The following is a 72,089-nucleotide window of genomic DNA, read 5'->3' as shown; positions in this document are numbered from 1 at the left end:
GTTCACACTGTATCGATGATGTTCAGGTGGTATTTGCGCTGTTCAGACTGTATCGATGACGTTCAGGTGGTATTTGTGCTGTTCACTCTGTATCGATGACGTTCAGGTCGTATTTGTGCTGTTCACACTGTATCGATGACGTTCAGGTCGTATTTGTGCTGTTCAGACTGTATCGATGACGTTCAGGTCATATTTGCGCTGTTCCCACTGTATCAATGACGTTCAGGTCGTATTTGCGCTGTTCCCACTGTATCGATGACGTTCAGGTCGTATTTGTGCTGTTCACACTGTATCGATGACGTTCAGGTCGTATTTGTGCTGTTCACACTGTATCAATGACGTTCAGGTCGTATTTGCGCTGTTCCCACTGTATCGATGACGTTCAGGTTGTATTTGTGCTGTTCACACTGTATCAATGACGTTCAGGTCGTATTTGCGCTGTTCCCACTGTATCAATGACGTTCAGGTCGTATTTGTGCTGTTCACACTGTATCAATGACGTTCAGGTCGTATTTGCGCTGTTCCCACTGTATCAATGACGTTCAGGTTGTATTTGTGCTGTTCACTCTGTATCGATGACGTTCAGGTCGTATTTACGCTGTTCAGACTGTATCGATGACGTTCAGGTGGTATTTGTGCTGTTCACTCTGTATCGATGACGTTCTGGTCGTTTTTGCGCTGTTCAGACTATCGATGACGTTCAGGTTGTATTTACGCTGTTCAGACTGTATCGATGACGTTCAGGTGGTATTTGTGCTGTTCACACTGTATCGATGACGTTCAGGTCGTATTTGCGCTGTTCACACTGTATAGATGACGTTCAGGTTGTATTTGCGCTGTTCCAACTGTATCAATGACGTTCAGGTGGTATTTGCGCTGTTCACACTGTATCGATGACGTTCAGTTCGTATTTGCGCTGTTCACACTTTATCGATGATGTTCAGGTTGTATTTGCGCTGCTCAGACTGTATCGATGATGTTCAGTTCGTATTTGCGCTGTTCACACTTTATCGATGATGTTCAGTTCGTATTTGCGCTGTTCACACTGTATCGATGACATTCAGGTCGTATTTGCGCTGTTCAGACTGTATCGATGACGTTCAGGTGGTATTTGTGCTGTTCACTCTGTATCGATGACGTTCAGGTCGTTTTTGCGCTGTTCAGACTATCGATGACGTTCAGGTTGTATTTACGCTGTTCAGACTGTATCGATGACGTTCAGGTCGTATTTGTGCTGTTCACACTGTATCGATGACGTTCAGGTCGTATTTGTGCTGTTCACACTGTATCGATGACGTTCAGGTCATATTTGCGCTGTTCCCACTGTATCAATGACGTTCAGGTCGTATTTGTGCTGTTCACACTGTATCGATGACGTTCAGGTCATATTTGCGCTGTTCCCACTGTATCATTGACGTTCAGGTTGTATTTGTGCTGTTCACTCTGTATCGATGACGTTCAGGTCGTATTTACGCTGTTCAGACTGTATCGATGACGTTCAGGTGGTATTTGTGCTGTTCACTCTGTATCGATGACGTTCAGGTCGTTTTTGCGCTGTTCAGACTATCGATGACGTTCAGGTTGTATTTACGCTGTTCAGACTGTATCGATGACGTTCAGGTGGTATTTGTGCTGTTCACACTGTATCGATGACGTTCAGGTCGTATTTGCGCTGTTCACACTGTATCGATGACGTTCAGGTTGTATTTGCGCTGTTCCAACTGTATCAATGACGTTCAGGTGGTATTTGCGCTGTTCACACTGTATCGATGACGTTCAGTTCGTATTTGCGCTGTTCACACTTTATCGATGATGTTCAGGTTGTATTTGCGCTGCTCAGACTGTATCGATGATGTTCAGTTCGTATTTGCGCTGTTCACACTGTATCGATGACATTCAGGTCGTATTTGCGCTGTTCAGACTGTATCGATGACGTTCAGGTGGTATTTGTGCTGTTCAGACTGTATCGATGACGTTCAGGTCGTATTTGCGCTGTTCAGACTGTATCAATGACGTTCAGGTCGTATTTGTGCTGTTCACACTGTATCAATGATGTTCAGGTTGTATTTGCGCTGCTCAGACTGTATCGATGATGTTCAGTTCGTATTTGCGCTGTTCAGACTATTGATGACGTTCAGGTCGTATTTACGCTGTTCAGACTGTATCGATGACGTTCAGGTTGTATTTGTGCTGTTCACACTGTATTGATGACGTTCAGGTCGTATTTACGCTGTTCACACTGTATCGATGACGTTCAGGTGGTATTTGTGCTGTTCACTCTGTATCGATGACGTTCAGGTCGTATTTGTGCTGTTCACACTGTATCGATGACGTTCAGGTCGTATTTGTGCTGTTCACACTGTATCGATGACGTTCAGGTCATATTTGCGCTGTTCCCACTGTATCAATGACGTTCAGGTCGTATTTGCGCTGTTCCCACTGTATCGATGACGTTCAGGTCGTATTTGTGCTGTTCACACTGTATCGATGACGTTCAGGTCGTATTTGTGCTGTTCACACTGTATCAATGACGTTCAGGTCGTATTTGCGCTGTTCCCACTGTATCGATGACGTTCAGGTTGTATTTGTGCTGTTCACACTGTATCAATGACGTTCAGGTCGTATTTGCGCTGTTCCCACTGTATCAATGACGTTCAGGTCGTATTTGTGCTGTTCACACTGTATCAATGACGTTCAGGTCGTATTTGCGCTGTTCCCACTGTATCAATGACGTTCAGGTTGTATTTGTGCTGTTCACTCTGTATCGATGACGTTCAGGTCGTATTTACGCTGTTCAGACTGTATCGATGACGTTCAGGTGGTATTTGTTTTGTTCACTCTGTATCGATGACGTTCTGGTCGTTTTTGCGCTGTTCAGACTATCGATGACGTTCAGGTTGTATTTACGCTGTTCAGACTGTATCGATGACGTTCAGGTGGTATTTGTGCTGTTCACACTGTATCGATGACGTTCAGGTCGTATTTGCGCTGTTCACACTGTATAGATGACGTTCAGGTTGTATTTGCGCTGTTCCAACTGTATCAATGACGTTCAGGTGGTATTTGCGCTGTTCACACTGTATCGATGACGTTCAGTTCGTATTTGCGCTGTTCACACTTTATCGATGATGTTCAGGTTGTATTTGCGCTGCTCAGACTGTATCGATGATGTTCAGTTCGTATTTGCGCTGTTCACACTTTATCGATGATGTTCAGTTCGTATTTGCGCTGTTCACACTGTATCGATGACATTCAAGTCGTACTTGCGCTGTTCAGACTGTATCGATGACGTTCAGGTGGTATTTGTGCTGTTCAGACTGTATCGATGACGTTCAGGTCGTATTTGCGCTGTTCAGACTGTATCGATGACGTTCAGGTCGTATTTGTGCTGTTCACACTGTATCAATGACGTTCAGGTGGTATTTGCGCTCTTCACACTGTATCGATGACGTTCAGTTCGTATTTGCGCTGTTCACACTGTATCAATGATGTTCAGGTTGTATTTGCGCTGCTCTGACTGTATCGATGATGTTCAGTTCGTATTTGCACTGTTCAGACTGTATCGATGACGTTCAGGTCGTTTTTGCGCTGTTCAGACTATCGATGACATTCAGGTTGTATTTACGCTGTTCAGACTGTATCGATGATGTTCAGGTGGTATTTGTGCTGTTCCCACTGTATCGATGACGTTCAGGTTGTATTTGTGCTGTTCACACTGTATCGATGACGTTCAGGTCGTATTTACGCTGTTCACACTGTATCGATGACAGTCAGGTGGTATTTGTGCTGTTCAGACTGTATCGATGACGTTCAGTTCGTATTTGCGCTGTTCCCACTGTATCAATGACGTTCAGGTCGTATTTGTGCTGTTCACACTGTATCAATGACGTTCAGGTCGTATTTGCGCTGTTCCCACTGTATCAATGACGTTCAGGTTGTATTTGTGCTGTTCACTCTGTATCGATGACGTTCAGGTCGTATTTACGCTGTTCAGACTGTATCGATGACGTTCAGGTGGTATTTGTGCTGTTCACTCTGTAACGATGACGTTCAGGTCGTTTTTGCGCTGTTCAGACTATCGATGACGTTCAGGTTGTATTTACGCTGTTCAGACTGTATCGATGACGTTCAGGTGGTATTTGTGCTGTTCACACTGTATCGATGACGTTCAGGTCGTATTTGCGCTGTTCACACTGTATCGATGACGTTCAGGTTGTATTTGCGCTGTTCCAACTGTATCAATGACGTTCAGGTGGTATTTGCGCTGTTCACACTGTATCGATGACGTTCAGTTCGTATTTGCGCTGTTCACACTTTATCGATGATGTTCAGGTTGTATTTGCGCTGTTCACACTTTATCGATGATGTTCAGTTCGTATTTGCGCTGTTCACACTGTATCGATGACATTCAGGTCGTATTTGCGCTGTTCAGACTGTATCGATGACGTTCAGGTGGTATTTGTGCTGTTCAGACTGTATCGATGACGTTCAGGTCGTATTTGCGCTGTTCAGACTGTATCGATGACGTTCAGGTCGTATTTGTGCTGTTCACACTGTATCAATGACGTTCAGGTGGTATTTGCGCTCTTCACACTGTATCGATGACGTTCAGTTCGTATTTGCGCTGTTCACACTGTATCAATGATGTTCAGGTTGTATTTGCGCTGCTCTGACTGTATCGATGATGTTCAGTTCGTATTTGCACTGTTCAGACTGTATCGATGACGTTCAGGTCGTTTTTGCGCTGTTCAGACTATCGATGACGTTCAGGTTGTATTTACGCTGTTCAGACTGTATCGATGATGTTCAGGTGGTATTTGTGCTGTTCCCACTGTATCGATGACGTTCAGGTTGTATTTGTGCTGTTCACACTGTATCGATGACGTTCAGGTCGTATTTACGCTGTTCACACTGTATCGATGACAGTCAGGTGGTATTTGTGCTGTTCAGACTGTATCGATGACGTTCAGTTCGTATTTGTGCTGTTCACTCTGTATCGATGATGTTCAGGTGGTATTTGCGCTGTTCAGACTGTATCGATGACGTTCAGGTGGTATTTGTGCTGTCCACTCTGTATCAATGACGTTCAGGTCGTTTTTGCGCTGTTCAGACTATCGATGACGTTCAGGTCGTATTTACGCTGTTCAGACTGTATCGATGACGTTCAGGTGGTATTTGTGCTGTTCAAACTGTATCGATGACGTTCAGGTCATATTTGCGCTGTTCCCACTGTATCGATGACGTTCAGATCATATTTGCGCTGTTCAGACTGTATCGATGACGTTCAGGTGGTATTTGTGCTGTTCAGACTGTATCGATGACGTTCAGGTCGTATTTGCGCTGTTCAGACTGTATCAATGACATTCAGGTCGTATTTGTGCTGTTCACACTGTATCAATGATGTTCAGGTTGTATTTGCGCTGCTCAGACTGTATCGATGATGTTCAGTTCGTATTTGCGCTGTTCAGACTATTGATGACGTTCAGGTCGTATTTACGCTGTTCAGACTGTATCGATGACGTTCAGGTTGTATTTGTGCTGTTCACACTGTATTGATGACGTTCAGGTCGTATTTACGCTGTTCACACTGTATCGATGACGTTCAGGTGGTATTTGTGCTGTTCACTCTGTATCGATGACGTTCAGGTCGTATTTGTGCTGTTCACACTGTATCGATGACGTTCAGGTCGTATTTGTGCTGTTCACACTGTATCGATGACGTTCAGGTCATATTTGCGCTGTTCCCACTGTATCAATGACGTTCAGGTCGTATTTGCGCTGTTCCCACTGTATCGATGACGTTCAGGTCGTATTTGTGCTGTTCACACTGTATCGATGACGTTCAGGTCGTATTTGTGCTGTTCACACTGTATCAATGACGTTCAGGTCGTATTTGCGCTGTTCCCACTGTATCGATGACGTTCAGGTTGTATTTGTGCTGTTCACACTGTATCAATGACGTTCAGGTCGTATTTGCGCTGTTCCCACTGTATCAATGACGTTCAGGTCGTATTTGTGCTGTTCACACTGTATCAATGACGTTCAGGTCGTATTTGCGCTGTTCCCACTGTATCAATGACGTTCAGGTTGTATTTGTGCTGTTCACTCTGTATCGATGACGTTCAGGTCGTATTTACGCTGTTCAGACTGTATCGATGACGTTCAGGTGGTATTTGTTTTGTTCACTCTGTATCGATGACGTTCTGGTCGTTTTTGCGCTGTTCAGACTATCGATGACGTTCAGGTTGTATTTACGCTGTTCAGACTGTATCGATGACGTTCAGGTGGTATTTGTGCTGTTCACACTGTATCGATGACGTTCAGGTCGTATTTGCGCTGTTCACACTGTATAGATGACGTTCAGGTTGTATTTGCGCTGTTCCAACTGTATCAATGACGTTCAGGTGGTATTTGCGCTGTTCACACTGTATCGATGACGTTCAGTTCGTATTTGCGCTGTTCACACTTTATCGATGATGTTCAGGTTGTATTTGCGCTGCTCAGACTGTATCGATGATGTTCAGTTCGTATTTGCGCTGTTCACACTTTATCGATGATGTTCAGTTCGTATTTGCGCTGTTCACACTGTATCGATGACATTCAGGTCGTACTTGCGCTGTTCAGACTGTATCGATGACGTTCAGGTGGTATTTGTGCTGTTCAGACTGTATCGATGACGTTCAGGTCGTATTTGCGCTGTTCAGACTGTATCGATGACGTTCAGGTCGTATTTGTGCTGTTCACACTGTATCAATGACGTTCAGGTGGTATTTGCGCTCTTCACACTGTATCGATGACGTTCAGTTCGTATTTGCGCTGTTCACACTGTATCAATGATGTTCAGGTTGTATTTGCGCTGCTCTGACTGTATCGATGATGTTCAGTTCGTATTTGCACTGTTCAGACTGTATCGATGACGTTCAGGTCGTTTTTGCGCTGTTCAGACTATCGATGACATTCAGGTTGTATTTACGCTGTTCAGACTGTATCGATGATGTTCAGGTGGTATTTGTGCTGTTCCCACTGTATCGATGACGTTCAGGTTGTATTTGTGCTGTTCACACTGTATCGATGACGTTCAGGTCGTATTTACGCTGTTCACACTGTATCGATGACAGTCAGGTGGTATTTGTGCTGTTCAGACTGTATCGATGACGTTCAGTTCGTATTTGCGCTGTTCCCACTGTATCAATGACGTTCAGGTCGTATTTGTGCTGTTCACACTGTATCAATGACGTTCAGGTCGTATTTGCGCTGTTCCCACTGTATCAATGACGTTCAGGTTGTATTTGTGCTGTTCACTCTGTATCGATGACGTTCAGGTCGTATTTACGCTGTTCAGACTGTATCGATGACGTTCAGGTGGTATTTGTGCTGTTCACTCTGTATCGATGACGTTCAGGTCGTTTTTGCGCTGTTCAGACTATCGATGACGTTCAGGTTGTATTTACGCTGTTCAGACTGTATCGATGACGTTCAGGTGGTATTTGTGCTGTTCACACTGTATCGATGACGTTCAGGTCGTATTTGCGCTGTTCACACTGTATCGATGACGTTCAGGTTGTATTTGCGCTGTTCCAACTGTATCAATGACGTTCAGGTGGTATTTGCGCTGTTCACACTGTATCGATGACGTTCAGTTCGTATTTGCGCTGTTCACACTTTATCGATGATGTTCAGGTTGTATTTGCGCTGCTCAGACTGTATCGATGATGTTCAGTTCGTATTTGCGCTGTTCACACTTTATCGATGATGTTCAGTTCGTATTTGCGCTGTTCACACTGTATCGATGACATTCAGGTCGTATTTGCGCTGTTCAGACTGTATCGATGACGTTCAGGTGGTATTTGTGCTGTTCAGACTGTATCGATGACGTTCAGGTCGTATTTGCGCTGTTCAGACTGTATCGATGACGTTCAGGTCGTATTTGTGCTGTTCACACTGTATCAATGACGTTCAGGTGGTATTTGCGCTCTTCACACTGTATCGATGACGTTCAGTTCGTATTTGCGCTGTTCACACTGTATCAATGATGTTCAGGTTGTATTTGCGCTGCTCTGACTGTATCGATGATGTTCAGTTCGTATTTGCACTGTTCAGACTGTATCGATGACGTTCAGGTCGTTTTTGCGCTGTTCAGACTATCGATGACGTTCAGGTTGTATTTACGCTGTTCAGACTGTATCGATGATGTTCAGGTGGTATTTGTGCTGTTCACACTGTATCAATGACGTTCAGGTCGTATTTGCGCTGTTCCCACTGTATCAATGACGTTCAGGTGGTATTTGTGCTGTTCCCACTGTATCGATGACGTTCAGGTCGTTTTTGCGCTGTTCAGACTATCGATGACGTTCAGGTCGTATTTACGCTGTTCAGACTGTATCGATGACGTTCAGGTGGTATTTTTGCTGTTCACACTGTATCGATGACGTTCAGGTCGTATTTACGCTGTTCAGACTGTATCGATGACGTTCAGGTGGTATTTGTGCTGTTCACACTGTATTGATGACGTTCAGGTCATATTTGCGCTGTTCCCACTGTATCGATGACGTTCAGATCATATTTGCGCTGTTCAGACTGTATCGATGATGTTCAGTTCGTATTTGCGCTGTTCACACTGTATCGATGACTTCAGGTCGTATTTGCGCTGCTCAGACTGTATCGATGATGTTCAGTTCGTATTTGCGCTGTTCAGACTGTATCGACGACGTTCAGGTGGTATTTGTGCTGTTCACTCTGTATCGATTACATTCAGGTGGTATTTGCGCTGTTCACACTATTGATGACGTTCAGGTGGTATTTGTGCTGTTCACTCTGTATCGATGACGTTCAGGTGGTATTTGTGCTGTTCACATTGGATCGATGACGTTCAGTTCGTATTTGTGCTGTTCACTCTGTATCGATGACGTTCAGGTGGTATTTGTGCTGTTCAGAATGTATCGATAACGTCCAGGTCGTATTTGCGCTGTTCAGACTGTATCGATGACGTTCAGGTCGTATTTGCGCTGTTCACACTGTATCGATGACGTTCAGGTCGTATTTGCGCTTTTCACACTATATCGATGACGTTCAGGTCGTATTTGCGCTGTTCACACTGTATCGATGACGTTCAGGTTGTATTTGCGCTGTTCCAACTGTATCAATGACGTTCAGGTGGTATTTGCGCTGTTCACACTGTATCGATGACGTTCAGTTCGTATTTGCGCTGTTCACACTTTATCGATGATGTTCAGGTTGTATTTGCGCTGCTCAGACTGTATCGATGATGTTCAGTTCGTATTTGCGCTGTTCACACTTTATCGATGATGTTCAGTTCGTATTTGCGCTGTTCACACTGTATCGATGACATTCAGGTCGTATTTGCGCTGTTCAGACTGTATCGATGACGTTCAGGTGGTATTTGTGCTGTTCAGACTGTATCGATGACGTTCAGGTCGTATTTGCGCTGTTCAGACTGTATCGATGACGTTCAGGTCGTATTTGTGCTGTTCACACTGTATCAATGACGTTCAGGTGGTATTTGCGCTCTTCACACTGTATCGATGACGTTCAGTTCGTATTTGCGCTGTTCACACTGTATCAATGATGTTCAGGTTGTATTTGCGCTGCTCTGACTGTATCGATGATGTTCAGTTCGTATTTGCACTGTTCAGACTGTATCGATGACGTTCAGGTCGTTTTTGCGCTGTTCAGACTATCGATGACGTTCAGGTTGTATTTACGCTGTTCAGACTGTATCGATGATGTTCAGGTGGTATTTGTGCTGTTCCCACTGTATCGATGACGTTCAGGTTGTATTTGTGCTGTTCACACTGTATCGATGACGTTCAGGTCGTATTTACGCTGTTCACACTGTATCGATGACAGTCAGGTGGTATTTGTGCTGTTCAGACTGTATCGATGACGTTCAGTTCGTATTTGTGCTGTTCACTCTGTATCGATGATGTTCAGGTGGTATTTGCGCTGTTCAGACTGTATCGATGACGTTCAGGTGGTATTTGTGCTGTCCACTCTGTATCCATGACGTTCAGGTCGTTTTTGCGCTGTTCAGACTATCGATGACGTTCAGGTCGTATTTACGCTGTTCAGACTGTATCGATGACGTTCAGGTGGTATTTGTGCTGTTCAAACTGTATCGATGACGTTCAGGTCATATTTGCGCTGTTCCCACTGTATCGATGACGTTCAGATCATATTTGCGCTGTTCAGACTGTATCGATGACGTTCAGGTCGTATTTGCGCTGTTCACACTGTATCGATGACGTTCAGGTTGTATTTGTGCTGTTCACACTGTATCGATGACGTTCAGTTCGTATTTGTGCTGTTCACTCTGTATCGATGATGTTCAGGTGGTATTTGCGCTGTTCAGACTGTATCGATGACGTTCAGTTCGTATTTGCGCTGTTCCCACTGTATCAATGACGTTCAGGTCGTATTTGTGCTGTTCACACTGTATCAATGACGTTCAGGTCGTATTTGCGCTGTTCCCACTGTATCAATGACGTTCAGGTTGTATTTGTGCTGTTCACTCTGTATCGATGACGTTCAGGTCGTATTTACGCTGTTCAGACTGTATTGATGACGTTCAGGTGGTATTTGTGCTGTTCACTCTGTATCGATGACGTTCAGGTCGTTTTTGCGCTGTTCAGACTATCGATGACGTTCAGGTTGTATTTACGCTGTTCAGACTGTATCGATGACGTTCAGGTGGTATTTGTGCTGTTCACACTGTATCGATGACGTTCAGGTCGTATTTGCGCTGTTCACACTGTATCGATGACGTTCAGGTTGTATTTGCGCTGTTCCAACTGTATCAATGACGTTCAGGTGGTATTTGCGCTGTTCACACTGTATCGATGACGTTCAGTTCGTATTTGCGCTGTTCACACTTTATCGATGATGTTCAGGTTGTATTTGCGCTGCTCAGACTGTATCGATGATGTTCAGTTCGTATTTGCGCTGTTCACACTTTATCGATGATGTTCAGTTCGTATTTGCGCTGTTCACACTGTATCGATGACATTCAGGTCGTATTTGCGCTGTTCAGACTGTATCGATGACGTTCAGGTGGTATTTGTGCTGTTCAGACTGTATCGATGACGTTCAGGTCGTATTTGCGCTGTTCAGACTGTATCGATGACGTTCAGGTCGTATTTGTGCTGTTCACACTGTATCAATGACGTTCAGGTGGTATTTGCGCTCTTCACACTGTATCGATGACGTTCAGTTCGTATTTGCGCTGTTCACACTGTATCAATGATGTTCAGGTTGTATTTGCGCTGCTCTGACTGTATCGATGATGTTCAGTTCGTATTTGCACTGTTCAGACTGTATCGATGACGTTCAGGTCGTTTTTGCGCTGTTCAGACTATCGATGACGTTCAGGTTGTATTTACGCTGTTCAGACTGTATCGATGATGTTCAGGTGGTATTTGTGCTGTTCACACTGTATCAATGACGTTCAGGTCGTATTTGCGCTGTTCCCACTGTATCAATGACGTTCAGGTGGTATTTGTGCTGTTCCCACTGTATCGATGACGTTCAGGTCGTTTTTGCGCTGTTCAGACTATCGATGACGTTCAGGTCGTATTTACGCTGTTCAGACTGTATCGATGACGTTCAGGTGGTATTTTTGCTGTTCACACTGTATCGATGACGTTCAGGTCGTATTTACGCTGTTCAGACTGTATCGATGACGTTCAGGTGGTATTTGTGCTGTTCACACTGTATTGATGACGTTCAGGTCATATTTGCGCTGTTCCCACTGTATCGATGACGTTCAGATCATATTTGCGCTGTTCAGACTGTATCGATGATGTTCAGTTCGTATTTGCGCTGTTCACACTGTATCGATGACTTCAGGTCGTATTTGCGCTGCTCAGACTGTATCGATGATGTTCAGTTCGTATTTGCGCTGTTCAGACTGTATCGACGACGTTCAGGTGGTATTTGTGCTGTTCACTCTGTATCGATTACATTCAGGTGGTATTTGCGCTGTTCACACTATTGATGACGTTCAGGTGGTATTTGTGCTGTTCACTCTGTATCGATGACGTTCAGGTGGTATTTGTGCTGTTCACATTGGATCGATGACGTTCAGTTCGTATTTGTGCTGTTCACTCTGTATCGATGACGTTCAGGTGGTATTTGTGCTGTTCAGAATGTATCGATAACGTCCAGGTCGTATTTGCGCTGTTCAGACTGTATCGATGACGTTCAGGTCGTATTTGCGCTGTTCACACTGTATCGATGACGTTCAGGTCGTATTTGCGCTTTTCACACTATATCGATGACGTTCAGATCATATTTGCGCTGTTCCCACTGTATCGACGACGTTCAGATCATATTTGCGCTGTTCAGACTGTATCGATGACGTTCAGGTCGTATTTGCGCTGTTCACACTGTATCGATGACGTTCAGGTTGTATTTGTGCTGTTCACACTGTATCGATGACGTTCAGTTCGTATTTGCGCTGTTCAGACTGTATCGATGACGTTCAGGTGGTATTTGTGCTGTTCACTCTGTATCGATGACGTTCAGATCATATTTGCGCTGTTCCCACTGTATCGATGACGTTCAGGTCGTATTTGCGCTGTTCACACTGTATCGATGACGTACAGGTTGTATTTGTGCTGTTCACACTGTATCGATGACGTTCAGTTCGTATTTGTGCTGTTCACTCTGTATTGATGATGTTCAGGTGGTATTTGCGCTGTTCAGACTGTATCGATGACGTTCAGGTGGTATTTGTGCTGTTCACTCTGTATCGATGACGTTCAGGTCGTTTTTGCGCTGTTCAGACTATCGATGACGTTCAGGTCGTATTTACGCTGTTCAGACTGTATCGATGACGTTCAGGTGGTATTTTTGCTGTTCACACTGTATCGATGACGTTCAGGTCGTATTTACGCTGTTAAGACTGTATCGATGACGTTCAGGTGGTATTTGTGCTGTTCACACTGTATTGATGACGTTCAGGTCATATTTGCGCTGTTCCCACTGTATCGATGACGTTCAGATCATATTTGCGCTGTTCAGACTGTATCGATGATGTTCAGTTCGTATTTGCGCTGTTCACACTGTATCGATGACTTCAGGTCGTATTTGCGCTGCTCAGACTGTATCGATGATGTTCAGTTCGTATTTGCGCTGTTCAGACTGTATCGACGACGTTCAGGTGGTATTTGTGCTGTTCACTCTGTATCGATTACATTCAGGTGGTATTTGCGCTGTTCACACCATTGATGACGTTCAGGTCGTATTTGCGCTGTTCAGACTGTATCAATGACGTTCAGGTCGTATTTGTGCTGTTCACACTGTATCAATGATGTTCAGGTTGTATTTGCGCTGCTCTGACTGTATCGATGATGTTCAGTTCGTATTTGCACTGTTCAGACTGTATCGATGACGTTCAGGTCGTTTTTGCGCTGTTCAGACTATCGATGACGTTCAGGTTGTATTTACGCTGTTCAGACTGTATCGATGATGTTCAGGTGGTATTTGTGCTGTTCCCACTGTATCGATGACGTTCAGGTTGTATTTGTGCTGTTCACACTGTATCGATGACGTTCAGGTCGTATTTACGCTGTTCACACTGTATCGATGACAGTCAGGTGGTATTTGTGCTGTTCAGACTGTATCGATGACGTTCAGTTCGTATTTGTGCTGTTCACTCTGTATCGATGATGTTCAGGTGGTATTTGCGCTGTTCAGACTGTATCGATGACGTTCAGGTGGTATTTGTGCTGTCCACTCTGTATCGATGACGTTCAGGTCGTTTTTGCGCTGTTCAGACTATCGATGACGTTCAGGTCGTATTTACGCTGTTCAGACTGTATCGATGACGTTCAGGTGGTATTTGTGCTGTTCAAACTGTATCGATGACGTTCAGGTCATATTTGCGCTGTTCCCACTGTATCGATGACGTTCAGATCATATTTGCGCTGTTCAGACTGTATCGATGACGTTCAGGTCGTATTTGCGCTGTTCACACTGTATCGATGACGTTCAGGTTGTATTTGTGCTGTTCACACTGTATCGATGACGTTCAGTTCGTATTTGTGCTGTTCACTCTGTATCGATGATGTTCAGGTGGTATTTGCGCTGTTCAGACTGTATCGATGACGTTCAGTTCGTATTTGCGCTGTTCCCACTGTATCAATGACGTTCAGGTCGTATTTGTGCTGTTCACACTGTATCAATGACGTTCAGGTCGTATTTGCGCTGTTCCCACTGTATCAATGACGTTCAGGTTGTATTTGTGCTGTTCACTCTGTATCGATGACGTTCAGGTCGTATTTACGCTGTTCAGACTGTATTGATGACGTTCAGGTGGTATTTGTGCTGTTCACTCTGTATCGATGACGTTCAGGTCGTTTTTGCGCTGTTCAGACTATCGATGACGTTCAGGTTGTATTTACGCTGTTCAGATTGTATCGATGACGTTCAGGTGGTATTTGTGCTGTTCACACTGTATCGATGACGTTCAGGTCGTATTTGCGCTGTTCACACTGTATCGATGACGTTCAGGTTGTATTTGCGCTGTTCCAACTGTATCAATGACGTTCAGGTGGTATTTGCGCTGTTCACACTGTATCGATGACGTTCAGTTCGTATTTGCGCTGTTCACACTTTATCGATGATGTTCAGGTTGTATTTGCGCTGCTCAGACTGTATCGATGATGTTCAGTTCGTATTTGCGCTGTTCACACTTTATCGATGATGTTCAGTTCGTATTTGCGCTGTTCACACTGTATCGATGACATTCAGGTCGTATTTGCGCTGTTCAGACTGTATCGATGACGTTCAGGTGGTATTTGTGCTGTTCAGACTGTATCGATGACGTTCAGGTCGTATTTGCGCTGTTCAGACTGTATCGATGACGTTCAGGTCGTATTTGTGCTGTTCACACTGTATCAATGACGTTCAGGTGGTATTTGCGCTCTTCACACTGTATCGATGACGTTCAGTTCGTATTTGCGCTGTTCACACTGTATCAATGATGTTCAGGTTGTATTTGCGCTGCTCTGACTGTATCGATGATGTTCAGTTCGTATTTGCACTGTTCAGACTGTATCGATGACGTTCAGGTCGTTTTTGCGCTGTTCAGACTATCGATGACGTTCAGGTTGTATTTACGCTGTTCAGACTGTATCGATGATGTTCAGGTGGTATTTGTGCTGTTCCCACTGTATCAATGACGTTCAGGTGGTATTTGTGCTGTTCCCACTGTATCGATGACGTTCAGGTCGTTTTTGCGCTGTTCAGACTATCGATGACGTTCAGGTCGTATTTACGCTGTTCAGACTGTATCGATGACGTTCAGGTGGTATTTTTGCTGTTCACACTGTATCGATGACGTTCAGGTCGTATTTACGCTGTTCAGACTGTATCGATGACGTTCAGGTGGTATTTGTGCTGTTCACACTGTATTGATGACGTTCAGGTCATATTTGCGCTGTTCCCACTGTATCGATGACGTTCAGATCATATTTGCGCTGTTCACACTGTATCGATGACTTCAGGTCGTATTTGCGCTGCTCAGACTGTATCGATGATGTTCAGTTCGTATTTGCGCTGTTCAGACTGTATCGACGACGTTCAGGTGGTATTTGTGCTGTTCACTCTGTATCGATTACATTCAGGTGGTATTTGCGCTGTTCACACTATTGATGACGTTCAGGTGGTATTTGTGCTGTTCACTCTGTATCGATGACGTTCAGGTGGTATTTGTGCTGTTCACATTGGATCGATGACGTTCAGTTCGTATTTGTGCTGTTCACTCTGTATCGATGACGTTCAGGTGGTATTTGTGCTGTTCAGAATGTATCGATAACGTCCAGGTCGTATTTGCGCTGTTCAGACTGTATCGATGACGTTCAGGTCGTATTTGCGCTGTTCACACTGTATCGATGACGTTCAGGTCGTATTTGCGCTTTTCACACTATATCGATGACGTTCAGATCATATTTGCGCTGTTCCCACTGTATCGACGACGTTCAGATCATATTTGCGCTGTTCAGACTGTATCGATGATGTTCAGGTCGTATTTGCGCTGTTCACACTGTATCGATGACGTTCAGGTTGTATTTGTGCTGTTCACACTGTATCGATGACGTTCAGTTCGTATTTGCGCTGTTCAGACTGTATCGATGACGTTCAGGTGGTATTTGTGCTGTTCACTCTGTATCGATGACGTTCAGATCATATTTGCGCTGTTCCCACTGTATCGATGACGTTCAGGTCGTATTTGCGCTGTTCACACTGTATCGATGACGTACAGGTTGTATTTGTGCTGTTCACACTGTATCGATGACGTTCAGTTCGTATTTGTGCTGTTCACTCTGTATTGATGATGTTCAGGTGGTATTTGCGCTGTTCAGACTGTATCGATGACGTTCAGGTGGTATTTGTGCTGTTCACTCTGTATCGATGACGTTCAGGTCGTTTTTGCGCTGTTCAGACTATCGATGACGTTCAGGTCGTATTTACGCTGTTCAGACTGTATCGATGACGTTCAGGTGGTATTTTTGCTGTTCACACTGTATCGATGACGTTCAGGTCGTATTTACGCTGTTAAGACTGTATCGATGACGTTCAGGTGGTATTTGTGCTGTTCACACTGTATTGATGACGTTCAGGTCATATTTGCGCTGTTCCCACTGTATCGATGACGTTCAGATCATATTTGCGCTGTTCAGACTGTATCGATGATGTTCAGTTCGTATTTGCGCTGTTCACACTGTATCGATGACTTCAGGTCGTATTTGCGCTGCTCAGACTGTATCGATGATGTTCAGTTCGTATTTGCGCTGTTCAGACTGTATCGACGACGTTCAGGTGGTATTTGTGCTGTTCACTCTGTATCGATTACATTCAGGTGGTATTTGCGCTGTTCACACTATTGATGACGTTCAGGTCGTATTTGCGCTGTTCAGACTGTATCAATGACGTTCAGGTCGTATTTGTGCTGTTCACACTGTATCAATGATGTTCAGGTTGTATTTGCGCTGCTCAGACTGTATCGATGATGTTCAGTTCGTATTTGCGCTGTTCAGACTATCGATGACGTTCAGGTCGTATTTACGCTGTTCAGACTGTATCGATGACGTTCAGGTTGTATTTGTGCTGTTCACACTGTATTGATGACGTTCAGGTCGTATTTACGCTGTTCACACTGTATCGATGATGTTCAGGTGGTATTTGCGCTGTTCAGACTGTATCGATGACGTTCAGGTGGTATTTGTGCTGTTCACTCTGTATCGATGACGTTCAGGTCGTATTTGTGCTGTTCACACTGTATCGATGACGTTCAGGTCGTATTTGTGCTGTTCAATCTGTATCGATGACGTTCAGGTCATATTTGCGCTGTTCCCACTGTATCAATGACGTTCAGGTCGTATTTGCGCTGTTCCCACTGTATCGATGACGTTCAGGTCGTATTTGTGCTGTTCACACTGTATCGATGACGTTCAGGTCGTATTTGCGCTGTTCACACTGTATCAATGACGTTCAGGTCGTATTTGCGCTGTTCCCACTGTATCGATGACGTTCAGGTTGTATTTGTGCTGTTCACACTGTATCAATGACGTTCAGGTCGTATTTGCGCTGTTCCCACTGTATCAATGACGTTCAGGTCGTATTTGTGCTGTTCACACTGTATCAATGACGTTCAGGTCGTATTTGCGCTGTTCCCACTGTATCAATGACGTTCAGGTTGTATTTGTGCTGTTCACTCTGTATCGATGACGTTCAGGTCGTATTTATGCTGTTCAGACTGTATCGATGACGTTCAGGTGGTATTTGTGCTGTTCACTCTGTATCGATGACGTTCAGGTCGTTTTTGCGCTGTTCAGACTATCGATGACGTTCAGGTTGTATTTACGCTGTTCAGACTGTATCGATGACGTTCAGGTGGTATTTGTGCTGTTCACACTGTATCGATGACGTTCAGGTCGTATTTGCGCTGTTCACACTGTATAGATGACGTTCAGGTTGTATTTGCGCTGTTCCAACTGTATCAATGACGTTCAGGTGGTATTTGCGCTGTTCACACTGTATCGATGACGTTCAGTTCGTATTTGCGCTGTTCACACTTTATCGATGATGTTCAGGTTGTATTTGCGCTGCTCAGACTGTATCGATGATGTTCAGTTCGTATTTGCGCTGTTCACACTTTATCGATGATGTTCAGTTCGTATTTGCGCTGTTCACACTGTATCGATGACATTCAGGTCGTATTTGCGCTGTTCAGACTGTATCGATGACGTTCAGGTGGTATTTGTGCTGTTCAGACTGTATCGATGACGTTCAGGTCGTATTTGCGCTGTTCAGACTGTATCGATGACGTTCAGGTCGTATTTGTGCTGTTCACACTGTATCAATGACGTTCAGGTGGTATTTGCGCTCTTCACACTGTATCGATGACGTTCAGTTCGTATTTGCGCTGTTCACACTGTATCAATGATGTTCAGGTTGTATTTGCGCTGCTCTGACTGTATCGATGATGTTCAGTTCGTATTTGCACTGTTCAGACTGTATCGATGACGTTCAGGTCGTTTTTGCGCTGTTCAGACTATCGATGACATTCAGGTTGTATTTACGCTGTTCAGACTGTATCGATGATGTTCAGGTGGTATTTGTGCTGTTCCCACTGTATCGATGACGTTCAGGTTGTATTTGTGCTGTTCACACTGTATCGATGACGTTCAGGTCGTATTTACGCTGTTCACACTGTATCGATGACAGTCAGGTGGTATTTGTGCTGTTCAGACTGTATCGATGACGTTCAGTTCGTATTTGCGCTGTTCCCACTGTATCAATGACGTTCAGGTCGTATTTGTGCTGTTCACACTGTATCAATGACGTTCAGGTCGTATTTGCGCTGTTCCCACTGTATCAATGACGTTCAGGTTGTATTTGTGCTGTTCACTCTGTATCGATGACGTTCAGGTCGTATTTACGCTGTTCAGACTGTATCGATGACGTTCAGGTGGTATTTGTGCTGTTCACTCTGTATCGATGACGTTCAGGTCGTTTTTGCGCTGTTCAGACTATCGATGACGTTCAGGTTGTATTTACGCTGTTCAGACTGTATCGATGACGTTCAGGTGGTATTTGTGCTGTTCACACTGTATCGATGACGTTCAGGTCGTATTTGCGCTGTTCACACTGTATCGATGACGTTCAGGTTGTATTTGCGCTGTTCCAACTGTATCAATGACGTTCAGGTGGTATTTGCGCTGTTCACACTGTATCGATGACGTTCAGTTCGTATTTGCGCTGTTCACACTTTATCGATGATGTTCAGGTTGTATTTGCGCTGCTCAGACTGTATCGATGATGTTCAGTTCGTATTTGCGCTGTTCACACTTTATCGATGATGTTCAGTTCGTATTTGCGCTGTTCACACTGTATCGATGACATTCAGGTCGTATTTGCGCTGTTCAGACTGTATCGATGACGTTCAGGTGGTATTTGTGCTGTTCAGACTGTATCGATGACGTTCAGGTCGTATTTGCGCTGTTCAGACTGTATCGATGACGTTCAGGTCGTATTTGTGCTGTTCACACTGTCTCAATGACGTTCAGGTGGTATTTGCGCTCTTCACACTGTATCGATGACGTTCAGTTCGTATTTGCGCTGTTCACACTGTATCAATGATGTTCAGGTTGTATTTGCGCTGCTCTGACTGTATCGATGATGTTCAGTTCGTATTTGCACTGTTCAGACTGTATCGATGACGTTCAGGTCGTTTTTGCGCTGTTCAGACTATCGATGACGTTCAGGTTGTTTTTACGCTGTTCAGACTGTATCGATGATGTTCAGGTGGTATTTGTGCTGTTCCCACTGTATCGATGACGTTCAGGTTGTATTTGTGCTGTTCACACTGTATCGATGACGTTCAGGTCGTATTTACGCTGTTCACACTGTATCGATGACAGTCAGGTGGTATTTGTGCTGTTCAGACTGTATCGATGACGTTCAGTTCGTATTTGTGCTGTTCACTCTGTATCGATGATGTTCAGGTGGTATTTGCGCTGTTCAGACTGTATCGATGACGTTCAGGTGGTATTTGTGCTGTCCACTCTGTATCGATGACGTTCAGGTCGTTTTTGCGCTGTTCAGACTATCGATGACGTTCAGGTCGTATTTACGCTGTTCAGACTGTATCGATGACGTTCAGGTGGTATTTGTGCTGTTCACACTGTATCGATGACCTTCAGGTCATATTTGCGCTGTTCCCACTGTATCGATGACGTTCAGATCATATTTGCGCTGTTCAGACTGTATCGATGACGTTCAGGTCGTATTTGCGCTGTTCACACTGTATCGATGACGTTCAGGTTGTATTTGTGCTGTTCACACTGTATCGATGACGTTCAGTTCGTATTTGTGCTGTTAACTCTGTATCGATGATGTTCAGGTGGTATTTGCGCTGTTCAGACTGTATCGATGACGTTCAGGTGGTATTTGTGCTGTTCACTCTGTATCGATGACGTTCAGGTCGTTTTTGCGCTGTTCAGACTATCGATGACGTTCAGGTGGTATTTTTGCTGTTCACACTGTATCGATGACGTTCAGGTCGTATTTACGCTGTTCAGACTGTATCGATGACGTTCAGGTGGTATTTGTGCTGTTCACACTGTATTGATGACGTTCAGGTCATATTTGCGCTGTTCCCACTGTATCGATGACGTTCAGATCATATTTGCGCTGTTCAGACTGTATCGATGATGTTCAGTTCGTATTTGCGCTGTTCACACTGTATCGATGACTTCAGGTCGTATTTGCGCTGCTCAGACTGTATCGATGATGTTCAGTTCGTATTTGCGCTGTTCAGACTGTATCGACGACGTTCAGGTGGTATTTGTGCTGTTCACTCTGTATCGATTACATTCAGGTGGTATTTGCGCTGTTCACACTATTGATGACGTTCAGGTGGTATTTGTGCTGTTCACTCTGTATCGATGACGTTCAGGTGGTATTTGTGCTGTTCACATTGGATCGATGACGTTCAGTTCGTATTTGTGCTGTTCACTCTGTATCGATGACGTTCAGGTGGTATTTGTGCTGTTCAGAATGTATCGATAACGTTCAGGTCGTATTTGTGCTGTTCAGACTGTATCGATGACGTTCAGGTCGTATTTGCGCTGTTCACACTGTATCGATGACGTTCAGGTCGTATTTGCGCTTTTCACACTATATCGATGACGTTCAGATCATATTTGCGCTGTTCCCACTGTATCGACGACGTTCAGATCATATTTGCGCTGTTCAGACTGTATCGATGACGTTCAGGTCGTATTTGCGCTGTTCACACTGTATCGATGACGTTCAGGTTGTATTTGTGCTGTTCACACTGTATCGATGACGTTCAGTTCGTATTTGCGCTGTTCAGACTGTATCGATGACGTTCAGGTGGTATTTGTGCTGTTCACTCTGTATCGATGACGTTCAGATCATATTTGCGCTGTTCCCACTGTATCGATGACGTTCAGGTCGTATTTGCGCTGTTCACACTGTATCGATGACGTACAGGTTGTATTTGTGCTGTTCACACTGTATCGATGACGTTCAGTTCGTATTTGTGCTGTTCACTCTGTATTGATGATGTTCAGGTGGTATTTGCGCTGTTCAGACTGTATCGATGACGTTCAGGTGGTATTTGTGCTGTTCACTCTGTATCGATGACGTTCAGGTCGTTTTTGCGCTGTTCAGACTATCGATGACGTTCAGGTCGTATTTACGCTGTTCAGACTGTATCGATGACGTTCAGGTGGTATTTGTGCTGTTCACACTGTATCGATGACGTTCAGGTCATATTTGCGCTGTTCCCACTGTATCGATGACGTTCAGGTCGTATTTGCGCTGTTCACACTGTATCGATGACGTTCAGTTCGTATTTGCGCTGTTCCCACTGTATTGATGACGTTCAGATCATATTTGCGCTGTTCAGACTGTATCGATGACGTTCAGGTGGTATTTGCGCTGTTCACACTGTATCGATGACGTTCAGGTTGTATTTGTGCTGTTCACACTGTATCGATGACGTTCAGGTCGTATTTGCGCTGTTCACACTGTATCGATGACGTTCAGGTCGTATTTGCGCTGTTCCCACTGTATCGATGACGTTCAGATCATATTTGCGCTGTTCAGACTGTATCGATGACGTTCAGGTCGTATTTACGCTGTTCAGACTGTATCGATGACGTTCAGGTGGTATTTGTGCTGTTCACACTGTATCGATGACGTTCAGGTCATATTTGCGCTGTTCCCACTGTATTGATGACGTTCAGATCATATTTGCGCTGTTCAGACTGTATCGATGACGTTCAGGTCGTATTAGTGCTGATCACACTGTATCAATGACGTTCAGGTGGTATTTGTGCTGTTCACACTGTATCGATGATGTTCAGGTGGTATTTGCGCTGCTCAGACTGTATCGATGATGTTCAGTTCGTATTTGCGCTGTTCAGACTGTATCGATGACGTTCAGGTGGTATTTGTGCTGTTCACTCTGTATCAATGACGTTCAGGTTGTTTTTGCGCTGTTCACACTGTATCGATGACGTTCAGGTGGTATTTGTGCTGTTCAGAATGTATCGATGACGTTCAGGTCGTATTTGCGCTGTTCAGACTGTATCGATGACGTTCAGGTCGTATTTGCGCTGTTCACACTGTATCGATGACGTTCAGGTCGTATTTGCGCTGTTCACACTGTATCGATGACGTTCAGTTCGTATTTGCGCTGTTCACACTGTATCGATGACGTTCAGTTCGTACTTGTGCTGTTCACACTGTATCGCTGACGTTCAGGTCGTTTTTGCGCTGTTCAGACTGTATCGATGACGTTCAGGCGGTATTTGTGCTGTTCACTCTGTATCGATGACGTTTGGGTGGTATTTGCGCTGTTCACACTATCAATGACGTTCAGGTGGTATTTGTGCTGTTCACACTGTATCGATGACGTTCAGGTCGTATTAGCGCTGTTCCCACTGTATCGATGACGTTCAGGTCGTATTTGCGCTGTTCAGACTGTATCGATGACGTTCAGGTCGTTTTTGCGCTGTTCAGACTGTATCGATGACGTTCAGGCGGTATTTGTGCTGTTCACTCTGTATCGATGACGTTCAGGTCGTACTTGTGCTGTTCACACTGTATCGATGACGTTCAGGTCGTATTTGCGCTGTTCACACTGTATCGATGACGTTCAGGTCGTATTTGCGCTGTTCACACTGTATCGATAACGTTCAGGTGGTATTTTTGCTGTTCACACTGTATCGATGACGTTCAGGTGGTATTTGTGCTGTTCACACTGTATCGATGACGTTCAGGTCGTATTTGTGCTGTTCACTCTGTATCGATGACTTTAGGTCGTATTTGTGCTGTTCACACTGTATCGATGACGTTCAGGTGGTATTTGTGCTGTTCACACTGTATCGATAACGTTCAGGTGGTATTTTTGCTGTTCACACTGTATCGATAACGTTCAGGTGGTATTTGTGCTGTTCCCACTGTATCGATGACGTTCAGGTCGTATTTGTGCTGTTCACTCTGTATCGATGACTTTAGGTCGTATTTGTGCTGTTCACACTGTATCGATGACGTTCAGGTCGTATTTGCGCTGTTCACACTGTATCGATAACGTTCAGGTGGTATTTTTGCTGTTCACACTGTATCGATGACGTTCAGGTGGTATTTGTGCTGTTCACACTGTATCGATAACGTTCAGGTGGTATTTGTGCTGTTCCCACTGTATCGATGACGTTCAGGTCGTATTTGTGCTGTTCACTCTGTATCGATGACTTTAGGTCGTATTTGTGCTGTTCACACTGTATCGATGACGTTCAGGTGGTATTTGTGCTGTTCACACTGTATCGATGACTTTAGGTCGTATTTGTGCTGTTCACACTGTATCGATGACGTTCAGGTGGTATTTGTGCTGTTCACACTGTATCGATGACGTTCAGATCGTATTTGCGCTGTTCACACTGTATCGATGACGTTCAGGTCGTATTTGTGCTGTTCACACTGTATCGATGACGTTCAGGTCGTATTTGTGCTGTTCACACTGTATCGATGACGTTCAGGTGGTATTTGTGCTGTTCACACTGTATCGATGACGTTCAGATCGTATTTGCGCTGTTCACACTGTATCGATGACGTTCAGGTGGTATTTGTGCTGTTCACACTGTATCGATGACGTTCAGGTCGTATTTGTGCTGTTCACACTGTATCGATGACGTTCAGGTCGTATTTGTGCTGTTCACACTGTATCGATGACGTTCAGGTGGTATTTGTGCTGTTCACTCTGTATCGATGACGTTCAGGTCGTATTTGTGCTGTTCACAGTTTTGTGTGGCATATGATCTCCATGGAGACAAGCGGTTGCCCCTCCAGGCCCAGTTACAGGTCAGATCTGTGGAGCGGTTACCTGCTCACCGTCAGAATGCAGATTTTCCACGGTAACTCTAACCCTGTAATTGAATAAATGCAAGATAGAAACCTTTAATGCCACAGTGGAACATTCCAGGCTTCTCTATGGAGACAAGCAGGTAGTGGACTCCACCAGATCACGTGCAAAGTGCACCTGGAATAAGAACAGGATTTGTACTTTCCTATTCTACTCAAAAGGCTCCAGTGAAGTGAATTGAGATGAAGGACTATTTTACAAAGTGCTTAACATTAGGTGCAAAGGTTAAATAGATTAGGCGGTCTATAGGTGGACCTGATGTTTAGTCTTTAGAGTCCAAAGTTTTGTCTTTAGAGTCCAAAGTTCAGTCTTTAGAGTCTAAAGTTTAGTCTTTAGAGTCTAAAGTTCAGTCTTTAGAGTCCAAAGTTTAGTCTTTAGAGTCCAAAGTTTAGTCTTTAGTGTCCAAAGTTTAGTCTTTAGAGTCCAAAGTTTAGTCTTTAGAGTCCAAAGTTTAGTCTTTAGTGTCCAAAGTTTAGTCTTTAGAGTCCAAAGTTTAGTCTTTAGAGTCCAAAGTTTAGTCTTTAGAGTCCAAAGTTTAGTCTTTAGAGTCCAAAGTTCAGTCTTTAGAGTCTAAAGTTTAGTCTTTAGAGTCCAAAGTTTAGTCTTTAGAGTCCAAAGTTTAGTCTTTAGAGTCTAAAGTTTAGTCTTTAGAGTCCAAAGTTTAGTCTTTAGAGTCCAAAGTTTAGTCTTTAGAGTCCAAAGTTTAGTCTTTACAGTCCAAAGTTTAGTCTTTAGAGTCTAAAGTTTAGACTGTGGTTAGACTGAAAGCCATTACTTTACTCACACTTGCAGCTATCGGAAACCTGTAGAAATGCCCCACAAAGCAGGACACGTGAGCTGTTTGTTGCAAAAGGACCCCCCCAGACCCCTCCGCTGTTTGTTGTGACGCCCATGGTTACATCACTGTACTGTCCCCCTGAAGCATGGAAACCTAACATGTGTGTGTGTCAGTGCGGCGCATGGCTAACACACTCTGACAGTGTTTGTTCTCCTGCTTCACGGGGTCTTTTCTCACACACAGGCTCAAAAACAACAGATTCATCCTTTGTTAGTTTTTCCCAGGACAGAACAGGCTCTTCCCACACGGCGTTTGTGCTGCCTCTCCTGTGATTAACCCACAAAGCACCTTCAAATAAAGAAATTTGATTTGTTGTGCTTTGTGTTGAGGCGAGGGCCGAGCGGCTAAGGCGGCTAAGGGCCGAGCGGCTAACAGGAGCACTGGGTGTGTTCAGAGTGTCTGATTGTGTCTAATGTGCCTCTGAAAGGATTGTACAATCCAAGTAAAGCCACGACAGGAATGAACCTGCCTGTTCAGACTCAAACGGATGCGGAGTACAGGGGACTGGCGCAGGACTTTGTGAACTGGTGTCAGCGGAACCACCTCCTCATCAACGCGGGGAAGACCAAGGAGATGGTGGTGGACTTCCGCAGACGCCACCCCACTGCCCCCTCACTAGTGAACATCCAGGGACGGGACATTGAGAGAGTGGACTCATACAAGTACCTGGTGTTCATCTGAACCACAAACTGGACTGGACTCATAACACAGACGCACTGTACAGGAAGAGCCAGAGTCGGCTCTACCTCCTGAGGAGACTCGGGTCTTTTGGAGTGACAGGGCCACTCCTGAAGACCTTCTATGACTCTGTGGTGGCATCAGCTCCTGTAGGTGTGGCCTGCTGGAGCAGCAGCATCACAGAGAGGGAGAGGAGGAAGCTGGACAAAGTCAGCAAGAAGTCCAGCTCCGTCCTGGGCTGTGCTCTGGACTCGGTGCAGGAGGTGGGGGACAGGAGAGTCCTGGCTAAACTCACATCTATGCTGAACCATGAGTGTCGCCCCCTGCAGGACACTCTGTCCGCTCTGGAGAGCAGCTTCAGTGAGAGACTGATCCACCCTCGCTGTGTGAAGGAAAGGTTTCGCAGGTCTTTCCTTCCTGCTGCTGTCAGACTTTATAACAAACACTGTTAGTCCTGAACACTCGCAATACTGATGTAACCATGTGCAATACCATCATATTCATGTGCAATACCTGTAAATAAGAGTGTTCTATTTTGTTTTTTATACGGTTTGTTTACCTGCTAATAGTATTACCTAGTCTTGTGCTAGCTATTTTTACTTGATTTTATTTTATTCTATTATCATTATTCTATTATCATTATTTTATTATTATTATCTGATTTTTATCTTATTCTTTATTTTTATTCATCTATTTTATTTTATCCCCCCCTCCATTCCCTATTAAGATAGGAGGAGTTTTTGTTAATAAGAGTCTTTTTGTTTTTGTTCATAAGAGTTCTATTAAGAGTGTGTTTTTGAAACTTCCTATAATCTGTCCTTTCCTCCTGTTCTACTGCGTTGTAACAACAAAATTTCCCCTTGTGTGGATATTAAAGGATTATCTTATCTTATCTTAAACGAGTCTGATGGCAGAAGGGATAAATTGACGCAGAGAAGTTAAATAAAAGCAGAAAAAGCTGAAGATAATCTGGAAGTAGTTTCCTGTTTACTCTAGGGTTAGCCACGTCTCACAGACACACAAGCGTGGAATTACTGGAATTCATTTGGGTGTGGTCAGTTGCTCCTGAAGCAGAGCTTGCATTCTGCCAATAAAGTTATTGAGTCAAATCAGCAAACTGGTCTTGGGCCAGTCAAAATGTGGCTTATGTCTTTGGAATGATTGTAAAATGATGCTTAATACCATTGATGAGAACAACATAAAACAAAATAGTCAAAAAGGTTTGGGGACTGAGTGTGTCGGATGTGAGTGTGGAACTATGACTTTTATGGATGGGCCAGCAGACTTGGGGTGCTAAAATTTGCATGTAACAGTGGAAAAAACAACATGCATGAGTCGGTCTTGAACCCGGCTCTCCTGCGCAGAAGGTGAATGTTTATCTCACTTTACAGACCAAAGTGGGCCCTGTCCAGTAGCCAGCCAAGGTCTGGCAATGATTGTGTGGCCCTGAGGTGTGCCGGAGGTAAGTGAGATAGCTCCTCTTTGAAAAAGCTTATGGTCAGGCCAGTCAGGAACAGAAATATCTTGAGGACGTAAGCTGTAAACAAATAATGTTGGAGAAAGACACAGTCTGTGGGATGGCACATCACAGATAGAGCTAACCAAATAGAAATGTCCACAATGGTAGAAGTGGAGGTGTCCTTGTCTATGCATGAGATGGAATATTCTATAACAAGGTCTACAACTACATTGTGCACTGTTTACACATTCATTCTCTGTTTATAAAGGTTTCCACATTTGTAAATCTGATTGTATTTGTTAGATTAAAGTGGCAATAGTAGATATACATTGAAAGCAAAATGTTTATTCTGTTGTAACTGTTATTCAAAACTTTAATTATTCAAGAATTGAAACTCAAATGTTCCTTAAATTAATTTGTATTGATTGCACCTTTTTTGCAATTTTGACACGTTTCATCTGCGTTTTGAGACAGATCTGGACAGAACTGAGTGTGACAGGAAGGCACAATAGCCTGAATGAACCGGCTAGAACCAAGTTTACATTTCATTAGATTCACAGTATGTGAACCGGATCCTACATTTCAGTTGCTGTGCGGTGTATTAACCAGATCTGAACCAGCTGGAGACAGTAAGAAAATACTGAACGCACAGTGTGTTCTCCGGTTTTGGGCCAAGGAACTGGGAATAAAGATCACAACAGCAGTTTCCTCGAAGGGCGACAGTGAAAAACAGATTAAACAATGTTCAAAGGAAATCAGCAAATGTCCCAGCATTCCTCTGCCGGCCACAGCAGTATATATATAAATATAGAGAGAGGAGCTGGAGAAGGCCTGGAGCATGAAGGTATCGGTGGTGCCCGTAGTGATCGGAGCACTTGGGGCAATGACCCCCAAACTGGAGGAATGGCTTGAGCAGATCCCAGGAAAGACATCAGACATCTCGATCCAGAAAAGTGCAGCGCAGGAACAGCAAAGATACTGAAGAACCCTCAAGCTCCCAGGGGCCTCTGGTAGAGGACCCGAGCTTGAAGGGGGAGAAATACTATTTATCCCCCTTCAAGCTAAATAGAGACCACCCGTGGAGGGTGAGAAAGAGTTGTTGTTTCTTTTACTATCAGAGTGGGTCATTTGATTCTTTTGCTTGGTATCAGAGAATACTTGGAACAAACCATCCTTCCACAGTTGTGTGTTTCCTGACTTGTTTCCATTTGTGTGCAGTTATGTCCAAGATACAGGGTGGTAATGCTGGGTTATGCCACAGGGGGAGCTAGCATACATTATTCATGCCATATTCTTATGGCAGTTCTGCCAGCATTTTAGGGTATGGTAAAGTATTGTTTTTTTTCTATTCCTCCTAGGTCTTCAATACAGCCAAAAGAGGAACATTTAAGAGGAAGGGAATAACATATACTTTGTTCTATAATTATCCATGAAGGGGTAAATCCCCTGCAGTGGGTCCACATCCAAATACTGCAAAGTTGTGTGACATTATTTTACGGTTTGAAGTCTCAGGAGGTGCTTTTATTTAGGTAAATAATTAATTTGTATTTATTTATTTGATTAATATCATTACAGATGTTAATGCCTAAATAACAGAAACTATGGGGGCTCCAGTTAATGCTTTTGATTAAGTTTGTCTTACTGCAGAGGGATTCAAAGGCATTTCACTTTTGGCACATAGTTTATAACCAAATATTCACACAGTGTGGCTGCACAGAGCTACCACTTACAAACATATATATTCTTGAATACATTTGAATAATAAGAGCAGTCTCGTTCAGGTGGGTGTCTTCATCTCCTACATCTCCACCAGGTCCTTTGTACCTTCCTTTAAAACGATTGCGGCCTTTGAAAGTGGAATCTGATTCTTACTTGACCGATCTATGCTTGAGTTCAGGATCAAGTTAGGGTTGAGCAGATTCCAAGAGTACACTTCTAAAACACTGAGGGTCGTCTGGATGAGGGGTCATTGGGGTCTCATATAAGTCAAACTGTACCACTAATATTCTTCAGTTTTCATGTTTTTCACTTGAAATATTTTCATATTGAGTGATTTTTTAAAAATAAAACGGCTACATCTCTAGATTTGGAGTTATACGAGTTATACAACACATTACCCACCCAATCTCTTTAAACGTATCGTGCTCCTTGTCTGTTAAATGTGTTGAGAGAGCATGATCACAATGCTGTCTAAGTATTTAGAGTTTAATGGGGTCATTTATTTCATTAACATTCAGTGAGATGTTGACATAATGACATAATATGAATAATATTAACAATGACAGTAATGAAGAGAGAACATAAGTCTAATACTTTACAAGCTCCTGCATTGAACCTGCTCTTTCTTAAAGGAATAAAGGAGGATATTTCGCCGATTTGAGAACTCAAGCATGCGCACTCCACCCGTGCGGAAGCACATAAAAGCCTCGTTGCTACACATGCGTTTGTTTATTAGCGCGACGGATCGTATCGCATCTCTCGTCTGCTCGAACTGTCTTTCTCTGTCTTAATTTTGTCCTGTACACTGAGGGAAGTATATTATGATAGATCCATGCGCTTAGACACGCGGAAACGTGCTGCTCTCCTGGGGACGAGCCGACGAGGCTGCAGGTGAGCAGTAGGTGCGTTCTATGATTGACATGTGAATGAACTACTCGGCTGTCCACGCCACGAGGAAATGAGACTCAGATTTGGCGCCAAAAAATCCTCCATTATTCCTTTAATTTGCATTTATAGCAGATTTCTTGGTATCGAGGAGGAGAGTCAGGCCGCTGCTCGCGCCACTGTGGCAATCTTGCAGAAACACTGACTTGATCTAAGATTGATTTAGAGTTTTGAATCAATCCATAATAATTCTTAGATAACATTTTTCAGCACCCCAAATGTTCACATCTACTAACTACCAGTGTGTTTAATGTCACTGGTATCACCGGATTTAATGACTACAGACCTGTGGCGCTGACGTCTGTGGTCATGAAGTCATTTGAGCGCCTGGTCCTCCCCCACCTCAAGTCCTTCACCTCCCCCCAGCTGGACCCCCTGCAGTTCACCTACAGAGCCAACCGATCTGTGGACGACACCATCAACCTGGCTCTCCACTTCACCCTGCAGCATATGGACTCCCCAGGAACCTATGCCAGGATCCTGTTTGTGGACTTCAGCTCTGCATTGAACACCATCCTCCCTGCTCTGCTCCAGGACAAGCTCTCCCAGCTCAATGTGCCTGACTCCACCTGCAGGTGGAGCGCTGACTTCCTGATGGATCGGAGGCAGTGCGTGCGGCTGGGGAACGATGTCTCAGACTCTCGCACTATCAAAACAGGAGCTCCACAGGGCTGTGTACTTTCTCCCCTGCTCTTCTCCCTGTTCACAAACTGCTGCACCTCCAGCCACGACACCACCCTCATCGGGATCTTCTCGGACGAGGATGAGTCTGTCTACAGAAGGGAGGTGGACCGACTGGTGCTAGCTAACACACATTCATGTGTTTTACTCTTTTACTAGAGGAACAATTCCCGAACAAGAGCAAGTTGTGTATTGGTATTGGGGCAGCTGTTTCAGCTGATACTATGTTTGTCAAGTGTATTACTGGTTTGACTGGGCTGTTCCCCACACCTGAAGTTTAATGCCTTTAGATACATTTCCACTCTTGAATTTTGCAGATCCATTGGCATCAAAGTCATGTAAAAGTAAAAAAAAAAACTAGCATAACAGTCAACTAGAACCACTATAAATCAATCAACTTAGCAGTATCAAAAATAGAATATGAAAATATTTTACACAAAACACAATGCATCAGCCCATATTTAACTAGAAAATTTGCAATGGCTGAAGCCATTGCTAGAGTGTCTGCGTCTCTCCTTCTCTCTCCCCCTCCCTCTCCCCCACCTCCCCTTCCCGTGTGTGTAGGTGTCCCCCTCACACTGTCTCTCCCTCTCCCCCTCTCTCTCCCTCCCTCTCTCTCTCCCTCCCCCTCTCTCTCACTCCCTCTCTCTCTCCCTCCCCCTCTCTCCCTCCCTCCCTCTCCCTCTCCCCCTCTCCCCCTCTCTCTCTCTCTCTCTCTCTCTCTCTCTCGCTCGACTGGCTCCGTCACAAAATTCTAAAGAATAAAGTCTAAAGAATAAAGTCTAAAGAATTCTGCAGACACTCATAATGCCCAAATTCATTTAAATGGGGAAAAAGTACTAATACTTTTGAAAATTCTGCAAAAAGTACAAGTTGTTCAAATGTCAAAAGTAATAGCACACGTACTACTGTGAAAGCGATCGTAATGAGGTATAACATGTTGAAATCGGTTGAAGCGTTAAGGAGTTGAAACTGGCTAAATGGAAAATCATGGAAACACATCCTCCTGCTGCCTCCTTGACCTCCTCATCCTCTCCCTCTGCCACGCCCTCTGAGTGCCCTGGACCAGTCTCCATCCAAACCCCCTCTGCCCATGATGGCTAACTAACCAACCAACCAACCAACCAACCAACCGCAAACCTTAGAAAAACACTACTTTTGTATATTTAGAATTCTTAATTTCTTATTTCCAAATTGTTACGTGCTCGTTAGTCATTAGAATGTTTGTTTTTGTTTAATGCCAGGCAATAGCATAGTTTATTCAGTTTATTCAGAACCATGATCAGAGCGGTGGCAGAATGAGGGTGAGAGGTCAAGGGTCAAAGCCAGGACCCTGTAGAGGTCAAGGGTCAGAGCCAGGATCCTGTAGAGGTCAAGGGTCAGAGCCAGGAGCAGGAAAATGGTAAACTGTTCTTCAGTCGCTATGTTCTGCTATTAAATATATTTGATGCTTTATAAGCTCTACATCTCAATAAATAGTTTGTTCACTCTGTAATCTGCTGTGATTGTCCTGTGACTTGACCTTACTCCAGATATGAAGGCATCTTTCCCACAGCTGCAAACTCAACACTATCTGTGTTTAGTCTGCATGAGAGCAGAAGAGGGAGGCAGAGTCCAGTCTGGTCTGGTTCGCCGCAGTCTCAAAGTGATCTGAATAACTCTTCTGTTACTCCAAAAATCATTTGGGGAGGATTTTTAGAAACCACCAAATCCACTTTCATGACTACTACTAACTACTATTGGCAAAACAACAAAAACAAAACAGAATCCATGTCAGTAAGCAATATGCTTCTTCTTTTTCTTTGGTGTTTTATGGCAGTTGGTATCCATAAAGTGTTACATTACCACCACCTACTGTAGTTGTACATCTTCAAAGTATGTGTTTTACGCTATACTGTACAAAAAACAAGGGAGAGAGAGAAAGAAGAAGAAGAAAGAGAGAGAGAGAGAGAGAAAGAAAGAAAGAGAGAGAGAGAGAGAGAGAGGAGAGAGAGAGAGAGAAAGAAAGAGAGAGAGAGAGAGAGAGAGAGGAGAGAGAGAGAGAGAAAGAGAGAGAGAGAGAAAGAGAGAGAAAATAGAAAAGGAGCACTGTTAAGTTGCATAAAATAACAAATAAAAAATATTGCTCATTTATTCTAGCTCTACATTTCTCGTGTAATATAGCTCTGTCTTTCCTATTTTCCCTCCGAGACAACCGCTGTTGTGATTTTGGGTGTTACAAAAATAAATTGAATTGAATCACTCCAATCAGTATTTGGACTGCATTTGTACAGAGACCGATAAAAACTTCAATAGCAAGGACCACGCCACAACTATGGAACATGAAAGAATGTTTATTGATAATAGTGATGATGGATCGAGGATGGATCAATGATGGATCGATGATGGATAGATGATGGATAGATGATGGATCGAGGATGGATCGATGATGGATCGATGATGGATCGATGATGGATAGATGATGGATCGATGATGGATAGATGATGGATCGATGATGGATCGATGATGGATAGATGATGGATAGATGATGGATCGATGATGGATCGAGGATGGATCGATGATGGATCGATGATGGATAGATGATGGATAGATGATGGATAGATGATGGATCGATGATGGATAGATGATGGATCGATGATGGATCAATGATGGATCGATGATGGATAGATGATGGATCGATGATGGATAGATGATGGATCGATGAAAGTTGGCTGGATAGCGACTCAGGATGGGGGCTCTGTCTCAGGTAATCAGCCCAGCCGATTCAGAACCCCCAAAGATGATGTAAAATGAAGGAAGATGATCATGATCTCAAATTTAACCTGGCTGAACATAATGTTAACTGAGTGGCACGAGAGAAGAGGAGCTGGATAGTCAAGGACTAGCTGGATAGAATCTAAAAGCAGTCTCTCCATTACTGAGACGAGGATTAATACTGGTGCATTGGAATAGAGTTTTTGCGTGGGTCGTCGACGGAAGTACTTGGGTGTAAATAAGGTGCGAGAGTGATAGGATTAAGGGGATGAGGCCTTTTGTGAGTGTGTACGACGGAGAGCGGTGGTTAAAGAGCGGAGGTGTGGTTGCTGGAGGTGAAAGGTTGAGGCGTGGACCTGTTCCCGAATCCAAGTTAACGAATAATATTATCAACTACACTTTTTAAAAAAAAAATTAATTCATATTTGAGGCAAACTGTGGTAAATCATTTAGTACTTGTTAAAGTGAAACAGTGCAAAGCATTACACGTAGAATTTAAAAAAGAGCTCTGAGCAACAAATACATTTTTTTTGTTGCTCAGAGCATCTTTTTTAAATTCTACGTGTCGTGTGAAAAGTTACCTCTCCTTTTTCTGTACCTGCTCCGAGTGGAGGGTCACGCTGAAGCCCCGGTGGAAAGTCGAGTGGAGGGTCACGCTGAAGCCCCGGTGGACAGTCGAGTGGAGGGTCACGCTGAAGCCCCGGTGCACAGTCGAGTGGAGGGTCACGCTGAAGCCCCGGTGGACAGTCGAGTGGAGGGTCACGCTGAAGCCCCGGTGGACAGTCGAGTGGAGGGTCACGCTGAAGCCCCGGTGGACAGTCGAGTGGAGGGTCACGCTGAAGCCCCGGTGCACAGTCGAGTGGAGGGTCACGCTGAAGCCCCGGTGGACAGTCGAGTGGAGGGTCACGCTGAAGCCCCGGTGGACAGTCGAGTGGAGGGTCACGCTGAAGCCCCGGTGGACAGTCGAGTGGAGGGTCACGCCCTCCTGATGCCCCAGTGGACAGTGCTCAATGTCCTCTCACTTCACTTTAGCAGTGGTCTCAGATGTTTATCTCCTCCCATGACCATGTCCAGCAGAAGCACTTCCACAGTTTGATCTGTACTGTCTAAATTTTCATGATTTATAAATCAAAACTCCATTGTTTTGAATCATAGTGGTCTCGTGGTCCAATCATGATTATTTATGTCATTTTCAAGTGTGCACAGGTAAAAACTAATCCGTCCCTCTCAGAGTCCCGTCTGTCCCTCAGTGAAGTCAAAGGAAACATACATTTTATGCCAAACCAGAATGCCACGTCTACAGTAAAGAAACCACTTGACACCAGTAAATATGGACAAGGCCTTGACAGATTAGCTTCATAACAGATTAGGAGGGTCTAAGGACAGAGGACTCTGGGACATCGTCCCTCGCCACCACAGACATTGTTGATTCATTTTTCACTGTGGCCCTCAGAGGCAACCGTTGTTGTGATTTTGGGCCTTCAAAAATAAATTGAATTGAAAATAAATTGAAATTGAATTAGTCCTATCCATCCAACACAATGTAAACCAAATTAAGTTGCATCATCTGGACTCAAAAATGTTCTGACTTTCGTTCAAGAGTCATTCTCAATCTGCGAATCGAGTCTGGGAACTCAGGTTTTATATCCTACTCTCTGTAAGCCCCGCCCACTGGGTGGAAACTCCTGATAAGAGGAGTTTAGGGTTTCACTTGAGACTGCTCTTCTTTGTTACAGCCCCGTACATCCTATTGTGTGAACTGACTTTGGCTCCCTCCTCAGTGAGGACCTGATTAGCATCAGAATTCCCCAGGCTTCTCCCGCTCCAGGGTTTCAGCACACTGTTATACACAACCGGAAGGTTTTAAGGTTGGACAGAGCTAAACAAAGCCTAAACTGAGGCAAAGCCCCTGAGGTCTAGTGTGTCTGGCTGTGTTCCACCTGTTTCCCTGGTCCTGCTGCAGCATGTCAGAGCACTGTAGTTTATTCAACAACAAGCTGCAGAGAGGGGAGGAGCCACACACACTACGGCCCCTGAACCATCCAGTGTTCCAGGACCAAATAGTGAGAGGAGCAGAGAGAGAAAAGACATGCAAAACGGTCCCTAAACCAATGTCCCGGGACTTAGGAGTAAGAAGCGCTGAGAGAAGAAACATCTCCAGAAGACTTAAGCGTGAGACAAGCAAAGCTGAAGAGCCAAACAGTGAGGCCCCTAACCTAGTGTGGCTGGACTGTGGAACGAAAGGAGATTAAACAGGGGCCAATGCTGAGCTGATCACAGAGACACAGGTGAGTCGGGCTGTCTGCCTTTTTATTGATTAATCAGCAAATGGTGTCAATTTTGACCAAATCTGTTGAGTTTAGAATAGATTGACTACTATAAACACAGCAGAAAGGAAAAGGCGAGGAGTTTCAGAAGATTTGGGAGTGAATCTTACTTGAAAAAAATGTAAATAAAAAGTAGTTTCATAAATCAATATCTATAGCAGGATTTATCCAGGATTAAAGAGGGACTTCAGTCCCAGGAAGACATCCAAACCAAACAAAGTCTTGTATGTATTTATTTTGCCTGCAGGCTTTATTGAGGCAGACTGTGCAGTGTGAAATCTCTTTTACAGAGAAGGCTAACAAGGCAGTAAAATGGTAAACAAGTTTACACATTTAATTTGAAAAATATAGACAGCTTTGAAGTGAAACATTGTTTTCAGGAGAAATGAAAAGCGCGAGTGGAAAGCTCTATGTCTTCATCTGTGTAGGAGTCCGCTTCCTCTCTATGATACACAAAACATGTGCATGAGAGCCACAAAGTGATTCACTTCGCCTTCCCCACTGTGTAGTATTGTGTATTATTGTGTAGTATTGTGTATTATTGCATATGTGGCATCCGGGTGGTACTACAGTGATAAAAGTGAAATTAACCAACAACGCCACCTGGGCATTAATGGGCCCAGGACCATGTAGAAAAGATTAAAAGGCGCACAGGTAAGGTCATTGATGAGGCAGTGCTGAATAAGTTACATTGTTTATTTAGTTAGCATTTTAACAATATGTGACTGACCGTGGCTAAACCAGTTACATGTCTACCCGGAGACATTTCGAGTTATTCACAGATTCTGAAAGTGTGAATTCAAAGCTTTCCAATGCTGTCTCACTCATGTAGATCTGATAATATTTGAGTAAGTTGTGGTCATTTGAATGTATACAACTCTCAAACCCATTCACTGAGAAAACGGCTTCCAGAGTTTCTCACCGGAGTGAGCCCAGAGTCACAGAGGGGCTCATTTGCATCTCATTGAGATAAGCCCTCCCCCCTGTCACACTGACACCACCTCCCCCTACAGCTGTCACTGAAGACTCAAGAGGAGTGTTGTTATTGATGGTAACTGGACTTGAATCAGAATTAGAAGTTACTATATTAAAATGGAAATACTTGGATTACAAAAGGCCCTGAATAGAATCAAAGAATCAGAATGAGAATCAGGTTCATTGCATTTGTCGATAAATATAATTCACAGGTGATTCAGTGCAACACAAACAACAAAAGATAAGATAAGATAGCCTTTAATGTTACAACGCAGTAGATACAGGGGGAAAGGACAGTAACTTATAGGAAGTTTAATAGAAGAACTCTTATAAACAGATGCCAGGGCCAGGTATACGAACTGCAACGGGTCCATGGCTTTGAATATATGAGATATGAGATAATAGATATGATATGTACACCACCAGAGTCCAATTACATCAGAGATCACATCCTCATCCTCTTCTTGGTCTGTGCACTCTTCTGTGCTGTGACTCTCGGCTCATTCAAGAACAGATTCCACAGAAGCGCTCTCCATCTCCCCCAAATGACTCAAGCGTGTGTCATCTGCCAGTAAGGCCTGCACATTAATGATTACGGTTGCCTTTCAAATGGGTACTGTAGGTCTTTCTAAAGGTCAGAGGGGGGAGCGAAAATTAGATATTTTTGTACATTCATTTTGAATCCAGACATTGGACCAATTTTTTGAAGAAAATGCATCACATTGAGTATGGAAATTTCTGGTTTGGTCAAATTAAATAGAACATCATCTGCATAACAAGCTATTTTATGTTCCGTCCCATCAATTGTAACACCATTAATTGTGTAATATATTGGGCCAATGGTTCCAAATACAAACAAACTGGAGGGGGGACCAGGCAGAACCTTGCTCACCCCTCTGTCCAGAGTCAGTGGATTTGTCAGATTAAGTCGTTATTTGAAATTTGGTTAGCACTTTAAATAAATATGGCCAGCTAACAGAATCAAAAGCCTTCTCAGCGTTCCAACTAATTATTACGGCTTTGTTTTTTTGTTTTTTGATATAACTTATTATATGAGATCCAAGATGGCGCCGCTGAAGGCTGCCTCGACGTTTCGGTGCTTTTTGTTTTGTCTGTTTTGTGCGTAAATTGTGTGTCTGCGTGCTCCTACACCCGTGAAGATCTCTTATCCATCGGGACCACAACTCCTACGGATCTAGTTCCATTTTTTTTAGCATCTGCTGCAGGAATAGCTCTTATTTTGGCTAAAATTGTGAGACGCCTAAGAAGAGGAAGCCGCAGCTGAGGAAGCGAGGCACACGCACACCCTCATCTGGGATTTTCCTCTCCAACGTGAACTCACTACCCAACAAACTGGACGAACTGGCGTTGCTGATGAGACAAAAAAAACTTTTCTTCTTCTCCTGTGCTGTGATTTACGGAGACGTGGCTCAGCGAATCCGTCCCTGAACGCTCCATGGAGCTGGAGGGATTCCAACTGTTCCGGTCTAACCGGCTTCTCACTACCCAACAAACTGGACAAACACAATACACATTCAAGGGTGAAAACCTTTCCATAAATATTCCCTCTGATCAGTATATAATCAGTATATATTTGCCCTCTTTATCCTAAAATTGCAGAATTAGTTTTTAATGTTCAGTGTCATTCAAATGTATCTCGTGAAAACATTTAATATCTATTTTTTCCATTTTATTTAAATCTTTGTTCTTTTGATTGGATTCACATTGAAGGATGCTACTTGTAACAATTCCATTGCCATTGGATTGATTGTATTGATCTTACTGTTGATAATTTTCGACACTACACGGATTATTTTTCTACAATGGAACACTCCTGGACAAATGATGGATTACACTGACTTGTGTTTCAGAAGTAAAATACTTATATAAGTTATGAATAAGTTATGATTACCATCAAAAAATAAGAAAACGAACAGTCCAGGGTTTCATGCGCCAATTAAGTTCAGGACAACTGCGGCCGAGCTGGCAGGTGCAACATGACTCCATTTGGGTCCCAATCAGCCTCCTTCTAGGGACAACACATAACGGGACCATCACCAAACCACTTCAGCTTGTCAATTAGAGCACCACTACTTCTAATACTTACAGGGGGATATCCTGCCGGCCCGGAAGTACACTTCATGGTGCCTTCTCCAAACTCTGGTCCAGACCCCCATCTCCCTTGGTCTTCCTAGCCGCACACAAACACACACACATGCACAGAGAAAGGCAAAGCTTCGTGCTCCACCACTGCTGGTGTTTTGTGTTGGCCACCACTGGCATCCATTCATCTGGCTCATCATGTGTCAGCTGGCTCTCCGGGGTCCACGTCCTCATCTACGCCCGCCGTGCTAGGCCATCATCTGCAGCCCCAGTCCCCCTCCATCCTGCTGCTGTTGTCTCTGCTGTCTCCCGCCCTTGCATCTGTTTCAGCTCTGCATTTCTATCCCCTTCTGCGGGAATGTGTAGTGAATACATATCACTCAGGATTGGAGGCTAAAGTTAAGTGACCTGTTGTCAGGGCAACAAGCTGCGGATGTAATATTTAACTGAAAATTAAACAATTCAAAACACAAATGTTAAGACACTGCCAATGCTGATCCGTAGATCCGGATGCCCCTGAACTGCCTGGAGGAACACGCTCTACTCTAGATGAACTGTCTCTAGATGAGCTGTCTCTAGATGAGCTGTCTCTAGATGAACTGTCTCTAGATGAACTGTCTCTAGGTGAACTGTTTCTAGATGAACTGTCTCTAGGTGAACTGTCTCTAGATGAACTGTCTCTAGGTGAACTGTCTCTGGATGAACTGTCTCTAGATGAACTGTCTCTAGGTGAACTGTCTCTAGATGAACTGTCTCTAGATGAGCTGTCTCTAGATGAGCTGTCTCTATATGAACTGTCTCTAGATGAACTGTCTCTAGATGAGCTGTCTCTAGATGAACTGTCTCTAGATGAACTGTCTCTAGGTGAGCTGTCTCTAGGTGAGCTGTCTCTAGATGAACTGTCTCTAGATGAACTGTCTCTAGGTGAACTGTCTCTAGATGAACTGTCTCTAGATGAACTGTCTCTAGGTGAACTGTCTCTAGATGAACTGTCTCTAGGTGAACTGTCTCTAGATGAACTGTCTCTAGGTGAGCTGTCTCTAGGTGAGCTGTCTCTAGATGAGCTGTCTCTAGGTGAACTGTTTCTAGATGAACTGTCTCTAGGTGAACTGTCTCTAGATGAACTGTCTCTAGGTGAACTGTCTCTGGATGAACTGTCTCTAGATGAACTGTCTTTAGATGAGCTGTCTCTAGATGAGCTGTCTCTAGATGAACTGTCTCTAGGTGAGCTGTCTCTAGGTGAGCTGTCTCTAGATGAGCTGTCTCTAGATGAACTGTCTCTAGATGAGCTGTCTCTAGATGAACTGTCTCTAGATGAGCTGTCTCTAGATGAACTGTCTCTAGGTGAACTGTCTCTAGATGAACTGTCTCTAGATGAACTGTCTCTAGGTGAACTGTCTCTAGATGAACTGTCTCTAAATGAGCTGTCTCTAGATGAACTGTCTCTAGATGAACTGTCTCTAGATGAACTGTCTCTAGGTGAACTGTCTCTAGATGAACTGTCTCTAGATGAACTGTCTCTAGGTGAGCTGTCTCTAGATGAACTGTCTCTAGATGAACTGTCTCTAGATGGGCTGTCTCTAGATGAGCTGTCTCTAGATGAACTGTCTCTAGGTGAGCTGTCTCTAGGTGAGCTGTCTCTAGATGAGCTGTCTCTAGATGAACTGTCTCTAGATGAGCTGTCTCTAGATGAACTGTCTCTAGATGAACTGTCTCTAGGTGAACTGTCTCTGGATGAACTGTCTCTAGATGAACTGTCTCTAGGTGAACTGTCTCTAGATGAACTGTCTCTAGATGAGCTGTCTCTAGATGAGCTGTCTCTATATGAACTGTCTCTAGAAGAACTGTTTCTAGATGAGCTGTCTCTAGATGAACTGTCTCTAGATGAACTGTCTCTAGGTGAGCTGTCTCTAGGTGAGCTGTCTCTAGATGAACTGTCTCTAGATGAACTGTCTCTAGGTGAACTGTCTCTAGATGAACTGTCTCTAGGTGAACTGTCTCTAGATGAACTGTCTCTAGATGAACTGTCTCTAGATGAACTTTCTCTAGATGAACTGTCTCTAGGTGAACTGTCTCTAGATGAACTGTCTCTAGATGAACTGTCTCTAGATGAACTGTCTCTAGATGAACTGTCTCTAGGTGAACTGTCTCTAGATGAACTGTCTCTAGATGAACTGTCTCTAGATGAACTTTCTCTAGATGAACTGTCTCTAGGTGAACTGTCTCTAGGTGAACTGTCTCTAGGTGAACTGTCTCTAGGTGAACTGTCTCTAGGTGAGCTGTCTCTAGATGAACTGTCTCTAGATGAACTGTCTCTAGATGAACTGTCTCTAGATGAACTGTCTCTAGATGAACTTTCTCTAGGTGAACTGTCTCTAGGTGAACTGTCTCTAGGTGAACTGTCTCTAGATGAACTGTCTCTAGATGAACTGTCTCTAGATGAACTGTCTCTAGGTGAGCTGTCTCTAGATGAACTGTCTCTAGGTGAACTGTCTCTAGATGAACTGTCTCTAGATGAACTGTCTCTAGATGAACTTTCTCTAGATGAACTGTCTCTAGGTGAACTGTCTCTAGGTGAACTGTCTCTAGATGAACTGTCTCTAGATGAACTGTCTCTAGATGAGCTGTCTCTAGATGAACTCTCTCCTCCTGAGAGTTCCACAGTCTGTCCATGGGAGTAGGATCTCTCCCAAATGGTTTTATAGTGATTCTACGATGTGTGTGATTGGCTGATTGGCGTTTCGTGCACCTGGCTGTCTGTTGCCTGTTGCAGTGCACATATACATCTATACCTATGCATGTATGTCTGCTTGTTCCTTTATTTGCTGTAATGAGTGGAACTCTCTCAGTCAGTGCTGCCCTTCTTTTACAGACTTCATGAATGAGTTTGCTGTAAAACCTTTCTTTAGCCGCGCTGTGATTTCATGCACTCTAGTGTCCTGTCTGTTCTGACCCGTGGATGCAGGTCGGGACAGAAAGGATCATTTCATAGCAGGGCGAGTTGAGGCTCATGAAAGGCAGTCAGTGATGGGGTCTCGTCTCCGCGGTATATGAGCATCTGTGCGTTTAGACGTGTCTTAATTAATTTCTTCGTTGGACTCATTTCTCCATGAATATGAGCTGGGCTTCTGCATTAGGAGGGGTCAGGGGTGTTGCTTGGGACTTGTGAGATTCAGTGCTCAGCTCAGGCTGATGAATTTATATATTATGCAGTGGCGACTGGTTTCTATTTGACATGACCGTGTTTTAAATGTCCAAAATTGAATACATAACATTGACTTTATGAATACATATTAGAAATACACATTTACAACTGAATTAATGAAGTAAACACACTTTATTTCCTCTTTTGTTGATGATAATACAATGACTTAGAGGCAGATTCCATTTCTGAGAAAATACATTTGACATAAAATTACATTTGACATTTTATAAAATATCAGATTGTAAAGAGCAAAACAAACATCTCAGTGATACTGTAACTTATAGTGCATAGTAGAAATTACTACATTAAGAGGAAATAAAAACACAAACAATTGTTAGCCTGAACTACATGTGTAAAATTTTACATTTTTATATTTAATCATCACAGACATTATTGCTGTATGGAAGGTTGTTCTTAAAGACATGTCATTTATAGCATTCTTTCATGGGTTTTCTAATAACAAAAGCATATTTCTATGAATAGAAGTTAAGCGATACTTAATGCTTAGCGTTAGCCTTATCCAAGTAATAAACTAAAAAAAACACTCCTCTTTGGTATGTTTGTAGTCAAGGTAACGGAGCACAAAGTTTGACACATCACATGTGTTGAAATATGAAATCAGCCGCTTTCACTTCAACATGAATATAGTTTTATATTCACAACCAGTAAACAGACTCATTCTGAATCATTTTGGACGTACCTTTTGTACACAGACGTCTGTAGATGCAGTTTAAGAAGTAAACACGGAAAACAAACTTCCGTGTACAGCGCGCGCACATGTCTGTGTCTCCAGCATAAACTGCGTAGCTCTGTGGCGTGAATACTAAGTTAAAATGGGTGGTGGACTTAAGCTTACCCTATTGACGTAGTCACTTTTGATTGTGATTTGATTGGCTAAAAATCCCCATTGCTTTTCTATGGGGCTCTGGGGCACTTTTCAAACCGCCCCACGGGTAGAAAAGAGACGCCACGCAGCAGACAAAGTATCATACATATATATTGTATATAATATATATACATATATATTATTCTTTTACACATTTAAACTAACAAGAATATAAGATAATTCTGAACAAATTATATTGTTTTTAGACACAAAAAAATGTACATATTTGGCTTATTTGGCGTATTTGGCTTGACAGAGGGGGCGGCGCCCCTGCTCCCTTCATGGACCAGCCGCCGCTGATATTATGTGTGCTTCTGATTTTTAACGCAAACATTTGAAAAGAGCATACAAAATCTCTGAGAACTCCCAGTTCATTTGAATCTATTTCTTAAACCCGCCCATCTCTAACACAGATATGAGCCCTCATATTAGACAGAGGCTGAACCAATGATTATCATCATCACATTTGGACTGAATTTGAAAATGTACTAATTTAATAGACATTAGACAAGATGGGACGACTATTTTGGACTACATGTTTAGGACTGTTTTTTAAATTGAATAGTGTGCTTTTGCTGTGTCTTGTAGTTATCCTGTGTTCTGGGTGACAAGCATTTCCGCCACCATCTGGCATTTGAGTTGCTTCCCTGTGCTTTATTTAATCTCCAAAATGTAAAATGTTCCCAATGTTCATCAATTCTTTGTAACCCTTCACCCACTGTCCTGAGCCAATCCCTCCTGCACAGTGCCATCCATCTCTCCTGTAAAATCCCCCACATTAGAAATTGTACGTGCATCATCCGGTATCTCCGGGGCACAGGCAGAGGTGATTACAACGGTCAAAAGAAAAAAAAAGGTGCTACAAGCAACAACCTGATGCTCACCATGATTTTAATGGATGTCTTTTGTATGAGCAGCATTTTAGATAGAAAATGATGATTAAATGATCCAACTATATGAAAACAATCAAAAGTACGACCATTGTGTGAGTCATCTTTAGCCTCATAATGGTTCCTGGGATTTTAATTGTTGTTTGTCATTTTTGGAAAATGTGAGTCGAGTGACGTTACTATGCTATTATAATTTGCCCTCTCATAAAAATAACAACTGGCGTTGCTAAGCAAAACAGGTCCTCTGACTGGCCCCAAATGCTGACCATGAGAATGATGACTTCCTGATGGGTGCCTAAACATCTCTATTTCCAGATGAATACGTTTAAACCCTTTTCTGGCACGGACCACTCTCGGATGAATGAGGGTTTACATCAACTGTTTTGAGAAGCCAAATCTTTAAATTCCATATGGATATGTAGTTACATATGTAATGTACAGGCAGGGAAGATCTCATGCCAAGATCTTATGAGTTCAAATTGCCACCAGATTGTTCACACACGTGGAAAGTTATTTAGTGTGAGTGCTTAGGTTCCTGAAAGCAGTTGCAATCCTGTGTCTCATCCCTGGAGTTTAGACCAGAGTTTGTTTCATTTTGAACTGCTCACTTATTGGACTGTATTTTGCCCCTGATCTTGTGGTTGATTACACAAATAAACAAACATACACACAATTTAATTCTTATTTGAGTATTTTTCCTAATATTTATTTTGACCTATACCTTTTGTAATGTCAAAGTACTGCAATGATAAATATTTTTGATGTGAATACACTGAGCCCTGCATTCTGCTCCTCCTGTGCACAGGGCTGGGACAGAGGAGCTGAGCTGGTGTACCATGTCCCTCAGGTCGCCCTCTCCTATGGGCCCTGCCAGCGCTCGTAATGGTCTGCAGAATGGCTCCTCGCTGGATCAGAGTGAGGCTCAGGGCAAAGTGGAGCTGGGCAGGAAGGTCACTCTGCTGAGGGGCATCTCCATCATCATCGGAACCATCATAGGAGCCGGGATCTTTATCTCCCCAAAAGGCATTGTGCAGAACTCGGGCAGCATCGGGGTCAGCCTGCTGGTGTGGATCGCCTGTGGAGTGCTGTCGCTCTTCGGTCAGACACACGTGCACACTGCTTACACACACACACACACAGCTAACCTAACCACTAACCTGTAGACTACATATACCACATGTACAACATTTACAAAATAGGAACTTTGATGGTAAGGGGCTACATACAACAATGTACAACAATAGTAAAATATATCAAATGAGGCATGCATAAAAAAATATTTACTAATAAGAAATAGACTTGGTCTGTATATGTACACACAATTTATAGATAGTGAGAAATAGTGCAAAAGGTGCAATGAATAGTTATTAGTTTGAATAATAGTTAAAGTGGCAGGTGATAAGTGTTCATGACTCCAATGGCAGAGTGTGGCAGGAGGTTCTGGTCCGGATGGACCGTAGGGGGGAGTGGCCTCCTGCCTGAGGGGAGTGGCTCAAATAGTTTGTGTCCAGGGTGAGAAGGGTCGGCTGTGATCCGACCTCCTCGTCCCAGAGACGTACAGGTTCTGCAGAGATGGAAGTCTGCAGCCGATCACCTTCTCACCAGAGGGCGGTGTAGTCTCTGTTTGTCCCTGGCTGTGGTTCCAGCGTACCACATGGTGATGGAGGAGGTGAGGATCTCAGCTCTCATCTCACAGGATCTCATCTCTGCTGTTTGCAGACGATGTTGTCCTGATGTCTCCATCAAACAGGTTTGCAGCCGAGTGTGAAGTGGCTGAGATGAGAATCCCCACCTCCAAATCCGTCAATCCTCCATCCTTTTAAAGCCCATAGAAGTGGAGTGTCATGTCGACGCTGAAACCAGCTTAAACTTGTTGACAACATAACACAAGGACAAAGGGAATAGCTTTATCCTAAAGATTAGCTTTATGGATGTTACTAAAACAGCCCAAGGTTAGCACATGCGTGATTAGGCAATGCTCACTCAGTATGTGGACATTCTGACTACATGACATGGTATTTTATCCTAATAATTTGCATCTATAAACTGCGAGCAGACAAACTGTATGGACCATGCACACAGAGGCCTCGAAGCTTATCTGCCTGCGTCTCCACTCTAGAACATATATTAACCTTTAAGCAGTGTGTGAAACAGCTGTACAAGTTCCCTCATTTCATTATAGCATTAAAGCCCAAAGGCCCCGGGGCCCGGCAGGAGGCCACCACAGAGGGCCCCCTGAACCCCTTCTAAAGCCCTGGATTCAGGCTGAAGATTGAAGCATCACACTTGAATTCTTGCACTAAGCCCTGACTGAAGCGGCTCCAGATGTGAGAGGTTCCCAGGGGCCTCTCTGATCGGGCCCTGTGGTAATAGATGCCTTTACACTGAGATTGAATGCTGTTTCTGAAATTTCTGAAATGTAGTGTAATTGTATAGAAAATGTTTTAATCATCCATAATAATCTTCCAATATATACAGTGAGGAAAGTAATTGAACACCCGACGATTTTGCAAGTCTCCCACTTCATTTGCATTTTCACTGTGAGAGACAGAGTCAAAAAAAATATAAAAAATCTGGACATTACAGTTTATAATTTTTGAATAATCTATTTGTATGTTATTGCAGCAAATAAGTATTTTAACCCCTGCCAATCAGCAAGAATTTTGGTGCTCAAAGACCTGATAGTTATATGTACCATGGGCAAGACCAAAGAGCTTTCAAAAGACACCAGAGACTAAACTGTAGACCTCCACAAAACTGTGAAAAAACAACTTTTTGCAATTGTTAGATAATGGAAGAGGCTTAAGATGACAGTCAGTCTCCCTTGGTCTGGGGCTCCATGCTAGATCTCACCTCGAGGGGTTCAATGATGATAAGAAAGGTGAAGAATCAGCCCAGAACTATGGGAGGACCTGGTCAATGACCTCAAGAGAGCTGGGACCACAGTTTCAAAGGTTCTATCGGTAATACACTACACCGTTAAGTCAGCACATGTCTAGGACCGTCTAAAGTTTGCCACTGACCATCTGGATGATCCAGAGGAGTCATGGGAGTAAGTCATGTGGTCAGATGAGACCAAAATAGAACATTTTGGTATAAAATCCACTCGCCGTGTTTGGAGGAAGAAGGATGAGGACCATCCCAAGAACACCATCTCTACTGTGAAGCATGAGGGAGGAAACATCATGCTTTGGGGGGCTTTTCTGCACAGGGGACAGGACGACTGCTCTGTATTAAGGAGAGGATGAATGGGGCCATGTGTTGTGAGATTTTGGGTGACAACCTCCCTCAGTCAGAGCATTGAAGATGGGGCGTGGCTGGGTGTTTTAACATGATAATGACCTGAAGCAGACACCCAGGAGAACCAAGAAGAGGCTCTGTATGAAACATATCAAGGTTCTGGAGTCGCCAGTCTCCAGCCCTGAAACGTGACAGATCTAGAGAAGATCTGTGTGGAGGAGTGGCCAGAATCCCTGCTGCAGTGTGTGCAAACCTGGTCAAGAACTACAGGAAACCTTTGACCTCTGTAACTGTAAACAAAGGCTTCTGTACCAAATATTAAACCTGATTTTCTCAGGTGTTCAAATACTTATTTGCACCAAAAAACAACAACAAATATATTATTTACAAATCATACAATGTGTTTTTTACATTCTGTCCCTCACAGTGGAAATGCACCTATAATGAACATTTCTGACCCCTCCATAATTTTGAAGTGGGAGAACTTTGTGTTCAACGACTTATTTTCCACTTAGTTTTGTGTCTATATCTACAGTGGCTTGAAAATGTATTTGTACCCATGGAACCTTTCCACATTTTATTATGTCACAACCACAAACTTAAATACATTTTACTGACATTTTATGTGTAAGAGCAACACAAAACGACAATTGTGAAGTGAAAGAAGAATTATACATCATTTACTGATTTTGAAAAATGAAATAAAAAACTGAAAAGTGCATTGTGTGCAAAGGACCACCTTCTGCTGAGTCACAGATAAACTTAGCCTCAGCTCTAGATCACAGTCTGAGTTACTCAGGCCTCATTCGGATATGCAATAATCAAATGTCTGTTTAAATATTTGGTCAATAAATCTTCACAAAACACCATTTAATTGGAAACGTGTATAATTTATTTACTTTTTATTTCCAGTACTAGTCAATGTCAGAGTTACGAGCTCACAAACCTCAGATTAACTAACTATTAATTATTGGTAATAGTGAATATTCAGTTGATTATTGATAATAACTCACCTTTATAAATGATTTTGAGAATGGGAGGTGCCTCACATAACGTATAAAACATATGAAATAAACGTACCCACACTCTCATCAATATCAACTTTAAACGTCACCTTCATTTGTAAGTGGGAGGATGTTGATGAAGTTAGTTCTATATCTCCACTTTGATAATAATTCATCCCATCTTTACGTGACTTGTAGGTTTTTAGATAATTTATTTTGACACCACGCTCTTCTTTTCTGTGTTTCCTGCTGAAAAGTCTGGAGAGGCTTTATTGAGCGATGTGTCCGACTGATCAACCCATCGCTGTTAAAGCACTTTCTGTGCTTGTTGGTGGTGGAGTTCCATCAACCTGCTGTGTCCTGAGGTCAAAGTCACGATGCTGCTGCTCTCATGGCATATGTGCTCTCCACTCCACCACCGAGCAGCACCCTAGCTTAGTATTTTGGAACAATTAGCGCGGAAAGTGGAATAAAACAACCATGTATTTCACTTTTACAAATTTGTCCAGCATAATGTTAGATTTACATGTGACCAGCAGAGCACAAGGACTCCGGGGGTCCTCTGGCTGCAGACTCTGTGTTGGCCCCTAGTCTACATCTGCCTGTCTTTGTGCAGGGGCCCTATGCTATGCTGAGCTGGGGACATGTATCAAGAAGTCTGGGGGCCACTACACGTACATCCTGGCAGCGTTTGGCCCTAAAATGGCGTTTATCCGGCTCTGGGTAGAGCTCATCGCCCTCAGGTAACACGTCGTATATGCTTCACTCAGTGAGGGGCCTCCTGCAGGAGCCACCTTCCTGTGGGGGTCTGTTTTACTCTAAAATGTTTGGTATTTAAATTATAATGGCAGAGCAGTTTAAAAATAGTGTTAATCTGGGCCAATATAAGATGATAGTGTTTAATGTTAGGTGTGAATGCAGCTGGTTCTCAGGCCCCTGTGAGCCCCTGTGGGCCCCTGTGGGTCTCAGGCCCCTGTGGGCCCCTGTGGATCTCAGGCCCCTGTGGGTCTCAGGCTTCTGTGGGTCTCAGGCCCCTGTGGGTCACCCTGTGGGTCTCAGGCCCCTGTGGGCCTGTGGGTCTCAGGCCCCTGTGGGTCTCAGGCTAAGGTCCCAGTGCAGCTCAGCAAGAGGAGGGTCGGGTAGGGTCAGCAGATCCTGGGTCAGGGCAGTTTAAGGTGAGTAATTGCCCTCAGGACAAAAGACTCTGCCTCACTCTCACTCGCTGGTGGTGATGAGAGGCCATTTGCTCTGGTGCAATCAGTGCAATTGACTTTTAAAACAAATTCAGCAAAAAACATCCAAAGACTTTAATACCTACTGCAATTAGACTATTTAATGTACAGCGATAATTGTATTTGTGATTTTATTATTCTGTCTGGATGAATTCATGTTTCTGTCATCTTTCTGATAGTACAAATGAGCTGCAACAAAGTCATTTCCTGAAAAGGATGAATAAAGTGAATCTGCAGCTTGCTTTAAAACCCCAAGACTTCAATTAAAACCAAGCTCAGTTTAAGGATCTGCTTAGTGTGCCAGTCAGATAGTAACAAGAGCAGCCAACCTGCTGTTGCCATGGGAGCGTTGTTGTAGCAACAGGACAAAATGCCTCCTCAAGACAACGTTTACTCAATATTCAGTTCTTTTCTGCGTTCTATGAGTCTGAGGGCCAAAAAAACAATATTTGAGGGAAGAATTAGGCCCCCGGGCCACACACACACACACACACACTTCTGATGAATGATGAATGAAGACCACTTTACTAACAACATAAGTCACCCTAAAGCAGGATGATCCCATTATTTACTGTAAATGTATCTACAGGAGGCGGACAAGTCAAAGTGGGAACAAGGCGAACACGTCAAAGTGTGAACAAGGCGAACACGTCAAAGTGTGAACAAGGCAAACACGTCAAAGTGTAATCAAGGCGACCATGTCAATGTGTGAACAAGACGAACACGTCAAAGTGTGAACAAGGCAAACACGTCAAAGTGTAATCAAGGCGACCATGTCAATGTGTGAACAAGGCGAACACGTCAAAGTGTGAACAAGGCGAACACGTCAAAGTGTGAACAAGGCAAACACGTCAAAGTGTAATCAAGGCGACCATGTCAATGTGTGAACAAGGCGAACACGTCAAAGTGTGAACAAGGCAAACACGTCAAAGTGTAATCAAGGCGACCATGTCAATGTGTGAACAAGGCGAACACGTCAAAGTGTGAACAAGGCAAACACGTCAAAGTGTAATCAAGGCGGCCATGTCAATGTGTGAACAAGGCGAACACGTCAAAGTGTGAAAAAGGCGAACACGTCAAAGTGTGAACAAGGCGCTCAACATGAGACTGGTGCGTCATAATCTGTCTCTATTAAAGTTTAATAAGACTTATGTTTGGCCTCTTTGCTCTGTTATTTGCCCAAATGTAATGTTTAATTAGCATTTTTAAAAAAGCCCACCAGAGCCATTTCCTCCTCCGACTCGTGTCCATTAAATGTGAACAACATGTGGTCTTTGTGAGAAACAAACTAAATCATATCTGAAGAAGCAGCACAATAATAATAAGTAAATGTAAGTGCTCAGCGGCTCAGGGCGCACGAGAAATAGTGCTCAAACTCTTGTTAAAGTAAAAACAGGTGATCTTGTAGCAGCTGAAGAATGCTGTCCCTCGTGACGTGTCCTCCAAGATTCCCCCCCATATATCCCTCGATCCACTCGCTGCCACAGTTTGGAAGGTTTCATTGCCTTGTTAGCTAGTGTGGCATGTCAGGGGTGTTTTAACTTTAGTTACTGTTAAAACCCAAATCAGAAGACCAACAACGCCACCTGGGCATTAATGGGCCCAGGACCATATAGAAAACATTAAAAAGGCGCACAGATTTGTTGTTGACACGAGGCACATAGACATTTTTAATACCAGATATGATTTATTTATAAATAACTTATTTCTCTGCACAATAAATTCCATAATAAAAGCATTAGTCTCAGTGAAATTACACAATCATTGTCCATAAAAACAATCACACTTTTGTTGAGGTTAAGAAAAAAAGACAAGGTGGCGGAGCATTCTTGTCCCATCCCATGACCTAATGCTGGGAAACTTCTGCTGCGCACCCTCGACGGGCAGCGGACGTGGCTAGTTCAGCCGGCTACACACACACGGGACCCCAGCTTCCAGAACAACCAGTCGCCAAAGCGCAAACCAGGAGTTCCCCTTAGGCACTGAGGACAGGAGAACAGGGCGTCGACATGGCCCAATCTGAGGCGGAAGTGGGAGAAGCAGAGGAAGAGGAAGTGGTAGAGGGGTTTTTTTATGGAGCGGAGTGACACCTGCTTTGATTAAAGACAATCCACACTATCACACTAGCTTTCCCCCACATATTATGCAGAGCGGACTGGGTGCGTGACTGTCACCTGTAGCGACAAACCCATATTTTAAGTAGGACTCCTGGTATTGTCTATTCAATTTAGCTTTCTTTTTCTTGGAGGTCATGGGCTCCTCGTCTGCTCCTCACTTGGCCTTTTCTCCTTTGCAAAAATGCTCTCCAAAGACTCATTTTTGCTGGCTTGTGGGTCTACTTTTATGCAACGTGTTTGATGCGACGCATCTGCGATGACGTATCATGTATAATGCACGTATCAGTTGTTCTCACGCAGGACAAGAGCAGAGATATAATATACTTGCCATTATATTTAATGGATTTCATTGGCAATTTCCTATAAGGCTTTTCATTATATAACCACAGACAAGCTTATTAGTGTCATGAGGAACAGGCCAAAGTTACGTCGGAGAAGATGCTGTCACTGATGCATTATTTACTGTTTTTGTGCGGCCCGGTAGCAAACGCGTTGCGGAACGATACCGGTCCCCGGCCCGGTGGTTGGCGACCCCTGGTCTAGAAGGTTTCACAGTATGGTTTCACAGGTGGCGCACATAGTAAGATGTTTTTAAAGGTATTTTTGGAGCAAAAACACTGTCCCTGTCTGTTAATTGGTCATCTGCATTTGACCCATCCTTTAATGTCTCTTGGGCAACTCTACAGAAGCTGTGGGCGCCACTGATAGTGTAAAGCCATAACATGAGCAGAAACACGAGCAGAAACACGAGGCAGAAACACGAGGCAGAAACATGAGCAGAAACATGAGCAGAAACACGAGCAGAAACACGAGGCAGAAACATGAGCAGAAACATGAGCAGAAACATGAGCAGAAACACGAGCAGAAACACGAGCAGAAACACGAGGCAGAAACATGAGCAGAAACATGAGCAGAAACACGAGGCAGAAACATGAGCAGAAACATGAGCAGAAACACGAGGCAGAAACACGAGCAGAAACATGAGCAGAAACACGAGCAGAAACACGAGCAGAAACACGAGGCAGAAACATGAACAGAAACATGAGCAGAAACACGAGCAGAAACACGAGCAGAAACATGAGCAGAAACACGAGCAGAAACACGAGGCAGAAACACGAGCAGAAACACGAGCAGAAACACGAGCAGAAACACGAGCAGAAACACGAGGCAGAAACATGAGCAGAAACATGAGCAGAAACATGAGCAGAAACACGAGCAGAAACACGAGCAGAAACACGAGGCAGAAACATGAGCAGAAACATGAGCAGAAACATGAGCAGAAACACGAGCAGAAACACGAGGCAGAAACATGAGCAGAAACACGAGGCAGAAACACGAGCAGAAACATGAGCAGAAACACGAGCAGAAACACGAGCAGAAACACGAGCAGAAACACGAGCAGAAACACGAGCAGAAACACGAGCAGAAACACGAGCAGAAACACGAGGCAGAAACATGAGCAGAAACACGAGCAGAAACATGAGCAGAAACACGAGCAGAAACACGAGGCAGAAACATGAGCAGAAACATGAGCAGAAACACGAGCAGAAACACGAGCAGAAACACGAGCAGAAACACGAGCAGAAACATGAGCAGAAACACGAGGCAGAAACACGAGCAGAAACACGAGCAGAAACACGAGCAGAAACACGAGCAGAAACACGAGCAGAAACACGAGCAGAAACACGAGCAGAAACACGAGCAGAAACACGAGCAGAAACACGAGCAGAAACACGAGCAGAAACATGAGCAGAAACACGAGGCAGAAACACGAGCAGAAACACGAGCAGAAACACGAGCAGAAACATGCAGGTGGCGGACCCTCTACCACTAAAGGAAAACAATGTTTTTACCCATGTTTTGGTCTTGGTTTATTTCCTGTCAAGTTTGGATTCTGACACAGTTTGACCAGTCGTCCACCTGTAGCTGAGCCCAGAGGGTACTCCTCTGGGTACTCCTCTGGGTACTCCTCTGGGTACTCCTCAGTAGAGACTCCTGAACATGAGGTTGACCAGGCTCTCCCTCGCTCCCACAGACCGGCGGCCATGGCGGTCATCTCTCTGGCTTTTGGACGGTACATCCTGGAGCCTCTGTTCATGCCCTGTGGCATCCCCCCTCTGGCCATCAAACTGGCCACCACCATGGGCATCAGTGAGTACCCCACACACTCCACCATGGGCATCAGTGAGTACCCCACACACTCCACCAAGGGCATCGCCCAGTGGACGGGGCCAGGAGCTGGTGCAGCCTGTGGAGTACCTGCACCTGAGACTATAGATCACAGGTTCACACATCAGAGGAGACACTGGAAGAACTACAACAGTAACTTTGATAGTTGTTTCTAGGAGTAGGATAAAATACGAGTTTTCAGATTGAAAGGTTGAAATGTCTTGTGTATCCAAAACCTGTGTCCAGATGACTACGGTGGGATCAGGGATGAATAACCCCTAATGCTTGTCACCAAAGGAGGGCAGTCAGGGGCAGCAGGGGAGGGGCAGACATACAGGGGAGGGACAGCCATAAAGGGGAGGGGCAGTCAGGTGCAGCAGGGGAGGGGCAGACATAGAGGGGAGGGGCGGACATAAAGGGGAGGGGCAGTCAGGTGCAGCAGGGGAGGGGCAGACATAGAGGGGAGGGGCGGACATAAAGGGGAGGGGCAGTCAGGTGCAGCAGGGGAGGGGCAGACATAGAGGGGAGGGTCGGACATAAAGGGGAGGGGCAGTCAGGTGCAGCAGGGGAGGGGCAGACATAGAGGGGAGGGTCGGACATAAAGGGGAGGGGCAGTCAGGTGCAGCAGGGGAGGGGCAGACATAGAGGGGAGGGGCGGACATAAAGGGGAGGGGCAGTCAGGTGCAGCAGGGGAGGGGCAGACATAGAGGGGAGGGGCGGACATAAAGGGGAGGGGCAGTCAGGTGCAGCAGGGGAGGGGCAGACATAGAGGGGAGGGGCGGACATAAAGGGGAGGGGCAGTCATGTGCAGCAGGGGAGGGGCAGACATAGAGGGGAGGGGCGGACATAAAGGGGAGGGGCAGTCAGGTGCAGCAGGGGAGGGGCAGACATAAAGGGGATGGACAGCCATAAAGGGGAGGGGCAGCCATAAAGGGGAGGGGCAGTCAGGTGCAGCAGAGGAGGGGCAGACATAGAGGGGAGGGGCAGACATAAAGGGGAGGGGCAGTCAGGTGCAGCAGGGGAGGGGCAGACATAGAGGGGAGGGGCGGACATAAAGGGGAGGGGCAGTCAGGTGCAGCAGGGGAGGGGCAGACATAGAGGGGAGGGGCGGACATAAAGGGGAGGGGCAGTCAGGTGCAGCAGGGGAGGGGCAGACATAAAGGGGATGGACAGCCATAAAGGGGAGGGGCAGCCATAAAGGGGAGGGGCAGTCAGGTGCAGCAGAGGAGGGGCAGACATAGAGGGGAGGGGCAGTCAGGTGCATTTCTGGACACACTTCCACACCATCATCTATGTGCTTTATTATGGCTCTACCTGCTGAATATCATAGTGAGACAGTGAATCCACAGCAGTGAAATATCAACCACGCAGTTCCAATGAAAGGAAGTCATGATTGTAGTTTACTTTAGTCTCACCCAAAACATATGTTGTGTAAAGAGAAGGCCAAGTGTTGGATATCAGCTTGAATTTCTATTGGAGGAATAGACTGGGCACAAGCTCCAACGACCGGACCAGCGATCCCATTGGCCTCTGGAGACCACATGACCTTGACTTACTGGCTTGTGGTTTAGTGCGACATCTAGTGGCAAAATACTGTTCTGGTCCAGAACAAAAAACATGTATTTACACACAATTGCACAATTATAACGGGTATTTTTAATTTTAATAAAAAAAAAATACTGCCAAAAAAGTTAATTTATTTCACTAACAATATGTTAGTACAGTATTTGTTTGAGGGAATTTGGTAAACATTTTCAGATTTTCTCTCCTATTTCAGAAGAAGAAAACCCATTTCTTTCAAATATTGTTCACAAATCTGTCAATTAGCTAAGCTAATCACAAACCTCACAGATATCAATATACTGATCAGACAGCATGAAGTCTGCACAGGTGTGCCTTGGGCTGGACACACCTCCTCTGCACAGAGTGGATCAGGTGGAGGCCTGTGTGGATGTGAATGGAACACGCTGTCTTTAGACCATCACAATCTCGTTTTTCCTGCTTCTTCTGCTGTTGTGACGCTTCGACCAATCAGCATAAAGCGTTTTCTTTCTTTAGTGTTCACTCACACACATTTTGACAGATTGGTGGACACTACTTGAAATGGGTCTTTTCTGTACGTAGAAAATGTTTTATATCTTTGAGTTCAGCAAAAACTGAAGTGTTGCATTTACATTTTTGTTCAGTGTTTTGCACAATATAACTCAGTGAGCCCGTTTTAGTGTTGATTTGTTCTTGTCCTTGTCCTTGTCCTGGTCATTGTCCTTGTTTAGTCTAGTTCCGGGGTTAGTCTCGGTTTAGTCTTCGGTTGGATGTGCTGAATGTGTGAATTCATCTTTCGTCTCATTCTCTGCAGCCGCCGTCATGTACCTGAACGCCATGAGTGTCACGTGGTCAGCCAGAGTCCAGATCCTCCTGACCTGCTGCAAGCTCCTGGCCCTCGCCCTCATTGTGGCACCCGGCCTGTACCTCCTTCTCACAGGTCAGTACTGGAGCAGTAGTGGACTGGAGAAGTAGTACTTCTCTGGGAACAGTAGTATTTGAAGTAGTTTGTGGTGACAGCGGCCTCCACACTGAGCGCTGGCTGAAATGAACAATGTCTTTTCCGTTCGTCTGATGTCTGTGACGAGGTCTGTGACGAGGTCTGTCCAGTCCCTGATCGTTGGGGATGTTTGTGTCATCCTTTTCTTTTATTTGTTTTGTCCCGTCACCAAAAGTACGTTATTGCTACGTTAGCTTCATTAGCCTGTGAGCGAGTCAGATTCCCTCAGCTTCCTTGTTCTTCCCGTGTTTCCTCATCGCTCACAGAGTCTTCCTCCTCGTTTTTGGGGTTTTGTAGGTGAAACAGAGCTTTTTACATTTCTGCAGAGACGTGAGGAAGTGTGAGCGTCTTCACCACAAGGGCTTGTGGACGGGAATGACTTCATGTTGAGACAAAGCAAGCTATTTTTATTTAAGATATGGAAGTGACATGATATATCAGAGACATTTTATATTACTCTTTTCATATCCACACTGTACAGAGACTTTTCAGTAAACATGTGCTCGTGGTTTCAGGAGAAACGTCCAACTTTGCAAATGCGTTTGACACCAGCAGGATGCAGCTGTCTGGGATGCCTCTGGCCTTCTACTCTGGGATGTACGCCTACGCCGGCTGGTAGGTCTGTGCGCAGCGTTAAAGACTCACAACACCTGTATTTTGTCATCTTCACCTCCGTTTAAGTTCTTCATGTCAAAGCTGCATAAGGAGGAATGTGCATTTAGACTGATCTGACCCGTCGTTAATATTCTCATGCAGGAATGTTTGGTGTGTGTGCACATTTTAAAAGTGATTTAATGTGACGAGTCGAGGGTGATAGATCTTTAAATTATACAAAGGAAAATATATAACAACACCACTGGAATAAAAATACACCAAAGCAAACTGAACACAAGCCGCACAGGCGAGTTCATTCATTTCACATTCATTTACTTGCCAACATTGACTTTATTATATTAACAATTCCAATTCCTTTTAAAAAACTATTGTTGTTCCTGAAACAGTTCCTTTGGTAAGTGTTACAGTTTCTGTTGAACGTTAGTGGTCAAGGGCAGGAAGAAAACATGAGCTGAGGGCATTATAGAGTCATTACATCAATGTCCAATGTTACAGCTTGTTTCCACTACTCTATATGTATTATTTTAATGAGAAAAGTTTAAGACATTTTGCATATGTCTGACAATTTTAATACATTTAAAGACACGTTTGAACACACTTCTGTTGAACTGACAAACAATAACACATAATATCATCTGAATATCATGATTGGGATATTCCAATAAAGTGAGATATTCCTGTTTTCTGTGGCAGGTTCTACCTGAACTTTGTGACAGAAGAGATCGAGAACCCAGAGCGGTGAGTCCTCATGCAGCTCACTGTTTCCACTATCTAACTATGATGCCACCTCCAATACCCCACGAGAGTCTGTGGAACGGGCCTGATACAGCCACTGTCCTGGGACGGCGTATCTACTGAAGGACATTTGAGTTGTGTGTATGTTAAAGGACACATTCTGTGCTCTTTTCAGGCCGTCTCAGAACTAAAGTAGATCACCATCTTACAGTTTGTTCATTGAAAATCTCAATATTGATCTCAAACAGCTTTGTGGTAGAAACAGGTCCATTGACTTCCTGTTCAAATCAGCAGAACCGATAAGCCCCGCCTCTTTGTCATTTACATGTTTTCATTTGGATACGTGACATTTTAGACCCCCACATTTCAGAATCTTAGTTTTTCTAATTAATCTCATCCAAGTGCAATATGTGGGCGGGGATAGGGGGTGGGTGAAAACAGGAATTTTCTGAGCACTGGAGCCTCAGTTGCAGAACGATACAGGATGAAATCAAACATATAGGAATCAATTCAAATACAACTCTGTGTGAAGTAATGATGAGACTGATGCAACAAGGTTAAAATTATTTTATTATTATTGAAGTGGATTTAGCAGAATATGTCTCCTTTAAGTAGTGTAAATCGCACCAGCTTTTGTAAAGGTCACTATTGTGTGTTGGATGATATTTGCTGTGTTTTGTCCAGGACGCTGCCCCTGGCCATCTGCATCTCCATGGCTGTGGTGACCACCTTCTACGTGCTGACCAACGTGGCCTACTTCACTGTGATGTCTGTGGACGAGCTGCTGGCCTCGGACGCTGTTGCCGTGGTGAGAACATTTGCACACTGCTGACAGGTCAACAAGCACTTTGCCCAGCTGAGACAACAGCTACACGGAGAAAACAGGACACACATCAGACCTTTCTACACACAGGACGATCTTAAATAAGATATTGTGCAAACAAGTGCTTGACTCAAGTCATATTGATCTTATTTACTATCTTTTAAGATAAGATATAATCTGTTATTTCTTTTTTGTTCTTTTCTGTCGCTCATTTCAAGTGAAGAAAAGCTTGTGTTTTTGTTTTAACTAAAGAAAGACATTTTATGATTAATACTGCTTAATAAAGCACTCATTCACTCATTATCTCAATATTTAAGATTGTAGTTTTTCATATAGTTTGATTTTTTTTTTACTTTCAAAGCTGGGGTGCTTCATTTCAAAAGAGTGAAATAAAGAAGTTTGTATTTAAACCGTTCTAACTCATTCCTCGCTCTCACATCAGTTGTTTTCACAATGATGTTTTTAGCACGAGCTCAGCCAATCAGCTCTCACCCTAAAAGTCGTAAAGTGACTCCCGTGTGAGTCACTCTTTTTATACATTTTAAAGATCAAATGTGTCATAAATAGAATAATGGGCTAGCTGTCGAGTGTGAGAGGGTCAACTGCTAACTTGAAATACTCTATCTTTTTATTTTGCTGCTGTCGAGTTTAGAATTTCCCTCTGGATCAATAAAGTGTTTTTTTTTGTCTTTGTTTCAGAAAGTGTGTTTTTACATAAAGTTCTGCAGTACACCTTCTGGGATGGCAACATAATTAACTAATTATGAGGGGTAAAAGCCCCCCAGATTTAAATGTTTAGGGTACCAGAGTGGATCTCTTCCACAATATTTTAATAACCCAGTTCAGCTGGTTTAGTACCTTTTGTGATGTGATTAAATATGATAGTCCCAGGTTAGTACTTCTGCATGGCCACCAGGAGGCAATGTTCACCTTTGTTTAAATTCCCTGTGAACCTTGTGCTTTGTTGATTGTGTAAAAATCAAAGGCTCAACCCACTACTCAATATGATCAGTGTTGGAATGTTGAGTATTTTATATTTCATACAATTATTTGAAAAAAGACAACAATTGAATCTACCAAATAAGGGTCAAAAGTGATTATGTTTACACTTTTACAATCAATTTGTTTTGTGCGATAAAAAAGAAAAGAAAGTGCCACCGTTTGACGGTGATGTCACATTTGCATTGAATAAATTACACGTTTTTATTGGACATTACTAGGAATCATATTCTGTGCAGAGCGTCTTGTGTTGGCGGCGAGGAAATCACGCCTGGTGGTGTTACCTGCTGATGGATTTTGATAATATCTCCAGAGTATCTTAGTTGGATGATTAAAATCGAGATCATTATTTTAGTCCCTATTTTAGGCCCAGCCCTGGAGCAAACACATCTCCATCCAGACTCTCTTTCAGCCTCTTCCTTTGAGTGATCCTGTTCTCTGAGGTGTACTTGGTCATAATGGGCTGATCAGGCCAGGCCTCATTGGCTGAGTGCCGGGTCGATGCTCATGCGGTTAGCTTCATTGCCGCTGTATGGTGAGCGATAGCTCGTCTTAAGCAGAACAAAGGTGTTAGAGCATTTAGCTGCTCTTAAAAGGGTGAGATGTGATTAATCATTTTACACTCTTCCTCTTTCTCAGACGCTGGACAAAAGTTTATCTCCAAACTCAATTGCAAACTTCACCGTTGTCTCCAGAGCTCATTCTCAGAAGACAATTAGCTCTGCATCAATCACATGTACTCAGGTTACTGTGGCAGAAATATGCACTTAACCCTACTTTTTCCTCCTATATTACATGAGTAAGGGTAAATTATTCCACAAAGATCCATCAACAAACAAGTGTTGGAAATAATATTTTGTGACTGTATTTAGTTACTGAATACTGAATACCTGCATGACATGTATGCTGTTGGGTATTCTATATGAATACTTAAAATACTTTTATACTAAGTGACATGATATCATAGTGTCAAAATGTAACAAAGGAGGAAAAAAGCGTAATGCTTGTTGCACCATTTGTTCTGCATTTATTTTTTAGTAATTAGAGTACAGTAAGTACATACTGCAAAAACTCACTAATACTGAGCAGAAATAACGTGATCATGTATTCCTTTGACTTCAGTTAGACAAAGTAAATTAATTCTGAAACCACCAAATGAAAGTATAGCTGTACCGGAATACAGTTACTCTTTCTTTCTAGTATTCTGAATATGTATTTTTTTTATTTTATCTTTTTCTAATTGACTTGGGACTTGACGCAGACTTGAGGCCAAAGGCCAAAACTTGAGGCTAACTTAAGAGCCGAATAATCAACAAGACTGGCTATGGATACCGACTCAGGAATGAGGCTACCGTCAGTCACCTCCTCTACTTGGATGACATCAAGCTGCATGCTAAGAGCGAGCGGGACATTGACTCCCTGATCCACACCACCAGGATCTACAGCTCAGGTATCGGAATGTCATTCGGACTAGAGAAGAGTGGGCGGATGGTGACTAAGAGAAGGAAGGTAGTCCACACAGAGGGGGTCTCACTCCCAGAAGGAACTATAGCAGACATTGAGGACAGTTACAAGTACCTGGGAATCCCACAGGCAAATGGCAACCTCAAAGAGGTAACAAGGAAAGCAGCTACAGCCAAATACCTACAACGAGTGAGGTGTCGTCAGAAGCCTGCTCACTGGTAAGAACAAATCCCGGGCAATAAACATCTACGCCCTGCCAGTGATCCGATACGCTGCAGGAATAATAATTTGCCCAAAGGAGGAGATACAGAACACAGATGTTAAGACACGAAATCTCCTGACCATGCATGGAGGGTTCCATCCCAAATCCAGCACCCTGACACTGTACACTAGCCGTAAGGAAGGAGGCCGAGGACTAGTGAGCGTAAGAGCCACAATCCAGGACGAAACGTCAAAGATCAAAGATAAGTACATCAAGGACAAGGCTCCTACAGAGGATGTGCTCAGTGAATGTCTGAGACAATGGGGAATCGAGGATGATGAGGTGCTGGAGGGACCATCATGGGAGGACAAGCCCCTACACGGGATGTACCATCAGAACATGACTGAAGTGGCTGATATCACGAAATCCTACCTGATCATGGCAGCACAGGAACAGGCTCTGAACACCAGATCAATAGAGGCCCAGATCTACCACACCAGACAAGACCCAAGGTGTAGGCTGTGCAAAGACCACCCAGCATATAACTGCAGGGTGTAAGATGCTGCAAGGACTGGAAACCCCAATGTCGAAGTGGGAAACACCTCCAAAGGTGGGAGAGAATGACTGAGCCAAGTTCCTGTGCTACTTCCAGATACAGACAGACAGAATGGTAATAGCAAACCAACTTATGAATCATACATTTTTTCCATGCTTAGTGATCCACCAGATGGAAAACCAAATCTTTGGACCACACTGGCAGACACTCCAGATGTTTAGTCCTGACTCGGGGCACCAGCAGGAGTCCGGTCCCTGAGGTCCTCAGCTGTTTTACAGCTCGTTTGGAGAGGCCAGTGAGCAGGCCGTTACATATTAGATATATATACTTTATATATATATGAGTATTCTAATCTACTGGAGACAAACACATGGATAAGTCTCTCCAAATCTGGTTTAGACAATATATTTTTGATTTTGGCAATGTTTTTAGATGGTAAAAAGCTGCTCATGTTATTGATTTGATGTGGCTGTTAAAGTTCAAGTCTGAGTCCATTATTACCCCCAGATTTCTAATTTGGTATGTAGGTTTTAGAGTGAGACTCTGGAGGTGACCGCTAACACTTTCTCTTTGTTTCTGTGGGCCAAAAACGATGACTTCAGTCTTGTCTGAGTTCAGCTGGAGAAAGTTCTTTTGCATCCACACACTGATCTGTTGGATGCAGTGACAGAGTGAGTCCACTGGTCCATAGTCACCTGCCAACAGGGAAACATAAGCCCCAGTATAAATGCCTAGAAGTCGCCTTTATAAATGGGAACCCAAACTTAAAAGCTGTCACTGTTCTGCCAGTGCAATGCCAAATGTGGCGTCTCAGGGGTTACTGGTAACGATAATCACATTAATCCCTAGAATAAAACAAGACCAACAATCCTCCCAGGAATTGCACCTGGAGAATAAGGATACTTATTAAAAAGGCACACAGATAAGTTGGTGAGACAGCTCAAAGGAATTATGGAGGATTTTTTGGCGCCAAATCTGAGTCTCATTTCCTTGTGGCGTGGACAGCCGATAAGTCCTCCTGACTCCTTTTCATCCTACTGCACACCTGCAGCCTCGTTCTGGCCCGTCCCCAGCATAGCAGCACGTTTCCCTGGCTGCGCATGCGTGGTTGATATGCCGGTGTGTGTTTAGCGAGTTCCTTCAGTGTACAGTACAAAAATGACAACAGAGAAAAATGTGTTTGAGCTCAAAAGAGACGGAAATTTGCGGAGACGAGAGATGATGCGATCAGTCATGCTAATAAACAAACGCTTGTGTAGCAGCGGGGCTGTTGCGTGCTTCCACACGGGGGTGAGAGTACACATGCTCTCAAAGTTCTCAAATCGCCAACAAATCCTCTATTATTCCTTTAAGGTTCATGATGTGTTTTATTTAAATTTTACTATAGTTCAAAATAAAGTTTGTTTCTTTTTTTTTTTTTTTTTAGGAAAAAAACAGTTTGTTGCATAGTCCACATAGTCCAGTTTCAATCTAGATAACACAAAAAGCTCATTGAAGGGTTCATATCTTCCACAACGTTCTTCAGAATCTGTCTTTACAATTTAGGTGACATTGAATAAGTGACGTTGGCAACGAGCACACGGTCATTAAGATGTACAAGCTGGAGAACGACCAACTCAAGACACTAACCTGGACGAGCCGAGTGCCTGCTAAGACCTGCCGACCTCTGACCTCTGGAGGTCAGAGGTCGGCAGACACGTGAAGTGCACCTCTTATCGGCCATAGCGCTGCATGTGTACAGAAAGAAAAGGCATTTACAGGCTGTCACCTGCTTGTCTCCATGGAGATAGTTTCGTTTTGATGATTGTGTTTTCTGTGTCTCTGTCTCAGACCTTCGCAGAGCAGGTTTACGGGGGCTTCTCTGTGGCTGTACCTGTTTTCGTGGCACTCTCCTGCTTCGGCTCCATGAACGGCTCCCTCTTCGCCTTGGCCAGGTACTGCAGACACTCCTCCTCATCTTTTGTTTACTCCTCCTCACCCTTATGTTGCCTCCAGAATGTTCTACGTGGCGTCGCGGGAGCAGCAATTGCCCACAGTTCTGTCCATGATCCACGTGCGCAGACACACGCCTCTGCCCGCCGTCTTAGTGCTGGTCAGTCTCTCCATCCTCACACATATAAAGGGCTAGACACTGTTACTCATTTCCAAGTATGAGCCGAGTAAGACGTGCTTCAATAATCTCAGTCCAATATTTATGAAAAATAGGAAAATTTCAAAACACAGGATAATGATGGGCTATCTGGCAGCCACTCCCAGCAGCAACAATTTCCTTGTGAATTTTGTGCAATTTGACATGGTGTTTTGAAACATTTACCAACTGAATTCTTTCCAAATCATGAGATTTTTTGCTTCTCCACTGAAATCATTACAGTTTGGTTGGATTATTGTGTATGTGTGTGTGTGTGTGTGTGCGTGCATGCATGCGTTCGTGCGTGTATTGATGTAAGTAAGTATATTTTGTTTGTATAACACCTTTCATAGACAGAAGTCACAAAGTGCTTCATGTGTGTACATGCGTGTGTGTGTGCAGTACCCCTTGACAGTCCTGCAGCTCTTTGTGGGGGACATCCACAGCCTCCTGAACTTCATGAGCTTCATGCGCTGGCTCTTCATCGCCGTGGTGGTCCTGGGTCTGCTGTACCTGCGCTACACCCAGCCCGACCTGCCCCGCCCATTTAAGGTGAGCCATTTATGTACATCAAACACACCATGGGGTGAAGTAGGAATGGGCGCGGTACCACACATTTTAGTATTGATACTATACTATGTATTTTTTGGACAGTTACATCAATACGATACCGACAGCAGAAGTCTGCATAAAGATATGTTATATTCAGAACACATTTACAAATATCAATATAAATGCCAAAACGATTTGAAAGTCTCATCTCCTGCATTCACCTGCAGAGGTGCGCTGCAGGCCGGGGGGCGCTGCAAACACATGACAAACGGATATCCTGATCGATACAACTACTCGAGTGCACAGGGCGAGTCAATGGTCAGAATGAGCATATCACATTATTCTCTTGTTACGCTTGCCTTAGTTTTTACATCGAACATACTATAATGTGCATCACTCACTGCTGTTTATCCACAGGAACACGTCAGGCCTTCGACAGTGTAACACATCCAACAGTTCATCTATTCTGTGCTCCGTGAGCGCTGAGTGTTCTCTTCAGTTTTTGTCCATAAATATGCCCACATCAAACCCCTTTTGTCGAGATTGAAACAGAACAACTTTAGCCTGTGGTTGCACTCCCGCGGGTGCAAGACCTAGATGGACCAGTCCATTCTGCTGCTGTTAAGTGGGGGTGTTTCCAGCCACAAGCACTGTGCTAAAAGCAGTCCAGAACGAGTGTAGTTGGAAAATATACCCACCTGTGCAATACATTTGAGGTAGTATCAATATTTAATTAATGAGATCGATATCCAAAAAATGACGTCTTGGTATTGATACTCCCATCCCTAGAGTGAAGTGTCTCATAGCGTTCACAATGACAAGAATGAGAATGTCAGTAAGGAAGATATTACAAGTTCTTCTGAAGGCAATATTTTTTTTTAATCTGAGTCTGGCGTTACAGTCCAGTGTGGAGGAGAGTTTATCTGGTTTTGTTTGTGATTGGGGTCAAAGTTCAATGGGAAGTGCAGGAGAGAGGTATCTTAATGCAGCATTGTATAAGATTCCTGGTTGCGGTCATGGAGATACAAAGTTAAAAATGTTGGAAGGTTCTCAAAGCAAGGCTGTTTCTTAATTATTTTTTTATTTTTGGAATAAAAATCTGATGATATATCTTCTTTTATTGTCGGATATCTTACACTGTAAGGCTTTTCACGATCATACAGTTGTTTGTTTGACTCTTTATTCTGTCCACTATCTGTGTTTAGCTCAAGCCACAAGTCTCAGGACGAATGGACAGCCTTGAGCACACGCTGCACAGTGAATGAGTCCCATGAGCGTGCATGGAATACAATGAGATGAAATGAATGAACAGGTTTTCCAAAACTTTTTTGGCCCTTGTTATATGTTTATATAACCTGCGGATGTGCCAGAGCCAAAGCAGTGAAGTATTGAGACAGTATCAGGTGCGATGAGGAGCCTCTGCACTGCCTTCTCTCTGTGTCAAGGAAGAGCAAGTCCCTGGATGTCATTTGTATATCCCAAATCAGTCCTTTACATTACACTGCGCACAGTGATATGTCTTCTGACACTTCACACCTCCTGATAAGCACCCTCATGAATGTCTCAGTGAATCTGATGCACTTTGTGGCAGGGGCAAGTTTTTCATTGGGATAGCAAGACATCAATTAGGCTGGGCAATACATACCCTTGTCTATAACTGGAGAAATGAGGGCAACACTTTTATTTTGGTCAGACAGGAGTGTTTACTTACGGTCGGGCAAAACCATGTAAGCTGCCTACAAGACACGTCACTACACCATCGTGTGACTCTTCAGACGGAAGCTACTGGGAGTAACCCAAAGATGTGAAGCAGGTAAACAAAACACTACTGTCTGAGCAAAATAAATAGTTGCTTAATTGTTTGTTTGAAATATTGTTGAGTCCATGTTAGCTGACACATTCAAAGGGTATCATACAGTGTGGATAGTGAAGAGGGAGGGACCAAGTACAAGGCCCTGGGAGCATCCACAGGTGACGAAGCATGTTCAAGTTGGTGCTAAACTGATGGAAGAAGACTGTGTCAAATGTAGTTTCAAACCCATTGAGGAGTAAAGTCTTGTCTCCCTTAGGTCCCCCTGTTCATCCCTGTGGTCTTTTGTCTGACCTGCTTCTTCATGGTGTTCCTGTCGCTGTTCTCGGACCCTCTGAACACGGGGATTGGGTTTGCCATCTCCCTCACTGGCCTCCCCGCATACTACATCTTTGTCCACTACAAGCATCGGCCGCAGTGGTTCCAGAGGGGATTCGGTAAGGTCACAAGCAAGGCACCTTCACCGTCACAGGCTCTTATGTCCAAGAGCAGCTACTAGCTCCAAAGAAGAGATTTCAAATCAGGGTAGACTGTGCATTGTTCATGCTAAATTATAACACGATTTTGTAGAGTTGATCACTATTCAAATTTTGTTGTCTTTTTACAATATATGATAGCAATTGTTTACAAGACTTTTTCAATCTAAAGGTACTGAGGAGTTTTGGAGAATTTACACAGCACTGCTTAGTCCTGCCCTAAGGGAGAATTCAAAGCCAGCACTTGACTTAGGATGGGAATTGATAAGATTTTATTACGCTGAACAAAAATATAAATGCAATATACATAAAACACAGAACAAGACACAGAGAGATATCATACGAACGCTTAACATGGTCCTAAAAATGTTCTTTATGCAAATGTCCCATTCGGTACAAAGTGTTAAATTTGTCCATTTTCAAATTTAGTATGACATCTTCTCAATTTTTCAATTGTCAATCATTATGCCAGTCAAGTGATTGTTCGTGGAGTTTGTCTCATCCATTCTTTGAAACAGCCTTTTCCCCTGTGCCGTAAGTATGTTCAAAAAGTATCAATTCACAGTGTCCATGGGAGGAGTTTTGAGGCCTAGACACATAGTTCTGAAGTCCAATGGGAGGCCTATGCCAAATGTGGCAAGACGAGTGTGTTACAGGCATTTACATTCATATTTTAGTTTAAGAGATGGATTAGCGACACCAACAACGCCACCTGGCATAGGCCCAGGACCAAAAAATGAAAAGTGACACGCGGGTTTGTTATTGGCAGACAGACACTTGGTTCAGTTTATACATAATTTAATTATATTTTCAGTCAAAATGTAATACACATTCAGGTCAATTCCCATTCAAACTTACGGAGCCTGCCACGCCAGGTGCAGGACCGCCACATCACACAATACAATTACAGCAAGTAAACAATGTATAATAAAGAGACAAGACAAAACAAGACAAAACAAAACCAAAAGAAAACAAAAGACAGCAGGTCGTCCTCAGTGCCATCGCTCCACGCAGCAGCTTCATTGATCTCCCAGTTACCTATGGACAGTTTCATTAGTACAACAGCCTTTTACGTGGGATCTAAGCGAACAGGCAACACGTACCACTTTCCTGGCGCACCACGCCTCAATCCACAGGCTTTACGCCAAACAGCCAGGGCATATGACAGCGGAACCGACCAAACGTGGACGACAAAGTGACCGACAGTGCCAATGGGGCATAGCGAGCCACCAGACACACGCAGGAGAGTTACACAAGCGAGACGTTGCAGGGGTGAGGCCCTAGGAGCGACGGCACTGAGGACGACAGGAGCCCAACCCTCGGCGCAAACCCAGAAGTGACAGCAGATCAAAGACCAAAGAGTGAGAGCTAGAGGGAGCGCCCTTTTATAGGCGCTCCCTGGCGGTAGAAGATGGCAGGCGCGCACTGCCACACAAAGATGATTTGCAGTGCTCCATTGATATCGCTGTAATATTTCAGGACTATCCCAAAACACATGGTAATGGTCAGCCACTTTATAACCACAAAAAGCCACTCAAGCAACAAGTATTTCCCTGTGAATAATTTTTCCAACAAAAAGGTGGCTTGCCCTCTTCAGGTGGGTGGGGTGTCTTTGCCCCAAGTGGAGGAGTTCAAGTATTTTGTGGTCTTGTTCACGAGTGAGGGAAGGATGGAGCGTGAGATTGACAGGCGGATCGGTGCAGCGGCTGCAGTGATGCAGTCGCTGCATCGGACTGTTGTGGTGAAGAAGGAGCTGAGCCGAAAGGCAAAGCTCTCAATTTACCGGTCGGTCTACGTTCCTGCCCTCACCTATGGTCATGAGCTTTGGGTAGTGACCGAAAGGACAAGATCGCAGATACAAGCGGTCGAAATTAGTTTCCTCTGCAGGGTGGCTGGGCGCTCCCTTAGAGATAGGGTGAGGAGCTCAGTCACACGGGGGGAGCTCGGAGTAGAGCCTCTGCTCCTCTACACCTCTCCTCCCTGGGGAGTTGTTTTGGACATGTCCCACAGGGACCTGGCCCTGGATAAGAGGAAGAAGATGGATGGATTGAGGGATAGCCGTTTGTCATCTGCCAATAAGGCTGAGCCTCTGGCACCATATTACACACATATTACTTTGGGTCACACAGCAGTGCTCTGATTTTAGATGAAATAAAGTTATTTTTCAGACAAAGTAAACCCCAACCACATTATTCTTTCAATAGAGTTTTGAATCAACTTTTTTCCTTTCCACACAAATCTTGACACAAATCTGATTGTTTTATTGCACTCATCAAACAGCCGGTTGGGGATGAGATTGGGAGAGTCTGGAATAGATAGAGAAATGTGGGCAGAAAATTCAAGATAACATTTTCAAAGATCTTTTTTATAGTAGTGAACAGAGGGGTGTACTTTTACTCCAAAATTGTTGAGTTTTATGATGGACCACACCTAAATATCATGATTCTTGTTGCCATTTAAATGGGTAGGTCTTTCTAAAGGTCAAAGGTCAGAATGACATAATTTTGTTTTTATTTTATTTGTATCCAAACGTAGGGCCAATTGCTTGAAGAAAATGCATCACATTGAATTGGAACATAATCTGCATACCAGGCAATTTTATGTCCCGTGCCATCCATACATTTCTCATTTCTTCTCCTCTCATGTTCTCTGTCTCTCCTAGTTTTGTACGCTTGTATTTAATCTAATTTGATCACATTTAGACAGAAGTGTAGGCTGTATTACGACTGAAACAAATTATGTAAAACAGCTCCATTTCAGAGGGACAGGGGTAAACCGTTACGATCACGTGTGTGCATGCAGAGCTTAAACATTTTCTTGTAGTGGTGGAGGAAGTAAAGAGTGTGACATGGCATTTAAACACCCGTGAGGACACATGCAATGCAATTGCTAAAAATATAAGAAGTTCTCGATTCCTATCCTTAGAGTTGTCTGGTTATATTTCCCACACGACCATCATTTTAGCAGATAGCTGTAAGTAAACAGTTGATTATACCTTAAACCACATTTCTGGTTAAAGAAGGATTTTCTTTGAATAAAAGTGGCTCCTTCACACCTATTCAAACTATCGCTTCTCCCTGCTCAAAATCTGCACCTCAATGTTTTCAAATGAGTGATTTAGGGCTTAAAGCCACAAACCAAAATGTGCGCTTTACAGAAAAGTTAAGGTCATCTGTTGGGTCTGAGAATTTACAATTGTGGTTATCAACAGCAGTTTCCTTGAAGGGCGACAGTGAAAAAACTCTTCACATCCGCCAGTCCGCGAAAACCGGACTTTAGAAGTACAATTTTATCATCACTCTTATTTTCATTGTCAATAAACAGTAAACAGTACCAGCAAGCTATACATCATTTTAAAGGTTAGTTCCTCAATAAAACAAATATGTCATTGATTATTGATGATACATTGAATAATATGCCCCAACAAGCAATTACCAATAGTTACATAAACTTTTCATAATGCATTTCTTCTTATTGTGGTTCTGACGGACCAAACAGGGCTCAATCCATCTCATCAGTAGCTGAACTCATTCTGTTCGTAATAAGCCACAGAAAAATATCCACTTGTATTTTTCCTGAAGTAATCCCATTTGGAAAAATAGTCCAGTAAACAGCGTTTTCTTCTGTAAAAAAGTCACAAATAAAGCTCCCTGAAACATCTCTGTGTCCATAACAAAAGACCTGCTCTGGATGCAAAATGGTGCTGGGTATGTTTGTTTTCTCCACACTTTCAGCTACAGAATGAGACCATCCAACGCCTGTGTTAGCGTGCTGAAGAAGTGTACTCTTTGATATACTTTTTGTCATATGGTGGGTGGGTTTTATAAGTCAGACGGGGAGTCCACCATTCACATGCATAAAGCAGTGAAGAGCCAGTTTTTTTGGTGCGCTTCGACAAGATTTTACGCATGGCGTTTTTGATCGTGTTTGCCTTTTGGACGCGCATTTTGTTAAAAAATATTACACTTTCTTTTTTCACCTCTATTGGGAAATGTATGTTTACACTCCTGTTTACACATTTTCACATACATTGTTTTTTTTGCAATTCTAATAGGTATTTCTCCAAAACATCAAAATGTATTTTTTACTATCATAGAGGAGCTAAAATTGTAGTATAAATCGGTTTGGCACATATTTGGATAACTTGTTTTGAATGTGCTATACCATAATATGCCTATTCCTAGAGACCTGAAACTTTACACAGTCATGTGCACATCTGCAGAAACTAGAAGGCCTAAGCTATCTAATGATGCAACACACTCACATGTGGAATGTAAGATCCTCTTTTAATAAGCAATGCCATTTGGATATGTCCAACCATTGTGCACAGGGCCAAATAGGTGGATGTTAAACAATGTTCATAGGGACTTGGGAATCCCTGTCCTTAGACCAAAACTACCAAACCTCTTTGGGAAAATGTAGAAACCTGGAAGGAGAGATCCGACTCCCTCAGACTGACAGGCGGACATGAGATAGAACCAGTTCTTCAGGAGGAGAACCAGTTCTTCAGGAGGAGAACCAGTTCTTCCAGGCAGATGAAGAACTGTTCATATGGAGTAGAGACTGCTTTTCCAGAGAGTCATCTGGATCCACAGGTTGGCATGTGGTTGATGCAGAACCACTCCCAAGGGAAGTGGAAGAAAGAGAAAAGATGGAAATTAAATATTGTTGATAGTAAAAGTATTCTTCAGCAGAGGAGAGTGCTCAAGCTGCAGCATAGTTGCTCCTAGGGCAGCGTAGCTGGGAAACTAGTTTTCTTTTTCTTTTTTTTTTTTTAAAGAGGAACGTTTTAAGCCTGGTCTTAAATGTAGAGACTGTGTCGGCCTCTTTAACATGCCCATAATTACAGCACAGCCCTTGGCAAACAACAGCACAACAACAACAACAAAAATGCACATTCCTTTTGCTCCAGGAATATTTTACATTTAGAACAGGCTATATTCATATTTATACAGTTTAAGTGTATTTTTGCTGCTGCTCTGTGGACTCGTGATGTATTTAGCGTGTTGTGTGTGCAGATGCAATGAGCCGCGCCCTGCAGATTGTGCTGGAGGTGGTCCCGGCTGAATGAACACGATCATCACACGTCAGCTCAAAGGAAGTCTCTAACAAATAGATATACAGTATACATTTTGTCATGTCCTGACCACTAACTTGAATAAATTGTATTGACATTTTTTGTGAAGTTGTGAAATTTCGATATGATTTCTAGGTGTTTTTAAAAATAAAAACTGAAAAAGTGAGTAAATACTTTTTACCTTTCTCTGCAATTACATCTGCAAATCTTTTGGGGTTTCTCTCCACATCTCTGCTCACCTACAGACTGACTTTTTTGCTCATTCTTCTTTGCAAAACAGCTCAAGCTCAGTCAGATTTGATGGAGAACAGATTCTGGATTGGATTCAGTTCTGGCCTTTGACTGGGCCGTTCTAACACATGAATATGTTTTGTTTCAAACCGTTGTAGCTCTCTTTATGTTCCGGCTCGTTG

At 43.7% G+C, this 72,089-nt stretch overlaps 1 protein-coding gene across 2 annotated transcripts; it reads left to right on the top strand.

Moving 5' to 3' along the window:
* Positions 1 to 35,693: 35,693 nt before the first annotated feature.
* On the top strand, positions 35,694 to 71,701 carry slc7a11 (solute carrier family 7 member 11). 2 transcript variants are annotated; one of them, XM_072435903.1, is made up of 13 exons: positions 35,694 to 35,837; positions 44,741 to 45,033; positions 48,796 to 48,922; positions 53,564 to 53,679; positions 56,054 to 56,179; positions 56,755 to 56,854; positions 57,548 to 57,592; positions 58,274 to 58,397; positions 63,464 to 63,567; positions 63,629 to 63,725; positions 64,164 to 64,313; positions 66,383 to 66,560; positions 71,618 to 71,701. In XM_072435903.1, the coding sequence occupies exons 2-13, from the start codon at positions 44,772 to 44,774 to the stop codon at positions 71,668 to 71,670; spliced, it is 1,482 nt and encodes a 493-aa protein (XP_072292004.1). In that variant the 5' UTR covers positions 35,694 to 35,837; positions 44,741 to 44,771; the 3' UTR covers positions 71,671 to 71,701. The 2 variants fall into 2 exon arrangements, with proteins under 2 accessions (XP_072292004.1, XP_072292012.1); XM_072435911.1 differs by having other exon boundaries at positions 35,694 to 35,841; positions 44,752 to 45,033.
* The last annotated feature ends 388 nt before the right edge of the window (positions 71,702 to 72,089 follow it).

The sequence above is a fragment of the Eucyclogobius newberryi genome, unplaced genomic scaffold, assembly GCF_026437365.1.
Source record: "Eucyclogobius newberryi isolate DKJ021-1_F unplaced genomic scaffold, fEucNew1.0.hap1 SCAF_11, whole genome shotgun sequence".
NCBI lineage: Eukaryota > Metazoa > Chordata > Actinopteri > Gobiiformes > Gobiidae > Eucyclogobius > Eucyclogobius newberryi.
This window is presented reverse-complemented; position numbering and strand designations above follow the sequence as displayed.

What these genes read in the sequence shown, in the direction of transcription:
- slc7a11 (XM_072435903.1), top strand. Translation starts at nt 44,772, where the DNA reads ATGTCCCTCAGGTCGCCCTCTCCTATGGGCCCTGCCAGCGCTCGTAAT. An exon ending in TGGAGTGCTGTCGCTCTTCG is followed by an intron (nt 45,034 to 48,795) that starts GTCAGACACACG and finishes GTCTTTGTGCAG; the next exon opens with GGGCCCTATGCTATGCTGAG. An exon ending in CCTGTACCTCCTTCTCACAG is followed by an intron (nt 56,180 to 56,754) that starts GTCAGTACTGGA and finishes TCGTGGTTTCAG; the next exon opens with GAGAAACGTCCAACTTTGCA.